We start from the raw sequence: 72,089 nt of genomic DNA, 5'->3' as shown, positions 1-72,089 counted from the left end.
CATTGGTCCATCTGGCCCCCTAAGAAATGCTTACAACGTTATTGATTGTATTCCTCGGACTGTCTTTTTCTATCCCTGAGGCCATATTGAAATTACCAATTTGAAATCAGACATATTTTATACAACATTTACTTATCAGGAAGTGATAAGATCTTCTTTTTGAGCTACTATGAAGTTGCCCCAAGAAACATATTAAAGAGAACAAAGAAAAGATCTGAATAAGAATGGCTTAAAATGTTTTAATTAAATTAAAATTTTAAATAAAAGATTAACCTTGAATTTAAATTACAATAGCATACCAAGGTGTGACAATTAAGTTCAAGAACTTGTTGCAATGATGTTGCTACTTTTTTTTTGATATCAGAGGGATTATTCATTATGAATTTGTAACAACTGGACAAACAGTTAACCAAGTTTACTATTTGGGAGTGCTGAAAAGGCTGCATGAAAAAGTTAGACAATCTGAACTTTTCAACAATTCATGGCTCTTGCATCACGACAATGCACCAGCTTACACGGCACTGTCTGTGAGGGAGTTTTCAGCCAGTAAACAAATAACTATATTGGAACACCCTCCCTACTCACCTGATCTGGCCCCCAATGACTTTTTTCTTTACCCAAAGGTAAAGGAAATATTGAAATGAAGACATTTTGATGACATTCAGGACATCAAGGATAATATGATGACAGCTCTGATGGCCATTCCAGAAAGAATTCCAAAATTGTTTTGAAGGGTGGACTAGTCACTGGCATCAGTGCATAGCTTCACAAGGGGAGTACTTCAAAGGTGATTGTAGTGATATTCAGCAATGAGGTATATAGCACTTTTTCTAGGATGAGTTCATGAACTTAATTGTCAGACCTTGTACAAAATGTCTAATCACTAAATTGTATACCTGAAAGTAATATAATACCATATGTCAAATGTAACTTAAAAATGTAAAAAATATTTTTAAAATAATTAAAAATAATAAACAACAATGGATTATTTTAAAAAGTAAAAGGATTTTTTCAGGCATATTATGTTGGGCAAATGACCTGTAATAATATATAAGACTATATTATCTATCGTAATAACTATACATGCTGTCAGATGGGTGCTACACTTACTGGGGTGATCACTTATTAAGGTATATAAATGCCTAATCACTATGTTGTACACCTGAAATTAACATTATTGTATGTCAACTGTAATTGGAAAATAAAAATTTTGAACAGACTATATTGTCTAGACTATTGTATATTCACTATGATATTGAACACTTTGGTAGCTTCATTCATTTAAGTTACACAGAACTCACTCTTGCCAAACACTGAATGAGGCAGTGAGGACAAAAAGATCGAGCCACAGCTCTTGCCTTAAATTTCACAGCCTAATGGAGAATAAAGACAACAATACTAACAATTAAAACACAATGTGATAAATGCTGTAATGGATAATTCAAAGATTTCTTTGCTATTTCATAATGTTAAGATTTGCCTAATTGCCTTTTAATACCTTTTGGTTAGATGGGTAGAAGTGTAGAAATAAATTGTAGATGAACATGGAATAGCAACCAAAATAGGAGATGAGGAATTAAGAACATTGAGGAAAGGAGTTCTTTCCAGGTTAGTGAATGATTGAATATATGCCAGAAAAAAACTCCCCCACCAGAAGAAGTCCACAGACTGAAATAGGCAAGGAACCATTGGCCCAATGAGAAGATACTATACTGGGAGTCAGATCACCTACAGTTGAAATCAGCTACTGTCAAGCAAAACACAGAGGCTATCATCAAAAACAGTAAATAGGTAGACACTAAACATTGAGAAGATTGGCAAAGAAGAGAGAGAGGGAGACAGAGAAGTCCAGAGAGATGAGTATAATGGGACTCCATTCATAAATAAATCAAAATTGATTTCAGACTCTCAAAAATAAATACATTCTTCTATATTTATCTCATCAGTCAGCAGCACTTATAAGTGGCGTGCTAAAACTTTCTGTGTCCTCATTTCTTCAGCCATTTCATGGGACTGCTAGTTTAGTAGATAAATAATATGTGGAAGATCTAGTGCCCACATTACTCTCTTGAACCTACAGTTATGATCATTAAAGAAATAAGATTTGGGGCTGGCCAAGTGACATGTTGGTTAAGAGTTGGCTTAGGACGCCAGCTCTGAGCAGCAGGGCCTGGGTTCAGATCCCACATATGAAGGCCAGTGATGCTGTGCCCTCTACATCTAAGATGGTGAACAACAGCTCGACCTAGAGCTGGGCTGCCTAGAGTCACCAGTGATGGCGTAGCTGCAGTGGAGCTGCAGTGGGCTCCCGTAAGCTACCATGAGCATCCAGCAGCCGGTGTGAACTGCCAAGAGCCACCGTGAGCAGTTGTCCAGTGGCTGATCTGCCTCACCCGGGAAGAGCACAATGATAATACCAACATGGGCCTGTGAAGCGATGTCTTCCACAACTAGACTAAAGAACAAAAAGGACAACAACTTGTCTGTTCCCCTTCCCCAATTCCCCAACACTGTTCCCCTCCCCAATTCCCCAATAAAATCTTGAAGAAAAAAAAAGAAATAAGATTTTGTTTTAATTTATTTTCTTTAATGTGTAGCTGGTATAATAATTTTATCCCTTTTATTGCACACCTAGTGTGCACTAGATTATGGCTTCTTTCACTTAGAATATTTAACAATAGAATCATGTAACCTCAACATTACCAGAATTTTAGATATTCCAACAATGGAAGAATTGTCTCTATTACATGCCTGACAGATGTAGCTCCCAAACCTGTAATGACAACTCTATTGTTGGATATTTACTTGTTAGGAAAACTTATCTATTGTGAATTGGAACCAGCTCCTGTTATCTCCACCCTGTTGGTTCTAGTTCCACTCCAAGGAGGTAGAATCACTGTTTTCGTTCTGTGGTACACTCAACCTTGCTTGCTCATTTTTCTTCCCTGCCAAAAGGTATTTTTAGCGCAGGTACTATCATTGACCACGCAAAGTGCACTTTGCCAATCTGTACAATGAAATAATCACAATGAGGGAGTAAAGATGGACATATTATCTAATGATCCCTGAAAAAATTATGAATCCATTATAAAAAAGGTGCTTCACCAAACCAACATACATGTGATTAATCTTTAAGTTGGATACAGGCATTAGAGAATATTACCAACAAAGGAAGATTCCAGTGAGATTAAGCAATCTTCTAAATTTTTTTCCTAATATCATTTCTCAACTCATAACTCATCTGTTAGAATCACATTCCTTTAATTATAATTCCCCTAATTTGCTCTCTAGTGCATAACTCAACTTGGCAATGATCCATTTAGACTGTTATCATTTGAAAGTAGATGACTATTAGATGAAAGTCAAGTTTCCTCAAAAACTGTTAACTCAATTCTAGGTAATAATATATATTTTTAACTTTGTGAGGCATAGTGAAGATTTTTTGAGATACTCTCACAAAAAAAAATACATTTTTCATCAAATTAAAACATTTTACTGCCTCCTATATGTAAGGAAATTGCATCAGTCAGATTGTCTTAAGCTTCAAGTAACAGAAACCTTGACTTAAATAGTCTTAAATAGACTTCCAGTAAGATGTCGGAATAGACAGACGCTGTGCCAACTGCCTCCCAGGACCACACCAAAATTACAAATAACTTATACAACATTCAACCTCGGAAGTCCCCTGAACACTAGATGAACAGAACCGTTAAATGAAGGACTTAAAGAGGAGGCCATGTCGAGTTTGGTAGGAAGGGCGGAGACAAGAGAGGGTGAACCCCATGAGGGACACCTCAGTGGTGGGGAGGCTTCTCCAGTTTGGGGAGAGACCCTCCACCCCACACCGAGCTCAACAGCCCAGAGTTACTTTGCAGGGAAGAGGAATTCTACGATAGCTGGCAGTAGAAATTAGTGAGAACTCTCTTTGCTCAACTCGGTAAGGCTGAGGGTAACTAGAGACTCGCTCGCTGGTGAGCACTCACCCGGTCCCCAGTGGAGGGAGTAGCTGTGTGAGCGGGGCGCAGGAGCCTGCAGGAAGGACTGAACTGAGTGCCTTTGGCATGGGAGTTGGAGGTTTTGGGACCATTGTTCCCCTGGTGTGGAGCTTGCACATGAGTAGTGTACAGGAGAGTGCCATTTTTTCAGGGTTGGGCCTTCCCATAAAGGCTCAGGTCTGGGACCACATTGGTCTGGTGGAATTGGCACAAGAGTGTGTGTGTGCATGTGTGCGCATGCGGCCTTGGATCCCCATCCTCCACACTGCTTGTGCTGCGTAGCCAGAGAAATGCCTGGCAGGCACGCTCCAGCTCCAACAGGCTGTTCATTGAGACGGAGGAGTGCCCGAGCCACCTTGGATCACCGCTCTCTGCACTGCACGTGCAGATTTGCTAGGCTGGCGATTGGCTGTCGGGCTGCTTGACTTGATCTGCGAGCAGCTGATTGGGACTGGCTGAGACTGGGAGTTTTCCTGGAAGTGTAGGGCTGTGAGCTGTGCACCTGCATGATTCAGCCGGGGCTTTCCTGGCGAGTTTGTGTGGGCTGGTTGCCGGTGCAGGCGTGCATGCTGCTCTGACTTGGTGGGGGCAACTGACCACATCTTGTGGTGCCTTGGGGGCCTGCCCCACCCACCTAGAGCTGTGTTGCCAGGGGCACCCTGAGACCCTGGTGCCTGGCCCCCACCTCCGCAGGCCACAGAGGGTTTTTTGCAGCAACAGACAGCCCGCAGCAACCTGTGAGGATTTTTGGAGATGAGCACACTTCCAGAGCACACAGCACCTAATGGCGGGAAGCTGACTGCAAGTCTGAGAGGGAGGCCGGTGCATGACTCATTGAGCCCTTCCCCCCAACAGCTGGTGCTGAGTCCCCAGAATCTCTCTATTGCTGAGCAAGGGGTCTGCAGATTAAAGTGGGCAGAGAGCCCCCCTTTTTTCTTTATTTTGTTTTCTCTTTTTTTTTTCTTCTAGGTGATCTATCTATCGAAGCAATCACACAGCAACAGCCAGAATGAAGAAACAAAGAAACATCCCAATAAAAGATCAGAAAAAACTCTAGAAATGGAAATAAATGAAACGGAGGTATCCAACCTTTCAGAGACAGAGTGTAGAACACTGATGATAAGCATGTTTAAGGAACTTAGTGAGGACATAAAGAAGGATAGAAAAATCATAAAAAACAAAGACTCCACCAAAAAGGTGTTAGAACTGATAAATGAATTTAGTAAGGGAGCAGGATACAAAATTAAGATTCAGAAATCAGTTGCATTTGTATACACCAATAATAAACTATCAGAAGAAATGAGGAAATCAATCCCTTTTATAATTTCTTCAAAAACAATCAAATAAATAGGAATAAATTTAACCAAAGAAGTAAAAGGCCTGTACTCCGAATATTATAAGACACTGAAGAGAGAAATCAAAGAAGATACAAATAAATGAAAATACATACCATGTTCATGGATAGGTAGAATTAGTATAGTTAAAATGTCAATATTACCTAAGGCAATATATAGATTCAAAGCAATTCCTATCAAACTACCAAGAACATTTTTCTCAGAAATAGAACAATCCTAAAATTTATATGGAATCATAAAAGACAACTAATAGCCACGACAATCTTGAAACAAGAACAAAGTGGGAGGTATCATGCTACCCAACATCAAATCAGACTGCAAGGCTACAGTAATGAAAAGAGTATGGTACTGGCATAAAAACAGACACAAGACCAATGGAACAGAATAGAGAGCCCAGAAATCAACCCATCCATATATGGTCATTTAATCTACGACAATGGAAGCAAGAATTTACATTGGGGTAAAGATAGTCTATTTAATAAATGGTGCTGGGAAAATTGGACTGATGCATGCAAAAAAAATGAAAATGAACCACATACTAACACCATATATGAGAATCCTAGAAGAAAGCATAGGGACTAAATTTGCAGACATTACTCTCAGTAATATTTTTACTGATATATCCCCTCAAGCAAGGGAAATAAAAGGAAAAATAAACATTTGGGATTACATCAAACGTAAAAGTTTTTTCACAAGAAACAAAATCATCAATAAAAGTAAAAGGCAGCCTACTGAATGGGAGAAGATATTTGCCAACGATATATCTGATAAGGGGTTAAAATCCAAAATTTGTAAGACACTTATGCAACTAAACACCAAAAAAAACCCAAACAACCCAATTAAAAAATGGGCAGAGGCTATGAAGAGGCATTTCTCTAAAGAGGACATACAGATGGCCAACAGCCATATAAAAAATATTCAACCTCACTGATCATTAGAGAAATGCACATAAAAAACACAATGAGATACCACCTCACTCCGGTCAGAACGGCTATCATCAATAAATCAACAAACAGCAAGTGCTGGTGAGGTTTTGGAGAAAAAAGAACCCTGGTGCACTGCACTGTTGGTGAGACTGCAGATTGGTGCAGCCATTATGGAAATCAGTATGGATCTCAAAAATCTGGAATTGGACTACCTTATGACCCAACAATTCCACTCTTGGGTAACTATCCAGAGAAACCCAAGGCTCTAATTTGAAAAAATATATGCACCCCTACGTTTATTGCAGCGCTATTTGCAGTAGCCAAGACTTGGAAACAACCAAAATGCCTATCGGTAGACGACTGGATTAAGAAACTGTGGTACATTTATACAATGGAGTATTACTCAGCTATAAAGAAGAATGAAATCATACCATTTGCAATGATATGGATGGACCTAAGGACTATTATGTTAAGTGAAATAAGTCAGTCAGAGAAAGACAAATACCATATGATTTCACTTATATGTAGAATCTAAAAAACTGAATGAATGAGCAAAGTAAATAGAAATAGTCTCAGAGATACATAAGGAAAACTGATGGTTGCTAATTAGGAGGGGGGTGGGGATGAGGGCGAAGGGGAAGGGATTAGACAACATATATAGGTAACTACAATATTGCCACAGGGATATGAAAGACAGTTCAGGGAATATAATTAATACTATGGTAAATACTTTGTAGGGTATCAGATGGTCACATGTCTTGTTAGGGAGACCGCTTCATGGATGGGGTAGAAGCTTGATCACTGCACCATACACCTGAAGCTGATGTTGTATAATATTGTATGTCAACTATAATTGAATACATATATATAAATAAATATATATATATATATATATATATATATATATATATATATATATATATATATATAGTCACGGGACATGGAGTACTTTGTGGGAGTGAAGTCAAGGAAATTGTAATAGATATGTATGATATCGGGGGGGGGAGTGGGGGGGCTGATTGGGGGAGGGAGGTTGTTACTCTGAGGGATGAAAAACTATTGCACTGTGTTGTACACCTGATACTAAATTTAAAAAAATATATGTACTTCAATGTTCATTGTAGCTTTATTTACGGTGGCCAAGACATGAAAACAACCAAAATGTCCTTCAATAGATTATTAGACAAAGAAGTTGTGGTATATATACACAATAGAATACTATTCTCTCATAAGAAAAGATGAAATAGTGCCATTTGCAACAACATGGATGGATCTTGAGTTTATAATGCTAAGCAAAATAAGGCAAACAGAAAACGTAGAGAACCAAGTAATTTCACTGATATGTGTTATATAAAACTGAAAACAACAAAAGAACAAGAAAAACAAAAGAAGAAACAAAAACTCATAGATACAGATAACAGTTTAGTGGTTACAGAGGGTAAGGGGGGAGGGGATGGTAGATGAGGGTAAAGGGGATCAAATGTATGGTGATTGAAAGAGAACTAACTCTGGGTGGTGAACACACAATGTGATATATAGATGATGTATTACAGAAGTGTACACCTGAAATCTATGTAACTTTGCTAACAATTGTCACCCCAATAAACTTTAATTTTAAAAAATTAAAATTAAAAATTTAAAAATGGTTAATTTTGTTATGTGAAGTTCACCTCGAGAAATTAGTTTAAGGGCTGGCCGTGTGGTGCATTGGTAAAGAGTTGGCTTGGGAGTGCCGGCTCTGAGCAGCAGGGCCGTGGTTCAGATCCCACATGAGGGCCAGTGACACTGCACCCTCTACAGCTAAGATGGTGAACAACAGCTCTACCTGAAGCTGGGCTGCCGTGAGTCGCTGGCAGCCAACATGAGCGGCCAGCAGCTGGTGTGAGCTGCTGTGAGCCATCATGAACAGCCGTCCAATGGCCGGCGAGTGACTGCCTCACCCGGGAAGAGTGCAATGATAATACCAACATGGGCCAGTGAAGCAACATCCCCCACAACTAGACTGAAGAACAAAAGGACAGAACTTGTCTGTTCCCCTTCTCCAATTCCCCAATGCTGTTCCCCTCCCCCCAATTCCCCAAGAAAATCTTTAAAAAAAGAAGAAGAAGAAAAAAAGAAATTCTTTTAAAAAGAAGATACCCAATAATATTTAGAATATTATAAAATTATGGGGCTGGCTGAGTCGCTCAGTTGGTTAAGAGCTCGCTCAAGAGTTTGAGCTCTGAGCAACAGCGGTTCAAGTCCAGCCCAAGCTGAGCAGCCGCTGAGCTACCAACAGGTAGCAGGATGGCTCAGCTAAAAAAAAAAAAAAGAATATTATAAAATTATCATTTCAGAACAGATGGATTATTCAATCAATGGTACTGAAACAATGGCTATTTGGAAAAATAAAATAAAATTTGATCCTTGCCTCTCATCTTATGCAAAATAAATTTCACATATATTAAAATGTTAAATATAAAATATAGGGAGGTTGAAAGTGTAATAATGGGAAGAGGTATACCATGCAAAGAGTATTTTTTTGAAGGCAAACAAGGTTATGTTAATATTAGATAAAGTAGACTTAATAGCAAAGAAAATTACCAGAGACAAAGAGGGACATAGCACACTAAAGAAAAGCATCAATCCAACATGAAAACATAATGAATCTAAATACATATGCACCAAACAAAAGAACCTCAATATACACAAAGTAAAAACTGATATAGCTGATAAGAAAATAGGCAAAACCACAATTATAATTGGGAACTTCAATACACACCCTCAGTAACTATTAAAACTACAAAGCAGAAAATCAGCAAAAATCAAGCTCTAAAAAACATCATCAACCAATAGGATCTAATTGATGTTTATAGAGCAGTCTATCTAACAGCAGCAGAATACACATTCTTTTCTACTGTGTGTGGAAAATTCACCAAGATACACCATATCCCAAGCCATAAAACAAATATCACTGCAATTACATTAATTTAAGTGATAAAGTATGTTCTCAGGCCATAATGGTTTCAAACTAAAAATCAATAACAGGAAGACAACAGGAAAATTTTGAAACACTTGCAAGTTAAATAACACACTTCTAAATGCATGAGTCAAAGAGGAATTCTGAAATGAAATAAAAAGTACATAAAACTGGGGCCGGCCGAGTGGCGCGATGGTTAAGAACTCGCTTGGGATGCCAGAGGGCCCCGGTTCAGATCCCACATATGAGGGCCAGTGACAGTGGGTTACCATGGGATACCGTGTGTAGCCAGCAGCCAGTGTGAGCGGCCAGCAGCCGCAGTGAGCGGCCGTCCAGAAGCTGGCATCCAATCTGCCTCGCCCGGGAAGAGCGCAATGATGGTGCCAACTTGGGCCAGTGAAGCAACATCCTCCACAACTAGACTGAAGAACAAAACGACAGCAACTTGTCTGTTCCCCTTCCCCCAATTCCCCAGCACTGTTCCCATCCCCCAATTCACCAATAAAAATCATTAAAAAAAATTGGGTTTTAGTTTTTTAAAAAAAAAAAAGTACATAGAACTACATTGAAAATGAAAATACAACATATAAAAATATAGGATGTAACTAAAGCAGTGCTGAGAGATAAATTTATAGCATTAGTGCATATATTACATAGTAAAAAGGCCTCATATCAGAAATCTAAGTTCCAACTCCAAAAAATACAAAAAAACAAAACAAAATGAACATGAAGCAAGCAGAAGGAAGGAAATAAAACAAATGAAAGCAGAAATTAATGAAATTGAAAACAGAAACAATAGAGAAAATTAAAAAACCACAAGTTGTTTCTTTGAATGAAACCAATAAAATTGATAAACCTCTATCATCAAAATCAGAAATAAAATGGAATATCACTACAGATCCTGCAGCTATTTTTTTTAAAGATTTTATTGGGGAATTGGGGGAGGGGAACAGCATTGGGGAATTGGGGGAAGGGGAACAGACAAGTTGCTGTCCTTTTTTCTTCAGTCTAGTTCTGGAGGACGTTGTTTCACTGGCCCAAGTTGGCACCATCATTGCGCTCTTCCCGGGTGAGGCAGATCGGCTGCCAGCCTCTGGACGGCCACTCACGGCGGCTGCTGGCCGCTCACGCTGGCTGCTGGCTACATACGGTAGCCCATGGCAACCCACTGCAGCACGGGCTGCAGCCTACACCGTCACCAGCTACTCTGGGCGGCCCAGCTCCAGGTCAGGCTGTTTTTCACCATCTTAGCTATAGAGGTCAGTGTCAGTGGCCCTCACGTGGGATCCGAACCGGGGCCCTGCTGCACAGAGCTAGCGTCCCAAGCCAGCTCTTAACCAACGTGCCACTCGGCCAGCCCCAGATCCTGCAGCTATTAAAAGAATAAGGGACTATTACAAATAACCACTCTCATAAATTTGACATTATAGAAAAAATGCAACAATTTCTCAAAATCCACAAACTACTCAAACTCAACCAAAGTGACATAGACAATATGAATAACCCTATAAACCCTCAAAATAATGAATTCATAAATTAGAAGCTCCTGAAAAAGCAAACCCCAGTCCCAAATGTTTCCAATAAATAATTCTACAAAATATTTAAAGAAAAATTAACACTAATTTTACACAATCTCTTCCAGAAAACAGAAGATGATGGGACTCTTACCAATTCATTCTATTAGACCTGTATTACCCTGATACCAAAATCAGAAACAGACAGTACAAACAGAAAAACCAGAGATCTGTATGTCTCATAACTTAAAGACCAAACTCTTCAACAAGATATTAGCCAATCAAACTCAACAATGTATAAAAATAATTAAACACCATGACCAAGTTGGGATTGTTCCAGGTATACAAAGTTATATTCAACATTCAAAAACTAATCCATGCAGTACACAATATCAACAGACTAGAGAAGAAAAAAATCATATGATCAAATATCGATTGATGCAGGAAAAAAAGCATTTGACAAAATTCAACATCAATTCATGACAAAAACTGTCAAGCTAAAAATCAAAGGGAATCACCTCAACTTGATAAAGAACATATACAAAAAGCCTTCAGCTAGCATCTCATTTAATCATGAAAGATTGAATGATCAGGAACAAGCCCCAGATGTCCACTCTCATCACTCTTATTCAACATAGTACAGGAAGTTCTGCCCACTGCAATAAAGCAAGAAAAAAGGAATAAATGACATCAGATTGGAAAAAAAGAACTAAAACTGTGCCTGCTTACAGATGATGTGATTGTTTACAATAGAATCACAAGGAATCTGGAAAAAAAAAAGTTTAAAACTAATAAGTGATTTTGGCAATGGTACAGGATACAGGATCAACATAGAAAAATCAATTGTATCTTATACACTAAGAATGAACATGTGGAAAACAAAATTTAAAACATAATACCATTTGTAATTACTCTAAGCAAAATTAAGTACTTAGGTATGATTCAAAAACCACATGTTCAGGATGTATATGCTAACATCTACAAAATACTGACAAAATAAATCAAAGAAAATCTAAATAAATGGAGAGACATATCTTGTTCATAAATTGGAAGACACAACATAGCAAAGATGTCAATTCTCCCCAGATTTATCTACAAGTTTAATGCAATTCCTATCAAAATCTCAGCAAGAGTATTTGTAGATATAGAAATCTTATTCTGATATTTATATGGAAAGGTATGGGACCTGGAATAGCTAAGATGATATTGAAAAAGCATAGAGTGAAAAGAATCACGCTATACAATGTTAAGAATTACTATGTAGCTATAGTAATAATGACTGCATTATTGGCAGAGGGATAGACACATGGATCAACAATACAGAATAGAGAACCTAGAAGTAGACCCACATAAATATGCCCAACTGATCTTTGACAAAAGTACAAAAGCAATCCAGTGGGGGAGGATAGCTTCTTCAACAAATGGAATTGGAACAATTGGACATCAATAGGCAAAAAAATAATAACTATCTCCACCAAAGTCTCACACTTCATACAATCATTAACTCAAAATGAATCACAGATTTAAATGTAAAACAAACTTTAAAACTTTTAGAGGAGTGGCCAGGTGGCTCAGTAGGTTAGAGTGCATGCTCTGAGCCAACAGGGTTGCCGGTTCGATTCCCAAATGGGTCAGTGAACTGCACACTCTGCAACCAGATTGAAGACAATGAGCTGCTGCTGAGCTGCTGGTGGGAGACCAGATAGCTCAGTTGGTTAGAGAGCATGCTCTTGGCAACAAGGTTGCCAGTTCAACTCCTGCATGGGGTTATGGGCTGTGCCCCCTGCAACTAGATTGAAGGACAACAACTTGACTTGGAGCTGGTGAGTCCTGGGGGGAAAAAAAGAACTTGTAAAAAAAAAACACTTTTAGAAAACAGCATAGAAAATAATTTTTAAAATCTAGGGCTAAGCAAAATGTTCTTAAAGTTGACATCAAAAGCATGATGCATAAAAGAAAAAAATTATAAATTGGACCCTATTAAACTTAAAAACTTTTGCTCTTCAAAGACCCTGCACAGAGGATGAAAAGACAAGCTTCAGATTCAGAGAAAATATTTGCAGAAGACATATCTGACAAAGGAACAGTGTCAAGAATATATAAAGGTCTCTCCAAAAGCAATAATAAAAATTCAATTAGAAAATGGACAAAACGTGTGAACAAAACGCTCCACTGAAGAAGATATACAGATGGCAAATAAGTACATGAGAAGATATTTAATTTATTATCTATTAGGGAAAAGCAAATTTAAATAATGAAATGTCATTATGCACCTATTAGGATTGCTAACAAAAAGGTGACAACACCAAAGGCTGGTAAGGATGCAGATAAAACATTCATACATTGCTTTTGGGAAACATAAAATGGTGCAGTCACTCTGGAAAGTTCTTTGGCATTTTCTTACTAAACTAAACATACAACTGCCATACAGCCTGCCAATTGGACTCTTAGCCATTTATCCCACAGAAATGAAAATGTATGCTCACACAGAAACCTGTGCACAGGTATTCATAGAAACATTATTGCTAAGAACCAAAAACTGGAAACAACCAAAATGTCCTTCAATAGGTAAATGATTTGAATAAACTGTTGCACATCCAAAACCATGACATACTACTGAAAAATAAAAAAGATCAAACCATTGATACATACAACAACTTGGATAAAGTTCCAGGAAATTATGCTGAGAGAGAAAAAGCTAATCCCAAAAGGTTACATACTGTACAATTCCACTTTATATAACATTCTTGAAATGACAAAATTATAGAAATGGAGAAGGTGTTAATTGTTGCCTGAGATTGAGAAATGAGGGCAAGAACAAAGTGGATGTGTCTCTAAAAGAACAACATGAATCTTTGTAGTGATGGAAATATGCTGTATCTGAATCGGTCAGTGTCAATCTCTAGATTGTGATACTATATACTATAGCTTGCAAGATGTTACCATTGGGGGAAACCGAGTAAAGGGCACATGAAATCTGTCTGTATTATTTCTTATGACTTCATGTGAATCTACAATTATCCCAACATAAAATTTTAATTAAAAAATGTTTTAGGGCCGGCCGAGTGGTTCAGTTGGTTAGAGCACGAGCTCTAAGCAACTGGGTCACCAGTTCGATTCCCACATGGGCTAATGAGCTGCACCTGAGCTGAGCTGCCACTGAGCTAGTGAGAGCGCATGCTCTTAACAACAAGGTTGCCGGCTCAACTCCCACATGGGATGGTGGGCTGTGCTCCCCCATGCCCTGCAACTAAGATTGAACATGGCACCTTGAGCTGAGCAGCTGCAAGCTGCTGTCGGGCAGCCACATGGCTCAGTGTGCAACAAGGTTGCGGGTTCGACTCCCAATTGGGATGCAGTGTTATGCCCCACCAGCAACTAGATTGAAAGTGGTGACTGGACTTGAAGCTGAGCTTGTGCTCTCCACAACTAAGATCGAAGGACAACAACTTGACTTGGAGCTTATGGGTTCTGGAAGAACACAATGTTCACCTTCCCCAATTCCCCAACACTGTTCCCCTCCCCAATACCCCAATAAAATCTTTAAAAAAATTAACATCAGGCTCCCCACTAACATGTGCTATATGACTGGTGGGATCGCCCCTTTATTGAGCTGCAGCTGTTTGGAGGGAAGAGCTCTCACACCATATCCTGTCCTGGTGCACTGCAGGGGCACACCAAGAGTCACAACCAGTGGAGGGACCAGCTATGAGACCAACCCAAGCTCTGTAACACTGCAATATCATTCCTCCTGGGCAGGATTCTGACTTAGAGACATTCACTCATAATCCCACAAATGCTAGCTTTGCTCCCTTTGACTCCTCAGCCAAGCACATACATCATTTTTAATTTTTTAATTTCTTTTCGTTTTTTGTGTTTTTACCTTGCTTTTTTGCTTTTTTTTTTTTTTTTTTACCGAGGGCTAAATTTCAATAGATTGCAGCAAGGAAACTGCTCTATAGATTGTGCAAAATCAGGTTGTCTACAAATGGTTTAGCGCCATAAATGTTTTTTAAATGAAAAGAAACTAAGAGAGTATATATTTAATGTTATAGAAAAAAATTCATAATATATTGCTACATAAAAATAACAGGTTGATAAATGATGCTAAATAGAAGTAACAGGTTGATAAACAATATGTATAGTGATATCTCATTTTGATGAACATATCCATGTATATATGTAAAGAAGAAAGCACAAAAGGCCCTACACATAAATTTTAAGGGTGGGTTAATTCAGCATGGTGGGATGACAGATACTTTTTCATTGATTTTATTTTTGCTTAGTGATATTTCATAATTTCATAACTAAAATAAAATAAAGCCACTATAGCAATAAAAAACAATTTAAATTTATTTACACTGAAATGTTAGTGATTTCTCAGATTCATTTTCCTTCAAGCAGTTGAAACTTAGCATAGAAAAAGAAGTGCTGGATGCCTGGACAGCAGAAAAGAAAGAAAAAAAAGTGATCTATAAATAAAAGAGAAGTCAAGAAGCACTCACTTCATTTACTCTCTAATTTTCTTCAAGGCTGACCCTGCTGGACTTACAAGTTTAGAGTTCATTTCACATATTTGGCAGATAAACCATGCCCCCAAGAAAACATTCAGTGTGGAAAAGAGATCTCTAGATTTCTAGTCACTGACTGGCTCTCCTGAGTACCTATTAAATACAACAAGACTGTCTGACACGCTCTTAAAATCTGAAAGGAGGCAACAGTTATGCAACATGGAGTACTTATTTATATACAACGCTATCAGCACTTCCTGCTTAAAACAGGAAGGAAGAAAAGGACTGACAGTTTACCCAAAATGAGTAAAATGAGGAGGACTCTTTATCTCAGAAACAAAAAGACAGAATACAGCTACCATTTTGACTGCTCCCGATGACTGCTTTGTTTGTTTGTTTGTTTGTTTGTTTGTTTGTTTGAAGAATACTGAACTCAAGGCAGCTTGGAGACTGAATAGTTATCAGGTTAAAGAATGTGTTTCATCTAGAAATCAAAGTGAGCATTAGAACCATTTCAGAGAAGGGAGGACACCAATACATCTTTATGCGAAAGAGAAATTTCAACATTCTCCAACAAGAGCATTTGACAGCCAACACTAAGTTAATAACAATAATCTCAGACATTTATAATGCATTCCCATTTTCAAAGTGCTTGACCTCATTTAATCGACAATGAGAAATTCAAAAACAATAGCTCAAGCTGTATGTTAAGAAATGTGACAAAAGTGATCAGTGTGAGTGTCTGAATACAAGATAAACATTTACTTCTCATCCTATTAAGTGTATAGAGGGTGCCAAAAAATGCATACACATTTTAAGAAAGGAAAAAAACTATTAAAATTGTAATATTCAATATATACCAATAACAAAAGATGAGTATAAGTCACATTTGACTTCTGCAATTCCAAGAGGTGCTCAGAGTGGTTACCATCAATGTCCAGACACTTCTGATTGTGGCAAACTACTGCTTGAGCAACGTTGACCAAAGTGTCATTATTAAAGATAAATACAGGTATTTGCATTTATGCATGCATTAAAAATATTAAAATGCACATGTTCAGAAATTTGGGGAAACATATTGTATACTCCCCTCCAATATTTCCAAAGAGAACAGTGGGTTTCTTGTGAGAAATGTATCATATGTTCTCAAAGTGCCCGTCAGGCTTTATCAGCCACCATTAAAAGAGCATCTGCTACAAAAAAAAAAAAAAGGAAAAAGAAAAAAGAAAGAAAGAAAATCTGCCAAAAACAGCTTCTGAGTAAGTCCCTGGGGGATTTCCTCTGATACTTGGAAATGTACAGCTATTTACAGTTCACAAGCATTTTCACATGTATTAGCTCACTCTGATGTCTTGAGAAGTGACCAAGTGGTGATTCTTAACCTTTTACCATTATTAATTACAAATGGGAAAGCTGAGGCTCAGAAAATTCAAGCGACTTGCTCTCTCCCAGATCACACTAAAAGTGATGGAGCCATAATAAACCCAGGTCTTAGAACTCCATTTTCAAGTAAAATGAATGTTTTCACTTTACCTTCAGAGACCTCCAATGGCTAAGGCAATTTTACAGATAGCACTTCACTATCCCATACACTCAGAAAACACATACAAATACACCTGACAGATGTCATCGTGGCAATCTTAGCTCCATACATAAAAGCGGGCCTTTGCAACTAGATCCTCAATAGCAATAATTTCCTGCCTTGGGATTACAATGCCATACAGGGTCCTAAATTATCTCAAAATTACTCAAATTTCTCTCTCAAAAATTTTTATTTGTAAGAACTCATGCAATATTTTTGATAAGAAATAGCACTGTGTAGGAGAGGAAGATGGAGAAATAGGTAATGAAATACTGTTTTCTGCATATGACCTTATAGTTTATAAAACCCTTCCATGGCTTTCATTTTATTTGATTTTTAAGTACTGTGAAATAGGCAAAACTAGTATTATTAATCATCATTTTTTTCCTAATAACACTAATACTCCCCATCACAGTGGATGACTTCTCTTATGAGAGTCAGTCCTTGGGTCACATCTCCTTACTGGTTCTGAATGTAAAGGAATCTAATACAGACTCTCATGTGAGCTAAAGTTACAGGTATTTCAGGTTTATGTTAGCAAGTTTAGAGTAGCGGGAGCTTTGAGGAGCTGTGGATTTCTTAGACATGCCTAAAATAACTCTCAGTATGCTAGTCTCTATTTATAGGAGCACTTTCACAGAAATTTATAGTACAGTTATTTCCGAGGAATTTTCTTTCATTTTCCTTGGAAAAACCTAAACTTGGCACACTTTCAACTGGCTGTAGACAACCCCTTCAATTAAGGAAAGACCTAGTTCTCACTGAAGGTCTTTGCTTAATTCCTCCATTATTGATCCTCTCTTGGAACAAAAGCTGAGGTGGTGACAAGTTCACCTGGTCCCATTTCCTAGGTTTGCAAGCTATCAGCAGATCCCCTGACCACAGGCACTCAGCAGATTCTCTCTCAACTCAATTGCCAAAATGATCCACCAATCCAGCCTGTTTCCTGACCCACACCCATCTTCTGCTAGACTGCAGAGTAAACACTAATAAAGAGGAAGTAAAGCTAGGGTTTATCATTATTACTACACCTTGCATTTTATAACCTTTTTTCTACAAATTTATATACATTCTCTCTTTTTGTCCTGTTGGGGGAGAAAGGCAAGAACTGTAGAAATTCATGCAAAGGAGCTCCCTCATCCATGCTAACTAGTTTCCCTTCTGCTGGAACTTGAAAGCCCACACATACTCAGCATGCCTCAATTATGCCCATAGATCCACACTGAGATAGAAATAAATACAAAGGGGGTGAAAATAAATCTGCTTATTCTTGATTGGGAATCCAGAAACCTGGGTTCTTTTCCCAACTTTGACACTTAATTATATGACCTTGTACTTGTGATACTCCCTAAGACAAACACGGTATTAATTTTAAAATCTATTCTAAATCTGGGCTGTTCAATGCAGTAGCCACTATTCATATGTGGCTACTGAGCCACTGAAATGTGGCTAGTGTGAATGAAGGGCAGAATTTTTAATTGTATTTAATTTAATTAACTTACATTTAAGTTTAAATAACCACACACAACTAGAAGATACTGCATTGGACAGCACAGAATAATGTAGTGATGTTGGCTTAAATTATGTGCACCATCTCTCCTAGGTGGTTTATGATATTCTGTTCTGCAGGGTTGATTCCAACTCATCTGGAATTCTCAGTATGGCTCAGCCTCACCAAAAATGATAACCCAGGGTTGCTTCATGCCCATTCGATAGACCCTAGGGCAAGAAGAGGGAAAGTGCTAAGAGCCATTTTTCCACAGCTAGACTGATGTTTTTCATTGTATCTGGGTTTCTATATGCTAGAACTAAAGGGAGAAGCAAAGCAATCTCAGCCTCTGTGAATGAATGTACATGTGTGTATAGAACTGACTATGAGCATAGTAATACTCTTTTTTATCTACTTTTCCAAAGTGTCATTATTATTGATTGTGGAACAATTTCAGTTCTGGAAGAAAAAAAATTACTCCTCTTAATTTTGTGGTAAAACAAATACATCTTGAGAAAGTCTCTTTCTCTGTGGCCTGTCTCCTCATCTGTGATATGAGAGAGTTGGACTAGATTTATTTATTCAACAAATCAAACAATGCAATGAGCTAACAGCTGAAGACACAATGAACTAAGGACCTGCCATACCCTCAGGAACTCAATTTAATAAAAATTCTAAACAAAATGATTTTTCAAGACCCCTTTTCAGCTCTATGAGCTCGTGTAAGCCATGAGTCCTATGGCTTATGATTAATATTGTGAATGGTGTATGTCTGAAAATCCTTTAACCTTCTACCCAAACCCTACTTCACTAAGACAGAGCCCTCATCCAGTCACATGTTATTCTCCCTCTCCATCACCATTCCCTACTTGGTATTCTCCATCCCAATAATAAAGTAAAAACTGAGAGAGACTGTGAAAATGAGAAAGAGTGGAGGGATGGCAGCAGAGAGGGATCAGTCTTGGCATTTCATCATTTCCTGAAATGATAGAAAATATGAGGATAAGTATGTAATGAAGATGTACAGAAAAGAAAAGAAACAATGGAACATAAGGAAAGGAAATTTAATAATCTTCTGTCAATTATACCAAACATGGTATAAACAGATGCAGCTATACAAGGCAAAGACTAATTGGGGATGGGTAGGGCACTTCCCTTCCCATCACTCAAGAAGCAGAGAAGCACCTAAAAAAGGGAATAAGTAGGGAAGGTCACAGAAGCACCACAGAGCATCCCCTCTCTGACACAGCTGTTGAAGTGCCATCTTGAAGCTCAAAAATCTATCCCCTTTTTCTTTTCTTCCTTACCTGAGTATGCACTACCCTTCCACCATAGCTCAGGATGGCTGTAACAGTCCAGACTGGGGAGGAAATAATAGCACACCCTTTATCTCCCTTATGAACTTTCCCCTCTATCTATGAGGATCCAAACTCAGTTGAAGAAATTCTAGTTATAATGTCAGTGTAGTAAGTAAAACTCCCCAGGGATGATTAAAGAGTCTGGTCTTGGGTCCAAATGATATCTCCCCCTTTAATTTGGATTGTTGAACTTTTCTCCCAACTACTACCATAACCAAGAATTCTCTGAATAAAGATGAAGATGTCAAAAACCTAAGAGCCCTGGCCCCAGGGAGGCTTTGAAATAATTCTGGTACATACAAATGTAAAATTTGAGTAAATGGCTTTGTTCCTGTAGCACATAACAGGCCAGAGGGCTTTTGCTGGGCTCATGTTTTACTGAGTACAACCAAACTAGTTATTAGTTATGGGGTCATGTTTTCATTGTTATTAGTTTCAGGTGTACAAAAACAACATAGTGATTAGACATTTACACACCTCACAAAGTGATAACATGGGGTTATGTTTTAAAAGGTGTTAAACATAAATATGCCTATCCCCATATAGAGCATCTTAATATAACTCAGTATAATTAATGTAACCAACTCACATCAAGGTCTAATCATTTGTTTCATAACGTGAAGGTGCTGCCCCAAGTTCAAGTCAGCACATAGCAGACTGTGATGTCCCTATTCTCCAGAAGCCAGAAACACCATCTCATACTCGCAGCACCCCAAAGCCTAGCCAAAGATCAAGAGCATTTACTTGGTTTCAAATTCCTAACATAGGACCACTGACAGCAAGCCCAGTCATTCCAGACCATTCTCAGTATGAGATAAAACAACCTACTTTTAATCCAGTGGAGGCAATATATTGTTGTGAGGATTTGGGGAAACAAAGCTCAAACTAAGGCAATTATTTTCTAGGAAATAAAGCACCAGAAAGGAAAAGCCTATTTAGAATGTAGATAGAGCCAGAAGTGTCATAAAGGAAAGGGGGAGAGGGGGGAGCAGAGAGAGAGGAAGCGAAGAAGGGAGGGAAGGAGAGAGGGAGAGGGAAAAGAGAGAGAGAGAGAGAGAGAGAGAGAGAGAGAGAGAGAGAGAGAGAGAGAATGTATCTTGCCTAAAATCAAGTTTCATATAATGGCAGTTAGATTAGCATATACTGGTCGGATTATTTTTCTCCAACTACAAATAGTCTAACTACTCCCAAGTCATAAAAATTAGAAAGAACTAAGCTGGACAGAATATACTCCTTTCTGCTTTCCATCTCAGAGCAGCTGTGTGATTTTCTTCGGATTTTGTTCCTGGAGTTAGGGATCATAGCTCATTTATACATACAACAACCTGCAAGTCTCCAGTTTCTGTTCTTCCTCCATCCCTCTGCCATCCCCTCCCCCACTTGGCAAACTTAGGCGTGCTTTAAACAGTTTGAGGACTAATCTGAAAGAGGAAGAAGAATCTGTATATATTGGCTAGCATATGTGCCCTGCCCTCTCTCCTCTAAAAAACAGCAGCAAGCCATCGTTTCAAAGAAGCTTCCCCAAAGAGCAAGCACCATGTGAATGGAGTGCACTTTCAGGAACCTCCAGAGTATTCAGATGCACTGTGCAGCTCACTATCTACGGTTTAGCTCTCCAAGAAACAGGGAGATTGGATTTACTGAAGACTTGGTGTTTGCTTCTGAGAGTGAATGTCAAAGGACCCTAAAGTGTCAGCCTTGAAGGTAGCAGGTAAGGAGATTCAATGTTTCAATGCTACGACCAGAACTGTATGTAGCAAAATTATGATGATTTTAGCAAATCCCCAGGAGTTTAGGAATCTGTCCTACCTGCTTTAAATCAGGCTGCCGGTGTGAATTCTTTCTGCTTTATTTGTTGGCCAGAGATTTGATCATCTAGTAAGTCTGTCAACAAGTATTTCTCAGTGCTTTTGCTAAGGGCTCAATGTGGCAAAATACAGAGGGAAAAATCCCCCAAGCCTCCAGCACCTTTGCAATGAAGTTGGAATTTGAGGGCATATTTTAAAATCCTATTTTAAGAGCTTCATGTAGTTTCTCTAATCTGCAGTGACAGTTTACTTCAATATGGAAAGAAAATATATAGTGATTGCTGAAAGTAAACCAGTGAAGGATGATCAGGTATTTTCACATTCATTATCCTACTTGAACCTCTCAATATCCTGCAATTTATTTAGACAGGGTAAGTGTTAATACCCCTGTTTTGTAAATAAAAAAACAGACTCAAAGAGGTTAAGACATTTTCTGGAAACATACCACACAACTAGAAATTGGCAAATTATGATTAGAGACTGCAAACAGAAAGCTCTCAGAACCATAAATGAATATAAAGAAATTGCATGATCTATTTAGTAATTTATACATGTCTGACATAGACCAGGCTTATACAAAATCAACACTTTATACATTTTAATCAAAATATTTGTCCAGGAACATTCTTCTATTTAGCAGCAAAGAAGCTCTTTTCAAGGGTAAACAAATGATTTGGTGGACTCCATCTCTAGCTAAAAAAGGAGAAATTCTTGAATCTTGAATACTGTTGTTCTGCCTTCCCAGTGCTCTGATTGTTTTTGAAACCTAGAGAGAGGCCATGACACCATCCATTTATCAGGTGATTATTCAAAAACAAAATGTAACTAAACCCAGACTTGGAAATGCATTGTATGCCAAGCAGTTCCTGCGAATAAAATAAATCAGCCTGGGAGCCAGTGAATCCCAATAGAATGGTAGGTTAAGGAAAGTTTGCAGATTCAGTCCAGTCTGAATCCAGCATTTTGGTGTCTTCCTAACCCAGAATCATTAATTTCATTTTCCACTACCTTTTCCCTCCTATCCTTAATCAAACTTTTGATGTGTTTAGGAACTATTTATCTGGGCTAAAAGCAAATTTTTTCATGGTGCAGAAATTATAAATTTGCTTTTGCTTTATCATTAGTTGATAATAAGGGATGAAAGGAGCAGCACTGATCCTTAAGGTGTACATACTAGCCTTAGGAATTTAATGTCATGAAAGATAACTATCATAATTTCCCAAATAACATAGCTGTGCCTGGACTTCTACTTGGATTCATTTTGTTATTTCTTATGTTCTTGCTAAAACCTCTCAAGTACGTTGTAATCCAGTTAAGCAAATGTGATTAAACTCAATACAGCATGTGGAGCAAAGAAAGGTAAGACGTAGTTCCTGCCCTTGGGGAACTTACAGGTGTACCTGCAGGGTACACCAAGGAGCCTGATTTGGCTAGGATAAAGGAATAGAGTTGGGGAGTAACAGAAAATGAATTGGGTAGAAATTTAAGGCAAGATTATTAGACATTGAATTCCAGGCATTTTTAATGGGAAATCTTATGAACAAACTTTGAATAACCAGGGACATGATGAAAACAAAACATTTTAAGGAGATAAATCTGTAAGAGTTTCACAGTCTTGACTACATTTGGAAAAAACTGGAAATAGGGAGACCACTTAAAGAGTAAAAGTTGAGGCTGTAAGCTAGGTTAGCGACAAGAGACATGTAAAAGGAATAATATATAAAAGTTGGTGAGTGATTAGATACAGGAAGCATAGGAAAAGAATGTCAGAGATGTCTCTAAAATTTTGAACCTGTGAAATCTGGGCAGTGGTGCTACTACTATTCATAGAAATAGGTAATTTGGGGATACAAGTGGGACTGTAGGACATGATTAGCACTGTTTTTGACCTATTGAGTTTGAAGAGATGGCAAAAATTCCAAGAAGCAATGTATGATGGATGATTAGAAATAATGGTCCTGAATGTGAGTGTTGGTTAAGAGGTAGAGACCAAAGTTAAATCTGGGGAGTGTGGTAGATAGCCAAGGCCATGAGAATGACTCAGCTTAGAGAAAGCAAATGTAAGAGGTGACCAAGGACTAAAACTTGTGCAGTGCCTACATTTTCAGGCAAGAGAAGGAAGAGGGTCCTAAGAAATAAGAGTCACAGAAATATACATCTTCTCCTCAAAAGATACCAAGAGTCTTGAGGGAAGTTATGAGATTATTTTAAACCTTCCCTGCCTAAAAATAACTAGCATAGTGCTTTATACACACCATGAACACTCAATAAATATTAAGTTATTATAACATAAGCAAGCATAGAGATTTCTTACTTCAAGCAGTCTTCCAGTTTGAACTCTGTCATAAACTCTGCAACATAATAGTGGCTGCTCTAAACTACCTTGATGTATGGATTTCAAGGGAAAGGAAACTGGGCCTGGATAACTGGGCAGTCATCCTAGTTTTGCCTTTTAATCAGCTGTTTGATCTTTAGCAAGTTACTGAACATTGATATTTCTTGGTTTCCTCATGTATTAAATGTAGCAATGTGCTTATAGGAAGATTTTTCAGATCTGGTAAAATAATAAATATAAATATGAAAGCAACTTGAAAATACAAACCATCATCCAACAAGTTTTGTTTAAAGTCCATTTCAGGTAAATAAAATACACAATAAACTTGATTGCATGTGGAAGGTGTAAGACCAGTTGTTTTTTGCTCCCAATACTATACCTCTAGACCAGGGGCTTTACTCTAAGCATCAGTAAGCTCATCCTATCTTAGGACCTGTCAGTAAGATCCAGCCGTCTTGCTACCATTAACTGTATAATACCTATGCAAGCCTCAATGTGAATTCTGGAAGGAATAAGATATTCGAGTAGTATTTAATAACTATTTCTGTGAAAACACTCTCCATATTGTTTCATAAGTTATTACTTCCATAAAGTCCTTTGTTCTTATGATTAAATGCTAAGTATCAAAACAATTTTTTACACTAAGTTCTGAATGTAACAAAATATTTCACTATTCTGTCCTAAAGCCACTTGTCCAATTAAAGATTTGGTTATAATACAAATTATGTTCCCAAAATGTATAGGTAGGTATACTGCATGTGTCTCTCCATAAAGTACAAACAGATAAAGTCATTTTTATCTCTCACACCAATGTTATTTGGGTTTCAGGCTACATGGATGTCTACATGGTAATGATTTGAAATCCAGTGAGAAAGCTTTTCCAGTTCAGTCAGGCATGAGCAAACTCCAGGGAGGCAGATTCATGCTGATTAACCCTACAAAAGCAATTCATGAGCCAGAATACCAATTTGTTGATTTGCACTGAGGAAATACAACTGTTAAAAAGTCTGATAGACTCAAAGCAGGTAGTGGCCCCTCCTTATCCTTACAGAAAAGGCAACAGAGAAAGCCATTTAACCAGATAATAAATCCAGATATCGTAGGTCCATTAATTCACGTCACCTTACTGGTACTAAAACACCATCAACTGACAATTACTTTTGCCTTCAATTGAGAATTCTTCATAGGTTTGTAGAGAAGAGCACTATTTAAATATAAGTTGTGCACCACAAAATGCTTCTATCCTGCTTCCTCATTCCATACTATCCTACCATGATTCCTCCCTTCTTTGTGACCCACCAGTTTTGCTTCTGGATTTGGGTGGGGAGGAGTACATATGAGAGGAAAGAGAAAGAAAAAATTTTTAATGTTTAGGAGAAGCTAGAGAGGGGCCCTGGTAGAAATAGGGGGTAAGAGACAAAACCGATGAGCAGACATAGACCCTTGAGCACTTAAACACAGAGTTAATTTTCCTTTTGATAAATAAAATATCACTATCTTATTTAGAGTGTTAATGGAATCAATACATCCTTAACATTTGAGCTCCTACTGAAGTGTAGCTGATAGAAAAGGAAAAGGAGCTGAAATATAGAATGTGTCCCCTGGCAAATTCAGGCTTTTTAAAAATTTCTATCAATCCCTTTTTCCTAAAAAGGAAAAATATCCATTTTGAGATGGCTCACATATAAGGCTTGTTAAACTCTGGGTGGTGAACACACAATGTGATATATAGATGATGTACTACAGAATTGTACATCTGAAACCTATGTAACTTTACTAACAGTTGTCACCCCAATAAACTTTAATTTAAAAAATTATTTAATATTCCCTAGGTAACTTCATATCTCGTAAGTTTTCAGTCTCTTAGAACTCTTCAAATAAAGTAATTCCTGCTACTCTGCAACTAACAAAAATATTTCTTCTTTTTTCTTTTTTTAAAAAACATTTTTATCGGGGAATTGGGGGGATGGGAACAGTGCTGGGGAATTGGGGGAAGGGGAACAGACAAATTGCTATCCTTTTGTTCTTCAGTCTAGTTGTGGAGGACGTTGCTTCACTGGCCCAATTTGGCACCATCATTGCGCTCTTCCCGGTCGAGGCAGATCAGTTGCCGGCTTCTGGACGGCCGCTCACTGCAGCTGCTGGCCACTCACGCTGGCTGCCGGCTACACACGGTAGCTTATGGCAGCCCACTGCAGAAGGGGCTGCAGCCCACGCCGTCACCGGCGACCTACAGCAGCCCAGCTCCAGGTTGAGCTGTTGTTCAGCATCTTAGCTGTAGAGGATAGTGTCACTGGCCCTCATATGTGGGATCCGAACCCGGGCCCTCTGGCGTCCCAAGCGAGTTCTTAACCATTGCGCCACTCGGCCGGCCCAAAATATTTCTTATCTAATCAATATTAACTGTTTTTACATAGGGTTGTCTTTGTGTTGTCATGAATTCAACATGATACATGGAATTAAGCTAACAATAACAAAGCTCAGATATCTCTGACACATTTTGTGTACTTATTCCAAAGTCCCTAGGAAGTTCAGGCCTCAGAAGATATTAAAAGATTCTTTTCTTTCCAAATTGGTTACCCATTATGTTTAATCTAAATTTGAATTCTTATTTAAGACAAAGGCCTTCAATAAAAAGCAATCTCCTAGAGAATAATTATCTTGCTTCCAAGGTCCAGGCATCCAAATACCAAGAAGTTACAAGCAGGCCTCGGAGTCAGCTGTGAGCAATGGCCTCAGAATTTAAAGGGATTCCGAGTTTCTGGTAATTAGGTAAAACTTATAAAGATATCCCTGCGAGAAGGTAGTTCCTCTAATTACTGTTTCACAACAAGTTCAAACGTAGGTAAGCTGTCTGTGAAATGTTTCTACCACCCAGACCAAGGGTAGAGCTCTCCTTCCACTGTGCACCCCCACCCACATTCATGCACTACTCAGGATCCCTCTTGCCATTTTGTGACTTGTATTTCCCTTCAGGTCTGTTCTTATGCATCAATTTATTCTGATTACACAGGATAAACATCTGTGTCACAGTACTATGCAAGGGGCACAATATGCTATCGGCTCTGAATTCCACAGTCCAAGTTCCTTTTGGACTTGACACTGTCCTGTGTTTGGAATCAAACTGTCTGAAAACAGAGTGGCCCAGTTTGATGAGTGTGATGTTCTCCCCTTAAGGATAAATAAGCAGCCAGAGAAGAAACATCTTAGAGCTGTCAGCAATGCAGTATAAACTCCCCCATAGTTTCTAATACCAGTGAGAGTGCTGCTAGGCATATTCCTGAAAATACCAAGTAAAAAAGCTATTTATTGTGGTAATAATGCTACAGTGATGACAGGAGGGCCTTTCTACTCATTTACCTGAGATCTTTTATTACCATAGAGGAAAACCACTGGGATCATTAATACAAGCCTGGTTGTTTATAAATTAAAACCCCATGGAGGATGTGTAGCTTTGCTCCACTCAATCAACAACCTGTCATTTAATGAATATTTATTGCACCTTTTTCCATGTGCCAAACATTGTGATAGGTTAGGCTTTGGGTTCACAGAGCTTAAGAAAAAAAGAGGCTAGATTTTTTTCCTCTCCTGCCCTAGGGGAATTCACTATCTACCTAGGGCAGCAGTTCTCAACCTGTGGGTCACGACCCCTTTGTGGGTCGAATGACCCTTTCACAGGGGTCGCTGTGTACTCGTATGTGGGCGTATCTGCATGTGGGCCTGGAGACAGATAGAGGAGCGGTGTCTCAGTTCCTAAGACCATCGAAAACATGTGTTTTCCGATGTTCTTAGGCGACCCCTGTGAAAGGTTGAGAACCGCTGATCTAGTGGAACAAGATTCCGATACATTTAAAGATATAATACAAGGTAGTAGAATGCTGACTGCCCTATTATTGGTACAGACAATAAACATAATACGAGTTCAAAGAAGAGAGATATGAGTGTAGGGTGGGGTAGTCAAAGTTGGTGTCAGGAAGTGGAACATGAGCTCAGCCTAGTACAAGCAGGAAAGAGAACCATAAATGTTTACATTTGTATAGTGCTTTATAGTTTACAAAATACTCATATTTGCTGATTTTCCTATTCATTCATGTGTCCAATCAACAAACACCTGCTGTACCAAAAGGTTAATAAAACATGGCCCAGTTAGTTGGCTTGGGGAGAATCCCTTCACAATGTAGATGTATATGAAATCATCACATTGTACACTTTAACTATCTTATAATTTTATATGTTGATTATACCTCAATAAAGTTGTGGGGGAAAACATTGACCTTCACCTCCATGAGTTCAGCTTTATAGGATGAACAGCACAGGTAACTTTTTTCATTTGACAATAATAGGATATATGAAGAATAGGAAAGAGGGCATTCGGTAGTTGACCAAACACAAGTAGGGTCTCACTGAGCTGCCTCATGTAAACGAAGTCTCCTGCATCTTGACTCTGCTCAGCAGAAGTGGAGGAACTATCTGCCTTAGAAGGCTGAGCCCTGAGTTGCATCCTCCCCCACTTCCTCTTCAGCTTTGGCCCTACCCTCATCACCCCACCCCTGTTGGCAGTCCTCCAACACATGCAGACCATCCGGTAAAGCACTAACATTTCCTGGAAAGGTAAAGGAAATCCTGGGGAGGCATTGAACTAATAAAATCATAAAACTATGTCCAAATACTGATTTGATCTTTCAGTCTCTCCTGTTGGGTAAATTAAAAAACACCCATCATCAGTTTCACCCACACCTTATAGTCAGACACATCCTTGGGTCTTTAGATTCTCATCAATTTCTGAAGAAGGCCACTTTTGAACTCTCCTTCAGTCTCAGCAGAACACTTTTGTCTATTTTCTGTTTGTTTGTTTTAAGTGCTTTGCCTTCTGTTTTTTCCTAAATTGTAGATTCATCTGCCCCACCCCCATTCCTTTCTTCACCAATGATTTGTGAAGTATCCATTCATGAGTGATGGTCCTCTATTCTCTTTTTGATTTTTCAGTTTTCCTTTTAATAGACTCTACCCCCCTAGGGATGTCCACATATCACTTCCACTTTACACAATTATCTAGAGTCTTACACAATAGCATCTGCATTTCCACATGAAAAACATGCTCCTCCCTCCAACTCCTAGACCCCTACCCTGGGGTGTTAAGTACCCTGTTACTCAAAAGCACCTAATACTACACACTCTTCCAAAGTTGCTCAATTAGGAGAGGAAAAAGCAAGCCTGAATAAAGCAGACTCATTGTCATTAATAGGATCACCATCTAAATGGATATGACAGCCATGTAAGCGAAAAAAGTAATTACAGCACTGTAATAAATAAGATAATAGAACCATGAACAAGGAAGCATTTGTAGAGAAACAAAGGAGAAACAGAAAACTGAATTCTGTAATTGAACCATCAACCTCTGTGTTCAACTGCTCTCCAAGGTTCTAACATCCTGAGAATATCCTGTACTTCCGCCTTAGTAATTCTTCCTTCTACATCTGAACTTTCTACTAACCCTTTCCTAATTGTGCCCTCTGGAACCCCCTTTCCACTATAAATAAGTTCCCTTACATCGTAAACCTCTTCAAATGATTCTCCCACCACCTACTTGCCATAAGGGAAACTTTGTACTCCCCATCAAAAATAAGCTGCTTATTTTTCTACATCCCATGTACTGTAAGCCCTAAAGAAAGAGTCTGTTGTATGTCTTCTAGCTCCCTGGTGACACTTCAAACCATTACTCTTCTGCCATAATGCAAAAAGCCATTTATCTATGCCACCCTGTAATCCTCCTTATTAATGTCATCATCTATTGACCTCCTACTGTTTCCCTAATTCACTGAATATTTTAGCATTTGGCTTGTAATCTTCCTTTCTACTCCAAATCCTGCTATTACCTTGGTAACTTCATCTTCCATGTGAATAACCAAATGACTTCAAATTTTTCTTGATCACTTTATCTGGAACAATGTTCATTCACATCCCACCTGGATTATTCATCCCATGGCCACACTTGAAACCTTATTTATCATCACACAACTGAAATCTTAAACTCCAATGTACCTTCCATACTCTGACCACAAGTTCTTACACTCTTGGTTCTTTCATTCCGTTATTGCTACTACAACAGTTCTTAAATCTTCAATGAATCTTCCAGTCCCTTGGTCCCTCCCCTTTCTCCCAATCTGTTAAACTTCTTCATGGTTTTACTTTTAACCATTGTTTTAGTAGCATTCTCAACTTCCTTGCCCCATTGTCTTTCCATAACATTTGCCCTATGACCCCCAGCCTTACATCAATTTAAGCATATGCATTTTTTTCTCTCTTGCACCCAGGCTGCTGGACACTATTCAAATTGTGTGAAATAAATCATACAATAGTGCAGACTGGGGCCATTAAAAATCCACATTCCCTAACCTCAGTTAAGCCTTCAGTCTATTCTTGGTCATATTTCTCTTCAATTTCCCAAAGCCACCATTCAAAACTTCACCAATATGTAGAAGACCTGAACCCAAGTGTAACCCTCTTTTTCTCAACAGACAACACTGTCTCTTACTTCACTAATAAAATTAAGACTCTCAGGTATGAACAGCCATTATCTTTGCTTCTCCACTTCCTCTTTCCCTTACATGTCAATATTTTTTTTCTCAATCTGCACCCTCTGGTAGCTCCTTATTCCCTAGAGGATAAACTCAAATTCTCTACAATTATATACAAGACCCTTTGTTATCTAGTTCCTGCATAATTTCCCAACCTATTTTCTCACTTTTAAGCCCCAAAATCTAATCACATACAGATACATACATCCAAACATGCATACTTGCACACATACACCGTTCACATCTCTATCACACTGTTAGTTGTTTCCTAAACACATCAGGCTATTTCACATCTCCAAGACTTTGTTCATTCTACTTTCTACCCCTGCCTAGAATCTTCTTCTCCACCTTTCATATCCTTCTATCTTTTATGAAGCCTTTACTAACATACACACACCATTTACTATTCCCATTTTCTGTGTCCTTTATATATTTGTATTGAAGCAGCTATAACAGTACAGTGAATTAACTTGTTAATATATCTATGTCTCCCTCTAGTAGAGTTTAAGCCTTTGTGGGCAGGGCTTGTGTCTTACTTTCCAAAAGATCTAGCACAGAATGGACACATATTTAGTAGCTAACACATACCTTTTAATATAATTATCATATCACAGTAGTACAGAGGATCAGGAAAGTTTTTATGGAGGAGGTGATATAAGACATGGTCTTAGAGTTGGTTAGAACTATATCTAATAGCAATGAAGATAAAAGGCATTTCAGATGACAAAATGGCCTGAGCAAAGGAAGAGACCAAGTAAGGGATGGAGCTGGTCATAAGGTCACATTTATATATAATATACATACATATATATATATATATATATATATATATATATATATATATATATAAAATAAACCATGGAAAGTGACTCTATAAGGTTAAGATAGAATATTATTGTGGTCTTGAATGATACTTTGAGTTTAACTTATTAGGTCACTGAAGCCTTTCGAAAGGGAAATGATAAGATCACAACTGTGCTTTAAGATGAATAACTTGGCATAAGCAATAAAGGCAGACTCAACAGAAGAGAAACAAGAAAATTAAAAAGAAAGTTGTAATTTCTAATATTCAGTAAACATTACTCCCATATTATAACCAAAGTAAGAACAAAGAAATGGATCAATCCTTGGCTTTTGTGCAGTCCTCTACATAACAGTTTTTCAACTGCCATGATTTGTGTATGAGCTTGTCATATGTCAGTGTTTAGTGACAGGTCTTCTAGAATATGAAACTTAAGAGGGTGGTATAATGAAAATAGACTGTGAGTCAGGCATCCTGGCTCTGTCACTAATTCTGTGTGTTACTTTCAGCAATCATTTTATCTTTCCATGTCATAAAGGGAGTGGGGTTGGACTAGGTGTTTTCTAAGTTCTCTTCTGGCTCTGACATTTAAAACTAGGTCATTCGATCACAAACATAGATTTTATAGCAACTTCTGGCAACTTCCTTCAAAGGAGTAGTTCTGTTTAAGAATTGGTTTTCATGAAATACTGTCATTTGCAACAAAATGGACGGATCTTGAGATTATCATGTTAAGCGAAATAAATCAGAAAAAGTCAAAAACCACATGACTTTACTCATATGTGGGATAGAAAACTGAAAGCAACAAAAAACAAGATAAACAAAGAAACAAAAACTCACAGACACAGACAACAGCTTAGTGGTTACCAGAGGGTAAGGGGGGAGGAAGTTGTAGAAGAGGGAAAAGGGATCAAATATATGGTGATGGGAGGAGAACTGACTCTGGGTGGTGAACACACAATGTGATATATAGATGATGTACTATAGAATTTTACATTTGTAACCTATGTAATTTTACTAATCATTGTCACCCCAATAAATTTAATTTTAAAAAAAGAATTGTTTTCAGTATCTTGACACATACTTCCTTCTTATTGACTTGTTCACAGTAACCTCGTTCACCTATCAGTTGTGTGGGAACATAGCTCTCATCTTTTCTCATATGACTCACTTGGTGATCATGTCTGGTCTCAAATCTTCATGAAAACCTGAACACCAGAATAGTGCTAAGTTACTGTTTGTCCTCCCATTTTGTGTTGTAAACTGTGCCTGGGGAGTACTGGTAGAATTTATCAAATAATTGAATATACCTTAGAGAAGCAAATTTGATATTATGTTAACAGATTTGCAGTAATAAAAGGGACTCTGAGAAGTAACTTAGTACAGTCCAATGGGATGAAATTTATACTTTCTCATATAGGCAATCTGGAGGTACTGAGGAGAAAGAAGTTATGTCAAGATGGTGTTCCGTCAGGACTACCTCCTCACTGCTACTTTATGAAAAAGATGAAGCTTGCTTTTCACACTTATACCTAGTTCAGTCCTCTCTCTCTCTCTCTCTCTCTCTCTCTCTCTCTCTCTCTCTCTCTCTCTCTCTCTCTCTCTCTCTCTCNTCTCTCTCTCTCTCTCTCAAAACCATACATTTTTTGCAACAAAACCATACATTTTCTGACTAGTATTTAACAAACTTACTGAGCATTCACCTTACATCTCCCAACTCATTTAATTTTCCAAAGTTATTCAGATTTGCAATCCCCACCCACCAGCTGACATCTACATAAAATAATAATTCGGTTTCCTTGCATATTATAGAAGATACTAATAACAGTGGAAAACTAAGACCAACCCTGTGAAATATGCTATATCAGTACCAGACCAACACAGATCAGTTATCATTCTCAAATATAAGCCTGTCACCAATTCAATGCCAGTCAGTAATATCTTTGACAGCTTACCATGTCTCAAGCCCTGTGCTAAGTTTGCTGAGAACACAAAGATGAATGAGACATGCTACCTGCCCTATGGAGCATTAGGTGAAAAGAGTTAAGGCCAGTACATAAATAGAAATAAAGAAGGCTTAGAAAATATTTTTTGAATAAATGAATATAACACTAGTAAAGCAGTAAATTCCATAGTTATACCATATTTTTCTGCTCTATTATTATGCATGTTTGAAGGGTAGAATTTAAATATTTTAAAGCAGGCTGTTGGGCTCTTTCCTTTACAAAGACAATTTAATTTCTTCTCAACACTTCTTAGTACTTAATATAAACTGATCTTGTATCTTTATCAATATCTTTCTAGATATAGAAGTTAAACTTAGAGATTCAGTTTTCAGCCTTATCCTTTTAAATTTCCATTTTAAACCTCAGTAAGTTTAAATGAATATTTACTAGTTTGAGGTAATTTAGACAAGGCTCAGCAAACATTTCATTTTATTCTATTTATGACAAAATAATAAACCATTAATCATTTAATCAAAACCAGAAGAGGTTTGTTCAATTAAATTAAATTAATTTCATGTGCCATTTATTTACATAGTCATAGACCACTTCCAATTCACTCCATTCACTAAGAATAGATACTGGGGAGGTACTTGTCAAAGTATCAAAAATGTATGTATTCCTGAGAAGAATGTAACTGTGTTACTGTTTTCTGTAACACTCAGGGAAATAAGGTATAGTTTGCTCCTCCACACTAAAGGGTACTCAATATCAGGCAAATGAATGGTCTTCTGTTTCACTATTGTGTCCTTCTTCAATGGCATCATGTGCCTTTTTAAAGAGCTTCTTTCAGCATTGCAAAATCCTGCCTTTACCTGGAAACCTTCAGCTGCATTCCCAGCTTTTGCTATAATTTAGTCAGGAGATCTCACCTGGACTTAAAGCAAAGATTTCTAACAATCCCTTTCTGTTGGAGCATTTATATGCCAAATACACTGTTTCACTTCCACGTTGCCAAAAAAAATGTCTCAGATGAAATGAACATCCACCTCAAGCACCTTAACCAATGATCCTTACATTTCTGAGTCTACACTTCCATGGCTGCTACATTTTTGCAGATTTTCCTAGCTTGGCTTTGCACCATATTTCCTTCCTAGAAAAATCTCATTTTTGGTAGGTAGAATTCAAAGATGGCTCTCAGGATTCTTACCCCCTTGTGTACAAGTCCTGTATAGTCTCCTCCCCTTGAGTGAAGGTGGGGTCTGTGAATGTGAAGGGGTCTCATTTCTGTGTTAGGGTACTAATCAGTTGGTTTGTAGTTAACAAAACAGGATATTATTTTGGGTGGAGCTACTGATTCAGGTGAGCCCTTTAAAAGAAGGTCTAGAAGTCAGAAAGAAGTCAGAAAGATTTGAAGAGAAAGATCTATCTCCTGATGGTCTGGAAGAAAGCAAACAGTCGTGATGTGAGAGAAAGGGACCATGTGTTAAGTGCCTGAGGGTGGTTTATAGGAGCTAAAAGTGGTTCCTGGCCAACAACCAGCAAGAAAATGGGACCTCAATCACACAATAACAAGGAATGAATTCTGCTAACAACCAGTGATCTTAGATGAGGATCCCTAGCTTCAGATGCGGTCACAGTTCTGGCCAACTTGACTGCATCCCTGTGAGACACTAAACAGAGGACCCAGCTGGCTTGTACCTGAATTCCTGACCCATGGAAACTATGAGAAAATAAGTGGGTGTTATTTTAAGTTTGTGATAATTTGTTACACAAAAAATAGAAAACTAATATACCTTCTTTTATCCTCTGTCTCTTCTTATTGATGATGATTGTCTAAATGGATACCAAAAAAAGTTTGATTAAAGTATCAACACTTGTAGAATGGATATTATTATGTCTGGCTGGGGACACTTTCCCTACCTACTATAATGAAACCAAGACCTATAGATGAAGTCCTAGTAGAGGTTACAGTTAGGAATATAAAGTTTGATGGAATTACAGTAAAAGCTTGTAGGGGGATTGGTATATTTGAATAGGCTTTATGTGAAGTGGTTGCATCTCTTTTACATGATTATGTTATCTGGATGGACTCTGTATCTGGCTGGATAACACTCCCCCTACTTAGTATTGTAAAACAAGAAGCGTATAAATCCGCCCTCCGAGCTAAATGGGAACAAGGAAGATTTCTTGAGCCCATATGGTGTAGAACAGAAGCTGGAGTGCTGGCAAACACACACACACACACACATATTAACACTTCTATTTTAGTTATAAACTCAAACTCAATACTTTCCTGAAAATGTTTTCTCCAAGGTAACCACTGGACTCCTAATTACCAAGTCCAATTGCCATTTATACAAACTTCCTTCTCTTTGGTCTTTTGGAAAACTTTCAAATCAGTGACAACCACATTCTTTCCTAAAACTGCTCTTTTGACCTGTACAATACTGCCGATTTTTTGTTTGTTTTCTTCTTGTCTCTCTTTGATACTCTTTTGCTATACCCTATCTTTGTCTTCATTTTACAGATAAGAAAACTGAGCATCAGCAAGGTTAAGCAACTCCCAAGTTCACACAGCTAATAAGTGGAGAAACAATGATTCAAACTCAGACTTGCCCTGACTCAAAGGCTATTGTGTTTTTGCCACTACATCCACATTGACCTTCTCTCAGTAGAAAATTATGCTGAGTTTTTCTCCTTTTTTGAAGGAGGAATAGTTTAGTATAACCAAAAAGTCTTAATTTATAAAACAAATAAATTGCTGTAAATAAAAGATGGCATAGACTAGAACTAAAATTAATCTCAAAGTTAAATACAGGAATTATGGGTCCATCAGGGAAAGCAAAGTTGTTTGGCTTCATTCCGCACCAAGTCCTCCCATTCCCATACAAGTTCATTCTTAAGTTCTTTCTCTCTATAACCACTCAGTGAATGTTTGTTTCAGAATACCTCAGTCTATATAGATCTCTCAGATTGAAAATTTAAATAACTTGCAAGAATTATGAGCAAGGAAAGAGCGCAGGCAATTACAAATCATTAGATAGATTGTCAATAAACAGGACAAGAAACAAGCTCTCTTTCTCTTTGCAACATATTACAGAAGCAATTTTACATAACCCACAATGTGTCTTCTTCAACTTATGTTGAAGGTCTCATTTCTATATTAAAAACTTAACTAAGTATTTTCTATTTTGACATTTTATCAAATCCTAAACTTTATTTATTTTTGTTTTTTCTTTTAATTTTGAATGTGTAGAATATTTACATGTTTCAAGTCAAAAGGTATTCTCAAAGAAGTCTTGCTCCCATTCCAATTCCCTTCACCCTGCTACTCCCTCCCCAACTCCTTTCATTAGTTTCAAGTTTATCCTAGTGTCTGAAATGGTGATATCACAGGTGAACCTTTAAAGCAATGGAAACCTGAAACATAAATTGTAGAGGTCATTGCAAATCCTAAACTTTAAAATAACTAAAGTTTATAATCTCACTGGAATTTTGGGTGTATTAAACAACTGTAGTCTTCTTGCTTTCTTATAATGTAAGCAAAAGAGGTTTCCTGCCACCCCTTCAACACCACAACCTATATCTACCTTTCAAAAAGGTACATTTTTTACAGCCATCAAACTGACCTTAAAATAAACCATGTTTCTTTTCCTCTAATTTTGAATTTTTCCCTTATCTTCCTGTATTTTTGAAAACCAAGTAACTGTAAATTTTCACTTATCACCTTGCTCCTTATAGAAAATATTATCTCCCTTATGTGGATTGTTTTGGTTCCTTGCACCCTTAATAACCCATGTAAGTGAGTCCCTTTTCCCTAGTAAAAATATCTCTTAATTTGTTGTACTACAACAAAGTGCAATCAGTAATGTAAACTCCCCAAATTTAGACTAATACAGCTGTTCTTATTTATATATTTTTGGAAATTTTCTCACAGTCATCTGGGAACCAACTTCCAGAATTAAAGTTATCTCCTAACATCAGTTTAGTGTCCAAATGTTAGAAAGCAAACAAACTCCCACTTTTAACCCTGCTGATCAAAGTTAGCCCTGGCATCTCTCCTGATTAGGATTGTTGGAGACATCAGATATGCTTGAATACCTCTTAAGATCTTACTTTTAAGGTAACAAAAATGTTTATGATTTGTTTAGATTGGATAAATAACAATGTCAAAATAGATGTTTCATTATTTAAAAGATGATACAAGTGGGATGAGGCTGGAGGTGGGCCTGAGGGATAATGGGTTGGGTGGAAACAATGGATAATTTTAAATGATGGCAGGATAACATTAAAAGAAGTTAAACTTTGGTACTGCAAGAAATGATCTCAGGAAAAAAAATCGCTTATCTGAAGAACAACAGTATTAGTTTATTTTGGTGAGTCACTATGCTACACTTAAGGGATATGCCTATCAAGACGATCAGAATTGTAAACTAGCATATCAGGGTAACTTGGTCCCTGAACCAAGTTTTCCCAGGAGTCACTATTCCAATAAATAAGCTGTAATTTTCAGTCTAAAGCATATCATAGACATAACTAGACATCCAAAAATATTCCACAGATTCTTTCAAATCTCTCTTTCAGAGAGCCCTCAGCTCTCCTTAGTATTTATTAGTGGATTCCTTCTTTCGCCAGGTAGTAACACTTCATTGGTCTCTGCCATTATCACTTTTCTCTGTTAGACAGAAGGTTGGATAAGAAACTAGGGCTAGATGGTGGAGGGGTTTGCCTGAAATATGGAGTTGGGACTTGTTTACAGACATGTGTTCACTCTTGAGCAACAAAAAGACAGGGAAAACCAAGGGTTAAGAATGATTAGTCTGGCAGTGGTGTGCAAGATAATTTTGAGAGAAGAGAGATTGAAATTAAAGGAGCATGAAAGATATCTTCAGGAATTACAAACAGTTCAGTGTGGGTCAAATATAAGGTGCATGTGAAAAGTAGGATGTTATTATAAGTCATCTATGTCTGAGGTAATGAGAGCCAGAACAGAAGAAGCAGCAGTAGGTATGAAGATGAATGGAGATGAAAAATATCAAGACTTGGTATCAAACTGAAAAATGGTTAGCTGGAACTGAAGCAAAATTGGGAAGGAGTCAGATCCCTCCTCCTTTCATTCCCAGCTTCCCAGATCTGTGCTGTTTTCCCCATCTATAATATTAACTTCAGTGTCTTCAGATCTCCAATTTTCAATGCCTTTCTGCTCTTTCCTCTTGCCCTCATCAACTTTAATAAAACCCTCCCTGATTCTTTCCAACTAATGAAGATGAAAGGGCCTGATAAATCTGGGGCTTGACCATCCTAAAGACAGTGTCATTTGAACAGAAATCAAAGCCTGTTAGAAACTCTGCAGAGTAGATTTCAAGCATCAGCTAAAATGTGCATGGGTAGATTGTTGGTCCTGGAACCCTAAAGCCATATGATGAGGTAGAATGAGAATCTTATACAAAAGATGATAAAAAAAGAATCAACAAAGATGATTTTATAAGTTTCTCTCTTAAAAGACCTGAGGAATGGCGATCATACTGCCAGAACCAGAGATGTTGTAACTTGTAAAATAAAAAGGGTAAGGCCAGAGATAAATACCTGCGAGCCCTAGAAAGTGGGGCAACTTTCCATTTCATTGAAGCCATTGATCTCTTATCCTACCTGCTCTCTTTTTTTTTCTAAGATAAAAACTAAAACAAAGCGTGAAAATATATCCAGAGCTTCAGAGATTTACAGAATGGCAAACTGGAAGGGAATTCAGAGATCATATAATACAGCCCTACTCAATTGCAGATAAGTGAAGAGATCATAGGGAGGGAGTGATTTACTCAAGATCACACAATCATCCACCACAGCTTGAGATATGCTCCAGGTCTTGTGCCTACCAGTCCTATGAATTTTCCACCATGACCATTGTCTTTCTCCATGCAAAGATTCCCTCTGATTTTGATAAGACATCAATGAAATAATATACAAAATTGATTACTTCAAATCAACCAATATTTAAAATGCCTCGTACTATATGCAGCATGAAATACAAAAAGAATAAGACTTGTTTATTGCCCTTTAAGTCTAGTGGGACTAGTGTGGGAAGAATGAGGAAGTTTAAATTGAATAACAACAGATATGATTGACACAAAACAATAAATGAGAATTATCAAGGGCCAGCCAAGTGATGCGATGGTTAAGAGCTGGCTTGGGATGCCAGGGGGCTCTGGTTCGGATCCCACATATGAGGGCCAGTGACACTGCCCTCTACAGCTAAGATGCTGAACAACAGCTCGACCTGGAGTTGGGCTGCCGTGAGTCGCCAGCGATGACACAGGCTGTAGCCCCTGTGGCAGTGGGTTGCCACGGGCTACCGTGTGTAGCCAGCAGCCAGCGTGAGCGGCCGTCCAGAAGCTGGCAACCTATCTGCCTCGCCCGGGAAGAGCTCAATGATGGTGCCAAATTGGACCAGTGAAGCAACGTCCTCCACAACTAGACTGAAGAACAAAAGGACAGCAACTTGTCTGTTCCCCTTCCCCCAATTCCCCAGCTCTGTTCCCCTCCCCCAATTCCCCAATAAAAATACTTTTCAAAAAAAAGAAAATTATCAAGAAAAGTAGAGAGTCCAATGTCAGCCATCATGGAGGTACAGACACATGAACAATCAACCTGGAGAACCATCTGAAGGCTAGCTATACAGAAATCCTATAACTGAGGTACAAAGAAGAGGTCACATAGAGACTGATAGGAGGGGTGGAGATGTGAAATGGGCCAGCCCCACAACCACATGTGGCAGTTGAGAATTGGGAGGGATATCTCAGCCGTGGAAGTTCATCCCAGAGGAGAAAGGAACCCCAGCCACACACCTGGCTCCCAAGTTCAGGGTATTGGTACTGGGAAAAGGAACCCCACAACATCTGGCTGTGAAAAACAGTGGGAATTCTGACATCCAGGTGAGATGGAAGGCTGCTGGAAACCCAGACGACCTCTTAAAGGACCAGCATACACTCACTCCCTCTCAGCCATTCACCCTGGGATCCAGTGGAAGAACAACAATTAAGGAGGCACCAGAGACATATAGGGAAAAGCTGAGTTGTGTGGCTTCCAGACAATGACTAGAGGGAAAGTAGACATTTTCACTGTGTAGAACCCTCTCCTTGTGCATTTGGTAGGTGGGCACCATCTTTCCTGTGTGGAGCCCTCCCCACACATGGTCAAATCTGAATCTGCATTGGTCTGGTGAACTCCCTGGAACACTGCCCCACCCAATTCATGCAATTCCAGAGGTACTATCAACAGCAGGCAGCCAACACTGCCCTGCACATCCCAGGAGGCTCTTTCAGAGGCAAACAGCTGTCCTGAATTCACTGTCGTTACTGGAGGCACTTTTGAGAACAGCAGTCAGTCCTGGCATGTGCTACAGTCTTTCTTGGACAACTCTCGTGGGTTGGCGGACCCCAGGTGGGTAGCAGCTGGCCTCAGTGTGCTCGGAGACTTTAGCCAGGAACCCCAGGCTCAGCACTAGCACCAAACCAGAATCTACATTAACCTGATGAACACCACTCACTCCACCCTAGTGACTACCTGAGATCCCACCTCATGCAACTCACATGCTGCATGAGGCTCTATCAGCGGCCCACCTTACAGGCAGCCAGAAGATGGCAGCAGGCCTTGGAATGCCCTGGACTTTTCAGTGAGCTCCCCCAGCTCCAATACTAGAGACAGCCATTCTCAGTTCACATTGTGGCCTCTCCCACATGCCTCTATGACCAACACAACAGCGACCAACCATGGATGCTTTGTAGCTCCTACCAGGTGGTCCTGGGTTGGACACAAACAGTGGCTAACATAGGCCTACACCAGAGATCCTCCCAAGAGACTCCAGAAACAACATACCTGAAGGCTAGATTTCAGACCACAGTAGAGCACCACTCAATTAGCCCCACAAGCAGCACACCCTAAGGGTAGTCTCAGAAGGCACCAGAGCCCGCTGAGGCAAATTTTACTCTGTGGAGTAAGCTCCCCACACAGCAGCCCATAAGATGTGAATGTAGCCAAACCTCACAGCCGCTCAGCCTGAGGATCAATCGCACCCACTGATATACCAACAGCAATCTAGGCTCAACTACAACAGGAGGGCACATACAACCAACCAAAAGACACTGTGGGAGAACTGGCACAAGTGATCAAGGAGACTATGCCACTGGGCCCCAGAGGAGACCTACTACATAAGGCCACCCTGCCAAGACTGGGAGGCATAGCAAATATACTTATATATAGAAACAAAAACAGAGAGGCAGCCAAAAGTGAGCAAAGAAATATATCCCAAATGAAAGAACAGGAGAAAACTCCAGAAAAAGAATTAAATGAAATGGAGGCAAACAATCTACCAGATACGGAGTTCAAAATAATGGTTATAAGGATATTAAAGGAACTTAGAACTTCAACAAAGAGATAGCAAGCACAAAAAGGACATAAAAACATTAAAAAGAACCAGTGAGAAATGAAGAAATAAATAACTGAAATGAAGAATGCACTAGAAGGAATCACCAGCAGACTAGATGAAGCAGAGGATCAAATCAGCAATGCAAAAAGAAAAGGTAGCAGAAAACACCAAATCAGCACAGCAAAAAGAAAAAAATATTTTTTTAAAAAAGAGGATAGTTTAAGGCGCCTCAGGGATAACATCAAGCACACCATTTGCATCATAAGGATACCAGAAGGAGAAAAAAGAGAGAGCAAGGAACTGAAAACCTATTTGAAGAAATTATGATGGAAAACTTCCCTAACCTGGTGAAGGAAATAGACATACAAGTCCAGGAAGTGCAGAGAGTCCCAAACAAGATGAACCCTAACAGGCACACACCAGAACACATCATAATTAAAATTAAAAATATTAAAGACAAAGAGAGAATCTTAAAAGCAGGAAGATAAAGGCAACTAGTTACTTACAAGGCAGCTCCCATGATTGTCAGCTTATTTCTCAGCAGAAACTTGGCAGTTCAGAAGGGATTGGCAGAAAATATTCAAAGTGATGAAAAGCAAGGACCTTCAAATAAAACTGCTCTGCCCAGAAAGCTATCATTTAAAATTGAAGGAGAGTTAGAGTTTCCCAGACAAGACAAAGCTAAAGGAGCTGATCATCACCAAACATGTAATGCAAGAAATGTCACAATGACTTCTTTAAAAAAAGAAGAACGGGGGAGGGACATAAAGATATATAATAAAATGCCGATAACTATCTATCAACAATCACTTTAAATGTAAATGGATTAAATGCTCCAATAAAAAGACATGGAAGCTGAATGGATAAGAAAATAAGACCCATACATATGTTGTCAACAAGAGACCTACTTGAGATCAAAAGACACACACAGACTAAAACTAAAGGGATGGAAAAAGATATTTCTTGCACATGGAAACAAAAGAAGCTGGAGTAACAATACTTACATCAGACAGCTAGACTTTAAAACAAAGGCTATAATAAGAGATCAAGGGGGACATAACATAATGAAAAAGGGATCGATCCAACAAGAAGATGTAACCCCTTTAACATTCATGCCCCAATATAATAGCACCAAAATATATAAACAAATACTGACCAAAATAAAGGGAGAAATCGACAGTAATACAGTCATAGTAGAGGACATTAACACCCTATTGACACCAAAAGACAGATATTCCAGTCAAAAAATCAACAAGGAAACAGTGGCCTTAAATGACACACAACCAGGTGGATTTATTATAACTGCTATTTTTAGAGCATTTCACTCCAAAGCAGCAGAATATACATTATTTTCAAGTGCACATGGAACATTTTCTAAGACAGACCATGTATTAGGCCACAAAACAAGTGCCAGTAAATTAAAGAAAATTGAAATCATATCAATCATCTTCTGTGATCTCAGTAGTACAAAACTAGAAATCAATTACAAGAAAAAAAGCTGAAAAACATACAAATATGTAGAGGCTAAATAATATGCTACTAAATAATGAATGGATTAACAGTGAGATCAAGCAAGAAATAAGGATACCGTGGGACAAATGAAAATTAAAACATAACAACCCAAAATCTATGGGAACAATAACATCAGTCCTAAGAGGGAGATTCATAGCTATACAGGCCTACCTAAAGAAACAAAAAAACTTCTCAAATAAAAATTCTAACCTTACACTTAAAAGAGCAACAAAAAAGAACAGCAAACAAAGTCCAAAGTGTGTAGAAAGAAGGAAATTATAAAGATCAGAGTGGAAATACATAAAATAGAGTTTAAAAAAATAATATATCAATGAAACCAAGACCTAGTTCTTTAAAAAGATAAACAAAATAATAAAACTTTAACCAGACTCATCAAGAATAAAAGAGAGAGGACTCAAACAAAATCAGGAATGAAGGAGAAGTTACAACTGACACCACAGAAACACAAAGAATTACAAGAAAATGCTACAAGCAATTATACTCAAACAAATGGGACACTCTGGAAGAAATGGATAAATTCCTAGAAACATATAATCTTCCAAGACCGAATCAAGAAGAAACAAAAAATCTGGACAGGCAGATTACTACAAATAAAATCGAATTATTAATCAAAAAACTCCCAACATACAAAAGTCCTGAACTGGATGATGTCATGGGTGAATTTTACCATACATTTAAAGAATTATCACCTATCCTTCTCAAACTATTCCAAAAAATTCAAGAGGAGAGAAAGATCCCAAGCTCATTTTATGAACCCACCATTACCTTGATTTCAAAACCAGAAAAGGACATTACAACAAAAAAAAATATGAACCAATATCCCTGATGAACATAGATGCAAAAATCCTCAACAAAATATTAGCAAACTGAATTCAGTAATACATGAGACAGACTATACACTATGATCAAGTTGAATTTATTCCTGGGATGCAATGTTGTTTCAATATTTGCAAATCAATTAACATGATACACCACATAAACAAAATGAAAAATAAAAATCCTATGGTTATATCAATAGATACAGAAAAAACATTTGCCAAAACTCAGCATGCATTTATGATAAAAAACTCTTAGCAAAGTTGGAAAAGAGGGAAAGCACCTCAACATAATAAAGGCCATATATGACAAACCCACAGCTAACATTATATTCAACAGTGAGAAGCTAAAAGTGTTCTCTCTAACATCAGGAACAAGACAAGGATGCCCATTTTCACCAGTATTATTCAACGTACTATTGGAAGCCTTAGCCACAGCAATCAGACAAGAAAAATAAATAAAAAGACATCCAAATTAGAAATGCAGTGAGGCTGCAGTGGGCTGCCATAAAGCTACTGTGAGTGGCTGGCAGTTGGCATGAGTGGCCAGCAGCCGGCATGAGCTGCCAAGAGCTGCCGTAAGTGGCCATCCAGTGGCCGGCGACCAATCTGCCTCAGCCGGGAAGAGCGCAATGATAATACCAACATGGACCAGTGAAGTGACGTCCTCCACAACTAGATTGAAGAACAAAAGGACAGCAACTTGTCTGTTCCCCTCCCCCAATTCCTTAATAAATTTTTTTTAAAAGTCCATATTACCCAAAGCAATCTATAGATTCAGTACAATTCCTATCAAAATACCAATGGAATTTTTCATAGAACATATAATCTTAAAATTTGTACAGAACACGAAAGACCCCGAATAGCCACAGCAATCTTGAAAACAAAGGACAAAACTAGAGGTATCACATTACCTGATAGGAAACTATATTACAAGACTATAGTAATTAAAACAGCATGGTACTGGCATAAAAACAAACACATAGATCAACAGAATAGAGAGCTCAGAAATAAACCCATGCCAAAATGGTCATTTCATCTATGACAAATGAAACAGGAATACATAGTGGGTTAAAGACAGTTTATTCAATAAACGGTGTTGGGGAAACTGAAGAGATATGTGCAAAAAAAGAAGAAAGAAAAAAGAAAGAAGAAAGAAAGAAAGAAAGAAAGAAAGAAAGAAAGAAAGAAAGAAAGAAAGAAAGAAAGAAAGAAAAACGTCACCACCTTCTTACACCATATACAAGAATAAACTCAAAATGGATTAAAATCTTAAATCCAAAAACCATAGGACTTCAATAAAACATAGGCAGTTAACTCTCTGACATTGCTCTTAGTAATATTTGTTTCTGATCTATCTCCTTGGGCAAGGAAAACAAAAAATAAACAAAAGGGAGTTCATAAAACTAAAACGTTTTTGCACAGCAAAGAAAACCGCCAACAAAAGAAAAGAGAACCTACTGAAAAGGAGAAGATATTCACCAATGATATATCTGATAAAGGATTAATATCTAAAATTTATAAAGAACTCATACAATTCAATACAAAAAAAAAAACCAAAAAAACCCCAAACAATCCAATATAAAAATATGGGCAGAGAACCTGAATAGACATTCCTCCAAAGGGGACATACAGATTGCCAAAAGACATATGGAAAGATATTCAATGTCACTAATCATCAGAAAATGCAAATTAAAACCACAATGAGATATCATCTCATATCTGTAAGAATGGCTATCATCAATAAATTAACAAACAAGTGTTGGCATGGATGTGGAAAAAAGGGAACCCTCGTGAACTGTTGGCGGGATTGCAAATTGGTACACCCACTATGGAAAACAATTTAAAGTGTCCTTAAAAACCTAAAAATAGAACCACCTTATGAACTGGCAATTCCACTTCTTGGTATTTATCCGATGAAGTTCAAAACACTAATTCAAAAAGATATATGCATGCCTATCTTCACTGCAGTGCGTTTTACAATAGCCAAGTTATGGAAACCACCTAAGTACCCAGCCATAGACAGTTGGATAAAGAAGAGGTGGTACATATATACAATGGAATATTACCTGGCCATAAAAAAAGAATGAAATCTTACCATTTGCCTCAACATGGATGGACCTAGAGGGTATTGTGCTAAGTGAAATTAGTCAGACAGAGAAAGACAAATACCATATGATCTCATTTATATATTGAATCTAAAGAACAAAATAAACAAACAAAACACAAACAGACTCACAGATACAGAGAACAAACTGATGGTTGCCAGAGTGTCAGGGGGTTGGAAGACTGGGCAAAACAGGTGAATGGGATTAAGAAATACAAATTGGTAGTTACAGAACAGTCATGGGGATGTAAAGTATAGCATAGGTAATATAGTCAATAATGTTGCAACAGCTATGTATAATGCCAGGTGGGCCCTAGACTAAATGAGGGGATCATTGCATAAATTGTATAAATGTCTAAACACTATGCTGTACACCTGAAACTGATATTTAATTGTAACTGAAACAAATAAATAATTCATTTTTTAAAAAGGAAAGTACAAATAAAATCGCACTGGACTTTAAAGGAGAGACATTTTAAATTAGGTTGGGAGGCTCAGGAATGGCTTTTTGTTTGATTAGAAACAAACAAGCACACAAAGAGGCACTACTATCTTCACTTAATAGAAGACACAGCCTGGGAGCTACCTCCGGTCGTTTGTAGATCATCAGCTCTACCTGAGCCACACTTAGAAAGCACAACAGTCATTCTCATTCATAGGTAGTTCTAGTGCAGCAAGAATAAAGAGCACAGTATAGGAACTGGGACTTTATGGTCTTAGTTACCTCATTCACTGGAACTTGACCAGACTACACATTCAATGGAGGCTAAGGGCTGAGGGAAAGACAATATATAAATATAAATATAAATATATATATATATAAAACAATACAATATATTATATAATTATATATATATATTGCATTATATTATATTGTACTAAATTTTATATATATATATATATATATATATATATCCAAATAAAAGTTCTGAGTAACTCCTGAATTAAATAATTGAAATCAAAAGTCATACACATATATCTACACTTTTACTTTATCACTTCTCCTTCACCCACCAAATCATCCATATAATAATAGCAAGTAGAATCCTACTGAAGCTGCTGTCAGAGACAAGAGTTTTCAAACTGAAAAGGAAAGAGGCAAGGAGAAAAAGTTTTGATTACTTGCTAGGTGAAAAGTTCAAAATCACTAAAGCAAGCATAGAAGAGACCTCAGAATCCCAAACTTGAGAAAACACTACAGTGTTACACAGATAATGCAACATTTACTCACTTGTGCATGTAATCAGTGGGCTAAGTTTTGATTTCACAGCTACCATGGAAATTGATAATTAGTATATTTGTCTGATAATATTAACATTTTCATAAAAGGGTCTTAGAAATTCATTAACTTCCTTTCTCTTTCCACATGAGGGATAAATGTAAGTTTTGCCTAAACACAAAACTGTGAAAGAGCCAAAGTTAATTTTCTCCATGTATAAGTTGAGTGTAATAAAAATTTCAGTATTAGAATGAATTCTTTTCAACTGCATACAAAAGTGTTGAAATCTGAATAACATCTATGGATTGTACCAGTCAATTTCCTGGTTTTAATATTGTGCTACTGTTATGTAAGATACTACAATTGGGGGAAACTGGGTGGAATAGCCCTCCATACTAATTTCCTATGAATCTATAATTATTACAAAATGAAAACAATACTATTGTGTAAAATTGAAAAAGAAAGGATTTCTTTTTCATTCAGTATTCAGCTAGAATATCTTGATTGATTACAGAGGCCTAGGACAAGCTAAACCAAAAAAAAAAGTTTACTGCCTGAGTAACAAAATATAAAAGCCAAGTCTGTCTGAGTAATTCCCCACCTGCAACCCATACTTCACCCAGACTGCTAGTAATAGGTTACCTGTGTCAACTCCTTATCTGTATAAAAAGGGGAAATTCAGAGAGTGAGAATAAATTTAACAAGATCTGAAAAATGATTATGTGAGTACAGGGTGGACTCAAACAACAATATTGTAGCTGTAGGTTCAGGTTCTTACTTTTAAAACTTGTCTATGTTTTACAATTTTTTTTTGCATTTTCTTTTTGATTTCCTTTTTTTCAGTAGAGTTCCTTTAGACAGTTCCAGCCTGTTTATACTTGTTAATAATAAACTGGAGGAAGATGTTTATTTTGTTGGAACTCAGACCACAGATAAATGAAAAGTGGCAAGCCTCTGGGATGCTTACAGACAGGGATGAAAGTTGCTGTAGGGCAACACAAATTTAGAAGAAAAGTGTTCAGGTTTCTACTGTTCCAAGAAAGCTCTTCTTTGCTCATTTCTTGAAGATTTGTAATACTTTGGTAGATTGTTCTGATATAGTTTAATTGAAGAGAAGAGATATACAGTCATGAAAATTAACTATACAAACTATAAAACAGTTGATCTCCAAGGGTATATATACCAAATTAGTGATGTAAACAATAAGTGCTATTATGAATTTTTAGGGAGAAGAGTCCAAGGTCCTCTAAGCCATCCTTCCTTCAGGGAAAACTGTTCCTAAGCTATCCCAGAGAGATATACTTGATATTTTAATGTTGTAACTCTTCTTCCTAGTAAACTAGATCCTTGGATATGAACTTCCAAATTATTTCCCCTTTGAACTTTGTAACAAACTATTTGGAAGAGAAAATGGAAAATATCATGGTTTCATAGAGAAAGAAGTATTTTTATAATAATGTGTTCCTCTTTAGATACAGAAGCTACGTGCACACAGCAGCAAACATCTGTGATCAGCCCTGATCTGTGTTCCAGGTTTTGCCCCTGGGGATGTAAAAAACGAATGGAGAGAAAAAAATGAGGCACAGAATCCAATAACTATTCCGAAGTCTGTCAGTAGAGCTGTGATGTTCCATCACACACCGTGGATCTGTGCTTAAGGCTGTTAAGCCCCCAAGACCCTTCCGGACTGCTTCTAAGGTCATTAACTTCCTTTTCAATCTTATGATTTCAGCTAAGGCTTCATCTGATATTACATTATAAGAGGAATTGACCACATACCAGGGACATCTGTGAAGAGTACTGCAGCATCACAGAGAGGTATGGCTCCATTATCTAAATAAGTCTTATTTTTTTCAACTTGCAAATTATCTTAACAAAGTAACTTTCTTCACCATCTGCACTAAAAATTAACTTCATTTATGTTTATTGCTTCTTTATATTAATCAATTAATAACTCATTTGTTTTGTGTTAAGATACCTCTTACCATACTCTATTGTAACCTCTCCACACTTCTGAGCCATCACTCCTCTCCCCGAACAGACTGTGAGCTGCTTGAAGGCAGGGATGAGATCTTAGGCATCTCTGTATCCATATAGTGTGGGTCTCATTATTGGAGGATCACAATAAATTCTATAAAAATGAATTAAATGTTGTTTGAGATAAGCAAAGCCATCATCTGTAAAATGACTTGCTTGGCCTAAATGATCCCTACCCCTCCAGGGTTTATTATTTGTTTGAAAGTCTTACAGTCTTTTTTTAATGCCCTAACATAAGTCATTGACTTGACTTAGTTATAAATAAACAATTGAACCTAAATACAGAAATTACTAGGAAAGCTTATTTTGGTCTGTAAAGACTGGTAACTTTATTAAAATGGAACTAAAGATCATCTTTTTTTGGTCTGTTTTTATTAATTTACTTATCAGTTTTATTTGACATCTTTCACTCAGAGATCTGGGAATTTCAAATTTATTTATAGTATTTGACAGACAAACAAATGAGTAATCTGTGCCAAGATATGGATTTTTTTTAAGCTGACAGTTAGTCTTATGATTGATTTAGTGCCTTCCTTAATACTTTGGGAAGCAACTTAACAGAGCCACTGTTAGGCTCTGAGGCTGGAAAGGGTTTTAATTATATTGGAATGGAAAGATAACTCTAAGTGATTAAAAAAAACTTTATTGGGGAACAATGTGTTTTTTCCAGGACCCACCAGCTACAAGTCAAGTTATTGTCCTTCAATCTTAGCTGTGGAGGGCACAGCTCAGCTCCAAGTCCAGTTGCCGTTTTCAATGTAGTTGCAGGGGCTGCAGCCCACCATCCCATGCAGGAGTCAAACTGGCAACCTTATTGTTAAGAGCATGCGCTCTAACCAACTGAGCCATCTGGCTGCCCACCAACTCTAAGTGATTTTGAATGATAAATAATACTTTCAAATGATAAACTTTTTCCATCATTCATTTACTCATTCACTCTATTAACATTTATTGAGTACTATGGGCAAGGTATATATGTGTTATCCCTGTGTGTGACACCTTCTTATATATCAACCAGATAGTCTGTGAAGGAAGATAACATATACATACAAATTATTTATCTGCAAGATAGATTTAGAGTTCCTTAGAAGGGAAAAAGATAGAAATTACTTTGGATGGAGGCTGAGAAGGCTCAAGGATGGGTAGGTTTTGCACATAGATGGAAGAAAGGGTATTTCAAGAAGAAGAAATCCATTAAATGAGACAGGCAGGTGAGAAAACAAGTAGCACATGTTCCTGGTATAGTAAAATAGTTGGTTCATTGAACTTTAAGATGTACAAAGAGGAAAAGTGAGAAAGAAGCTAGTTAAGTCCAGTTGCAAACAGACTGTAGAGAGCCTTAAATATCAAGCCAAGAAGTCTGGATTTTATTCTGAAGGCACTCAGGAAGCATTGAAGGTTTTAGAGCAAGGACATGACATAATTGGAGGCTATAATGTATGGAAAATTATTCTGGAAAGAGTTTGTGGCAGGTTGTAGTGAGGGTTGGTGATGGTATGCAGGACAGATGGTAATTATCTAATCCCTTTCAAGTGTAGTTCTTAAAAGAAAGGCTATATCAAAAATCTCAATAGCACCATCTAGTGCCTCACAACATAACACTGCCTGATTTGGGGAAAACCCAAGACAAGGCTGACAAAAAAGTCTAGATTAAGTTTAGGCAGTTTCCCTTTCTTCCACAATTTCACCTGAGTTCAGAGAACAAATGGTGAAACAGGCAGGTAACTGAAAAGCAAACTGAGAAATAATGCAGAGGTTGGGAATAGTGCTCTATGACCTTAGATATACACCCTCAGAATGATCCATCTTCAATTTTTTTTTATCATATACCAACAGGTCTTGGTGAAAATAATGACTTTTTTAATGAAAGGGGAAAAAAATGGATCAACTAGCCAGGATGGATGGATGGACAGCAAATATAATTGCTAGCAGTACCAAGCCTGACAAGTTACATCCCACCTACAATTACTACCATAGCTGTCTGTTTCTATGTCCCTAATGCAGAGACAACATCAGTCCCCTCCATTTCTGGCAGTTCTTGCATGTTCAAACAGTCTTCTCACTTTACAAACCCCAACTCCTCTCTTACTAGGGAACAAGAACTGTGTAAAAGGCCAAATAATCAGACTTCAATCAAAGGTTTTCCATCATATTATGTATGGATGAGTTGCTCCCACCTTCTTAAAAAATAAAGGAAAAGAATCTGGAGGAACACCAAAGAAATCACTACTTCCACACTATCTTATCCTTATTTCTCTCTGATCAGAGCTTGTTGAGTACCCTAATTGATTGTCCTGATATAGTTGAATTAGGTTAGACCAAGTAACACCTTCTTGCTATAAGATAAATGATCATGTAGTGTTGAACAGTAAAGCTTTGAGTATAAGTCTAGGAAGAGAATAAGGATGAACAGCTACAATATCCTCACCCAGAAAGTATATTCCAACTATTGGGTTGTTGGAAAAGTCATGACGTAGTTTTTCTATGTTTTTTGTGGCAAAAATGCATCATGACTTATCCGACAACCCAATAGTTATGCCATATTTTTCCTCAGAGCCTAAACTTATGGTATAGGTTTTAGAAATGCATTTTACCTCTTTGTACTATTTTCCTCATTAAAATAACTGGATAGCTTTTATAATTTGTCCAGCCTTGGTGTTCTGTGGTTCTAAATAAAGTCAGCCATGTTCTAGATTAAGATTATCTCCCAGGGGAGTGAGTTCCATTAATAACAAAACCAATTATTTTCCTTAGGTACAAGTATCACCCAACAGATATTACCTAGGAGGCCCTCTTCTTGGGGGAACTATGCATTCTCACCCAGATTTTATTTTCCAAGAGAATTCAGTGCTCTGCCAATAAGATGATAGATAGATAGATAGATAGATAGATTCACATTTATAAAACTACTATCTTAATAGTAACAATGGTTAAATGACAGAGAAGAGGATCTGGGACAATTTCAGGAAAATTCATATAAAAGTATAAATTGTATAAACCTCTATATCATTTTGGTTATAGAGACTGGCTTTCTTTGTTCTGGCTATTTTCCCTCAATTTAATACATTAGACTTTTTAAAAGCTCCTTTTCCTATACTTTTCATTATTAAAAACACTTTTTTCTTTAAAAAAAATAACCCACGATTATCTTTAGAGCTTTCCTCTCATTGAAAACACAAACATAAAAGTAAAATTTACAGAATAGTATTGGAGTGATATGACTTAAACTAAAGCAGAGCTGTTTTAGCTAGGTCTTGAAGATTAAAAGGAAGCCCATCAGCAAACATGGGTGGAAAAGGAGGGATAAAAGAGTGCCTGCAGGACCCAAACCCTTCTGAAGACAAGGTCCAGCTGTATCCCTCCTCATTGCCTCACCATCCTTGCTTCCTACTATGGTCAAAAAAGTATACATAGTGACACTAGAAAATGAAAATTTAGTACCTCCTGTAATTTATTGTCTGGTAAAAATTGACAAAAAAAATTTTAATATATATTGTAGGCACCCAGCAGACGTTCCTAGAGAAACATGGATGGAGTTGGAAATCTGACAGTATCTTCTGCCAGTAATAACCCATGCAATGACACTATTGATGACTTCCGCAATCAGGTGTATTCCACCTTGTACTCTATGATCTCTGTTGTGGGTTTTTTTGGCAATGGCTTTGTGCTCTATGTCCTCATAAAAACATATCATGAGAAGTCAGCCTTCCAAATATACATGATTAATTTAGCAGTTGCAGATCTACTGTGTGTGTGTACACTGCCTCTCCGCGTGGTCTACTATGTTCATAAAGGCATTTGGCTCTTTGGTGACTTTTTGTGCCGCCTCAGCACCTATGCCTTGTATGTCAACCTCTATTGTAGCATCTTCTTTATGACAGCCATGAGCTTTTTCCGGTGCATTGCAATTGTTTTCCCAGTCCAGAACATTAATTTGGTTACACAAAAAAAAGCCAGATTTGTGTGTGTTGGCATTTGGATTTTTGTGATTTTGACCAGTTCTCCATTTTTAATGTCCACATCTTACCAAGATGAGAAAAACAACACCAAGTGCTTTGAGCCTCCACAGAACAATCAAGCTAAAAATTATGTTTTAATCTTGCATTATGTGTCATTGTTTGTCGGATTTATCATCCCTTTTATTATTATAATTGTCTGTTACACAATGATCATTTTGACCTTACTAAAAAATTCAATGAAGAAAAATCTGTCAAGTCGTAAAAAGGCGATAGGGATGATTATAGTAGTGACAGCTGCCTTTTTGATCAGCTTCATGCCATACCACATTCAACGCACCATCCACCTTCACTTTTTACACAATGAAACTAAACCCTGTGATTCTGTCCTTAGAATGCAAAAGTCAGTGGTCATAACCTTGTCTCTGGCTGCATCAAACTGTTGCTTTGATCCTCTCTTATACTTCTTTTCAGGGGGGAACTTTAGGAGAAGGCTGTCGACATTTAGAAAACATTCTTTATCCAGCATGGTTTATGTACCCAAGAAGAAGACCTCTTTGCCAGAAAAAGGAGAGGAGATGTTAAAAGAATAGTGTAAACCCATCTCCAATGTAACCCAATGAAAAAGAGTTTCCCAAGCAAGTATGATCTCAAATCATTTACAACAAAAATAAGAATTTCCATTAATAATGTATAAGTACTTAACTGAATGTGTGCTTACAAATCTCTTATTTATGCTTCTACATACATTTTTAGAGGTCCTAAAGATACTTAAAAATTCAGTCCACAACTAATAAAAAAATTATAAATTATTTTTGACCATTCACCAAAAGGTAGAGAATTGTGTATTGTCACTGTAAAAAAATGGGTCCAAGATCAAGGTTTTCACCCTCAAACAAAAGCTATAAAATGATAAGAACTAGCCTTTTAAGATACAAAGTTAGTAAATATGCTTGACCACTGCACTGTACACCTGAAGCTGAAGCTGAATAATATTATATGTCAACTATAATTTAATATATACATAGTCACGGGACATGGAGTACAGCATAGGAAATAGAGTCAATGAAATTATAATAGATGTATATGATGTCAGAACAACAATAGACTGGGGAAGGGGGTTATCACTTTGTGAGGGGTGAAATGTCTAACTCTAGTACATTGTTTTGTACACCTGAAACTAATTTTTTTTAAAAACAAGATGAACTTATTACATGTGCTTTCCACATGCACAATAAACTCTTACTTACTGTTTATTTTTTAAAATTCCACAGTAATATTATATGGAAAAAGAAACAATTTTAAGTCCTAAAATTATGTTATTCAACTGAAAATTATATATATTGAATAGTCTTCTGCATTAATCTAGAAAGATTTATAGTCAAAAGTTAAATAGGTTTTCTGCCTGTATTCCCAAAATGAGCACATAAGTCTTAAAAATGTCTAGTATTTTACTTCATTTATTTCTTTTCCACTACTGTGGAAATCAAATCTAAAATAGTTTTTTAAAATAAAGAAAAAACACTTGAATGTTATATAAAAAAATCACTTATTTTCCAAAATGCAAAAAAAATAATAATAGATCCTTGGAATTAGTGCAGCTATAATTAATTGCCCCCAATCCCCAAAAGGAGGTAGCCATTAAAAATAAAATTTCAAAAAAAATAAAAAGTAAAAATAAAATAAAAATAGTAAATAGTTCTCAATCATACTAGCATATCCCTTTCTATGCATGCCATCAGACGAGAACTGGAATGACTCAGGAACTACATGAAATGTACGATCACCCTCTGCGTTTTTAGCATTGACTGGCTAGGCAAAGTAGAGCTATTTCTTCCATAAGAGAATATGCAAGTGCTAGAACAGCCTACTATTCAGCAAAATGGTCCTAGAAGCTCCATGCAATGTACAATCTGGAAACTGAGGAAGATAACCCTGGTCAAAGGTCAGTTTGTGTCCAATTTTCTTTTGCTCCTGACTTAGGCCCCCAAAAGAGAATGGTGGAATTTTTGTTACTCATTGAGGTTTGTATAGGGAATTCTCTCCTTACACAACACACAGACCTTCCGTAGAAAACCAGACAACTGGCATTCCTATATTTGAACAGAAGTAATTAAAATTAATCTAAAGAAGATAAAAATGGGTCTACGTTTCTACATGCTTATTACTGGGATCAAAATTAATTAAAATGAATTTCTAAATAAAAATTTGAATGTGAATATTAAAATTTGTTTTAAAAAGTACTTATATTTATGCATCTGTGTATAACTATATGTAAGATATTTTGCTCTATGATATGCATTTATGAGTGGAAGTTACTTATAAACTTTATTATTGTTTTATATTTTGTACTTTTTCATTTGCATATTGACAGGAATATTGAAGATATGTTTACAGTGCTTTTTATATTACAGTGGAAGCTTTGTTCTTAAAACAACAAAAACAACTTGATTATGGCTGAAATTCATGGACAAGCTGTTGCTGAAGTGTGGTCTGTTCCTTAATTCTGTATTTCAAAAAGCACATTACCTCAGAGGAAATCAATGATAATAGTGAAGAAAAAGGAAAGTTACGAAAGAAGTTATTTCTGAATCTGCCATGTGTATGTTATTTCTATTTCATTTCTAATGTTGCAAAACCTTAGGGGGAAAATACTCAGAACATGAAGACAGAGGACTTCTAAGGCATAGTAATAACTGATGTCCATTTATTTTTGTTTAACATACCTAAAATTTAGCAGTACCTATACTTTTACCCTGTACCATTTTTTGTCCTTGCTTGAGACAAAGATCAAATGTAATATTTATCAGAAAAGTCAGTCCTCACCTCTCATTTACTAAGCTTTCTGCTATTCAGTAAGTATAGTGTGGTAAAAGCACTACATTGGAAGCCAGAAAATATGGATGCCAATTTAGTCTCTATTATTTACTAGTGGTATAACTTTAAGCATGTGACATAAACTCTGATCCTCAGCTTCCATTTGTAAAATAAGAATAAATAATACTTGTCCTACCTTTCTTACAGGGCATTTTTGAAATTCAAACGTGATTATAATATACATACAGATGTTAACATACATATGTTAAAGTTTTACCTTAACATATATAATGTGAATAATTATAAAGTATTTAGAGATGGTTTTGTTACTTAGATATACTGATTCATATTTACTACATGAATTCTCAATTTTGAAAGAATTAGAACAAAATATGGCCATAATTAAATTCTATTCCACAGTAAAGAATCTTGTTGCTTACTTATTCCTATCGCCAGACATTTACCTATGTTCTCACTTCTACTCATCGTCTCACTTTTTCCCACACAGCAACATACCATACTTCAATCACCTACAAGCTCACCATGAAGTTGTTCTTTAATGTCATATGAATTTATAGCCTATACCACACTGTTTAGTACTTAATTTTTCCCCAATTTTTCTATATGTGTTAGTATTTTCTCCCAAAGTGGAACCATCACTTCACAGAATTCCTTGAAGTTGAAAAGTATACCTTTAAATCGTATTACCTAACATTTATTGAGCTTTTACTCTGTTTTAAGTGCTTTATCTGTATCAATTCATTTAATGCTTAAAACTGCCCTGTGAGGTAGGTACCATTATTATCCCTGTTTTGCTGACTTAAAAACCAAGGCACAAAGAAGTTAAGTAATTTGCTGTCAGACACCTGGTAAGCATCAGAACCAGGGTTCAAGTCTAGGCAGTCCAACTCCAGAAATAAATTTCTTAATTTGCTCTGCTATCCTTCTGGACCATTTTCCACCTTCAAAATATAAGGAGTAGAAGCAATGGTTTTTAAAATGGTTTATTTATTAATTTGAAAAACCAGGTTTATTTAAACTGCATGCTTAAAATTTTTAATGAACACATAAATCATGACCTAAAGCTTATAATTTTATTTGGAAGAACATCTTAAGAATATCATATACTATCCTAGAACATTGACATTATAAGGACCTTCATGTTTACAATTCCTAATAGTTATATAGTACCCTGTGGTGTTAACATGCCAGTCATCATACACATTCCTCTAGTATTTAAAAGTCCTTTCAAACTTCATGAGCTATGAAAGCTCTCTTTCATTATACAGTTAGCTTTTTATTTTATTCAGCCAATATGGTTTCTGTATCTCAAAAAATAATTTCAGATCTTAAATCAATGCTTTATATTTTAGTCTCCAGAACAAACATAAATTGTTTTGTGAACTCATCTTAGACTGTAAACTTTGCTGTTTTCTGTTGTTGTCAAAATTTCCTAGCTTTTTACTCTAGTGACATGATTTTGTATGTTTAATTGACTTTTGAATGGCCATTCGAGACAATTTAATATATCTCTATATCTACCTCTTATAACCCTTTAGCGACTTCAGTGGTGGAAAATTCAGAAGCTTGAAAGGTGATATTAGATCTCAGAACAGTGTAAATTTGTGGGCCTTTTTTAGTAAAGAGGTAGGAAAGAAAGCTCACTTATTCTATTCTACATCATGTGTACAACCTGGGTTAGATTACCTTTGCTTGATCAAAAATAGCAAAATATTTCTGAAAGGCCAAATCCAAAACATTCTCTTTAATCCATCCTAGAGCTCTGTTACTCCAGATAAATCACAAGACAAATTCTAACTCTTCACTCATCTGTTTACTACATCTCTTTTTTCTGAACTATTCATAAGTTTATTGAACCCAAGAATATATTTCTATTCTAAATTACAAAAGCATAACTTAAATTTTATCAGATTTACATGTACCACTTGCTCAATTGACATTTAAATGTGTATTCCCAATCATCTGTCCTTTACAGTTTCTCTTGATAGCTAGTTACTTGATCTAGGAAATATTTTGCATCTCACTAGCACTATCTTGAAAATTTAACACAACTAAATTATCCTTATGGAAAACTGTCCTTTGGCAAAGAAAGTTATGTTATTAACTATACAAAATGGTAAATAAAGGTTTTCTACTATCAGTCTCATTGCATTCTAGGTAGACAAAAATGACAATTTTCATTCCTCCTAAATACAACTACTTTTGTTTTGGTGTGGTGGCTTTTTTTCACCTTGCTAACTTGAAAGACACTGACAAACATGAAAATTAAAGATTAAAAAATAATGTCTAAGGGAATCCAAGATGGCAGAGTAGATAAATACTGTGCCTGATTCCTTCCATGAACAAATTAAAATTACAACTACATTATAAAACAATCAACCTGGAGAACCATCTGAAGTCTGGCTGAACAGAAGTTTTATAACTAAGCATATAAAGAAGAAGCCATGGGGCCAGCTGAGTGGCTCAGTTGGTTAAGAGCTCGCTCAAAGGTTTGAGCTCTGAGCAACAGTGGTTCGAGTCCGGCCCGAGCTGAGCTGCTTCTGAGCTGCCAACAGGTGGCAGGGTGGCTCAGCTAAAAAAAAAAAGAAGAAGAAGAAGAAGAAGCCATGTTGAGACTGGTAGGAGGGGCACAGACACAGAACTGGCTAACCTGAAACCTCCCTGTGGTGTTGAGAACTGGGAGGGATATCTAGCCACAGAGATTCCCCCTGGAGGAGTGAGAAACCCCAGCCCCACACGCCTCTCCAGCCCAGAGCACTGGTGCTGGGAAGAGGACCCCGCACAACATCTGGCTGTGAAAAACAGTGGGGATTCTGACAATCTGGGTGAGATGGAAGACTGCAGGAAACCCAGGAGTCCTCTTAAAGGGCCTGTAAGCAGACTCTCACAACCAGACACTCACCTTGGGATCCAGCGGAGAGAGAGTAACTCGGGGATTGCCAGAGACATACAAGGGTACAGATTGAGGTGTGTGGCTTCAAGATGGGGGTTGGTGGACAGTCGGCATTTGCCCTACAAGGGGTCCTCCCATGCAGCAAATAGGCTGGTGCCATCTTTCCTGTATTGAGCCCGCCCCCTACGCTTAAGGCAAAATCTGAATCTGATTGGTTTGGTGAGCTCTGCAGCTCTGCCCTGTTGACTCACTGCAACCCCGCCCCACTCAACTCCCCAAAGATGAAGGCACTTTTTCCAAGAGCAGCCAGCCCCACCCACAGTGCACTCTTTCTTGGAAAACAGAAAACTGGTGGGTAGTGAATGGCCTTAATGTGCTCTGACACTTTTGCTGAGTAACTTCAGGCTCAGCACTGGCACCAAACAAGAATTTACATTAACCTGGTCACCATAACTTTTCCCACTCTGGTGACTCCCTGAGACTCTGCCTCACCCACTTGCATACCACACAAGGCTTTATCAGTGGCTGAACCTTAAGAAAACTGGCAGGTGGCAGCAGGCCTCAGGGTGTCCTGACATTTTGCAGAGCTACCCAATACTGGTAGCAGATATACATCCTCAGTTCACAGCCTGGCCTCTTCCACCTGCCTCCAGGGTTAGCACAGGCATCGAACAACTATGGTTTTGCTTTATAACTTTTACCAGGGAGTCCCTAGCTGATCACAGGTAGTAGGTGACCTGGATCAGCACCAGAGACACTTGCAAGAGGCCCCAGAACCAACATACTTGGAGGTTGGCTTCAGACCACAGCAGAGCACCACCCAATTAGCCCCTCAAGCACGACACCCAAAAGACAGTCTCAACAGGCACCAGAGCACACTGTGGAGAATCCTACTCAGTGAGGTAAGCATGCCCCCCACTCTATACAGTCCATAAACTGTGGACATGACCAAACACCACACACACTAAGCCTGAGGGTCAATCCCACCCACTAACATACCAATAAAAACCAGGCTCAACTATTTTTTACTTTTATTTATTTTTAATTTTTTAATTTTTTAAATTAAATTTATTGGGGTGACAATGGTTAGTAAAATTACATAGGTTTCAAGTGTACAATTCTACAATACATCATTTATATATAACTTTGTGTGTTCATCACCCAAAGTCAGTTCTCCTTCCATCACTGTGTATTTGACCCCTTTATCTCTTCTACACTCCTCCTCCCCCCTTACCCTCTGATAATCACTAAACTGTTCTCTGTGCATGATTTTTTGTTTCTTTGTCTTCTTCCTTTGTTTCTTTCAGTTTTATATCCCACATGAGTGAAGTCATATGTCTCTCAACCCTTTCTGTCTGACTTATTTCGCTTAGCATAATAATCTCAAGATCCATTCATGTTGTCACAAATGGCAGCATTTATCTTTTCTGATGGCAGAGTAGTATTCCATTGTGTATATATACCACATCTTCTTTATCCCATCATCTATCAAAGAACACTTTGGTTGTTTCCATGTCTTGACCACCATAAATAATGCAGCAAGGAACATCGCAGGATATATATCTTTATGCATAAATGTTTTCAGATTTTGGGGGTAGATACTCAGCAGAGGGATTGCTGGTTCATATGCTAATTCTATTCTTAATTTTTGAGAACCATCCATACTGTTTTCTTTTTTTTTCTTCCTTTATTTTTCTTTTTTTTTTCATTCTTTTTCGTCTCTTTTTTTTTCTAATTTTTTCCATACTGTTTTCCATAGCAGCTGTACCAATTTACATTCCCACCAACAGTGTATGAGGGTTTCTTTTTCTCCACAGCCTCTAACACTTATTATTGTTTGTCTTCTTGATGATAGCCATTCTAAACGGTGTAAGGTGATATCTCATGGTGGTTTCGATTTGCATTTCCCTAATAGTTAGTGAAGTTGAGCATATTTTCACATATCTGTTGGACATTTGTATGTCTTCTTGGGAGAAGTGTCTGTTTAGGTCTTCTGCCCATTTTCTAATTTAACTGTTTGTTGCTTTTGTTGTTAAGTTATACAAGTGAGTTCTTTATATATTTTGGATATTAGCCCCTTACCTGAGGCATTGTTTGCAACTATCTTCTCCCATTTGGTTTGTTGTCTCCTTGTTTTGTTGATGGTTTATTTTGCAGTGCAGAGCTTTTTAGTTTTATATAGTCTCATTCATTTATTTTAGCTTTTACTTCCCTTGCTTTTGAAATCAAATTCATAAAATCCTCCTTGAATCTAAGATCCATAAGTGTAGTACCTATACTTTCTTCTATGCAGATTATTGTTTCAGGTCTCATGTTTAGGTCTTTGATCCATTTTGAGTTAATTTTGGCATACGGTGACAGATAGCAGCCTAGTTTCATTCTTTTGCACGTGGTTTGCCAATATTCCCAACAATGTTTATTGCAGAAGCTTTTTCTCCATTGTACGTTTTTGGCCCCTTTATTGAAAATTATCTGCCCATATTTATGTGGGTTTATTTCTGGGATTTCAATTCTTTTCCATTAGTATGTGCATCTGTTTTTCTACCAGGACCATGCTGATTGATTATTGCCACTTTGTAATACAAATTGAAGTCAGGGAGTGTGGTACCTCCAGCCTTGTTCTTTTTTCCTAGGATTGTTTTCGCTATGCAGGGTCTTTTATGATTCCATACAAATCTGATGATACTTTGTTCTATTTCTTTTTTAAAAAATGCCATTGGGATTTTGATGGGGATTGCATTAAATCTGTATATTGCTTTGGGTAATATGGCCATTTTAACTATATTGATTCTCCCAATCCATGAACACGGAATGTCTTTCCATTTCTTTGTGTTCTTAAATTTCTTTTAAGAATGTCTTAGGGCCGGCCGAGTGGCGCGTTGGTTAAGAGCTGGCTTGGGACGCCAGAGGGCCCCGGTTCAGATCCCACATATGAGGGCCAGTAAGTAACACTGCCCTCTACAACTAAGATGCTGAACAACAGCTCAACTTGGAGCTGGGCTGCCGTGAGTTGCCGGCGACAGTGTAGGCTGCAGCCCCTGTGGCAGTGGGTTGCCATGGGCTACCGTGTGTAGCCAGCAGCCAGCGTGAGCAGCCAGCAGCCGCAGTGAGCGGCCTTCCAGAAGCCGGCGACTGATGTGCCTCGCCTGGGAAGAGCGCAATGATGGTGCCAACTTGGGCCAGTGAAGCAACGTCCTCCACAACTAGACTGAAGAACAAAACGGCAGCAACTTGTCTGTTCCCCTCCCCCCAATTCCCCAATTAAAATCTCTTAAAAAAAAAAGAATGCAGTAGAAGGAATCACCAGCAGACTAGATTAAGCGACCTCTGGGACAACATCAAGCATAACAACATTCACATCATGGAGATATCAAAAGGAGAAGAGAGAAAGCAAGGGATTGAGAATCTATCTGAAGAAATAATGACTTAAAACTTTCTTAACCTGGTGAAAGAAATAGACATACAAGTCCAGGAAGCACAGACAGTTCCAAACAAGGTAAAACAAGATGAACCCCAACAGGCCCACACCAAGACATAATAATTAGAATGGAAAGGGTTAAAGACAAAAAGAAAAAATTTAAAGCAGAAAGCAAAAGGCAACTAGTAACTTATAAGGAAGATCTCATAAGATTGTCAGCTGATTTCTCAACAGAAACAGAAAGGATTGGCACAAAATATTCAATGTGAGGAAAAGCATGACTCTACAACCAGGATTACTATACCCAGTAAAGCTGTCATTTGGAATCTAAGCACAAATAAAGAGCTTCCCAGACATTGAAAAGCAAAAGGAGTTCATCATCACCAGTTCATCATCACATTACAAGGAATGTTAGAAGGACTTCTTTAAGATGGAAAAAAAAGATCAAAATTTTGAATAATAAAACAGCAATAACTACACATCTGTCAACAATTACTTTCAATGTAAATGGATTAAATGCTTTACTCATAAGACATAGAGTGGCTGAATGGATAAGAAAACAAGATCCTTACATATACTGCCTACAGGAGACTCACTTCAGGTTGCAAGACACACATAGACTGAAAGTAAAGGGATGGAAAAAGATATTTCATGAAAGTGTAATTAAAACAAAACAAAACAAAAAAGCTGGGGTAGCGATATGTATACCAGACCAAATAGACTTGAAAACAAAAGCTATAACAAGAGACAAATGAAAACCCAGTAATCCCACTTCAGGATATTTATCTGAAGAAGCCCAAAAGCTACTTTGAGGGTATGTGTACATCCATATGTTTATTGAAGCATTGTTTACAATGGCCAAGATGTGGGGGCAGCCTGGGTGTCTGTTGGTGGATGAATGGATAAAGAATAGGTCATACATATATACAATGAAATATTGGTTGACCAGGAAAGGGAATGGGTGTTTGCCATTTGCAGCAGCATGGTTATACCTGGAGGGTATTGCGCTGAGTGGAGTGTCACATAGCAAAAGACAGATGCAATAAGATTTCACTTATATATGGAATCTAAAGAACAAAATAAACAATCAAAAGACAAACTCATAGATACAAAAAATATTTTGATGGTTGCCAGGTGGGACAGAGGTTGGGCATGAGTGAAAAAGGGGAAGGGATTAAGAAGTACAAATTGGTTGTTACTCAGTAATCATGGGGATATAGGATATAGCATAAGGAATATAGTCAATAATATTATAATAACTATGTATGGTGTCAGATGAGTACTAGATTTGTTAGATGGGAGTGGTTTGGGGGCAGGGTATAAAAGGTGAAGGGAGTAAGTAGTACAAACTGATAGTTATAAAATAGTCATGTATCACGTCCTGCGTGTCATGGGCTGGGGAGCTTGAGGAGGGGCAGCGAAGGGTTAAGAAATACAAGAGTCAAAAGTAGAGTTTCTGCAGGCCAGGGGTCTTGTCTCTGCAGACAGAACCCCAATACCGGAGGGTACATAGCTTTTATTTACAACTGCCACAAAGAAGTCAATTTGAATATCTATACCCAGTTAGTTGATTTGATTTGTCTGGCAGCTGCTTCACTGAAACTCATTGTGATCAAACACAACTTGTGTTTTCACACATATGTATAATCCCCAGGATGAACTCAGCATTTGAGACCACCAGATAAGGAAGTTTTACCAAGATCATTCCTTCTGGTTTTAGCATTCCAAGACACTTCTTTATGACTTCAAAGGATCAGTGCGCAGGAGTCAGCAGCTGCAAGGTGACAGTCATGGGGATGTAAAGTAAAACATAGGCAATATAGTCAATAATATGGAAATAGCTATGTATACTGCCAGATAAATACTAGACTAGTCATGGAGATCATGTCTTAAATTATACAAATGTCTAACCACTATTCTGTACACCTGAAATTAATATAAAATAGTAATTAATCACAACTGTAATTGAGAATTTTAAAGGGAGAGAAGGTGAAGGGGAATAAGAGGTTCAAATCTCCGGGTATAAAACAAATCATGGGGATGTAATGTACAACCTAAGGAATATAGTCAATAATATTGTGATAGCATGGTATAGTATCAGGTAGTTGCTAGGCTTATCATGGTGATCACTTCTTTAGGTACATAAATGTTGAATAACTATGGCATACACCTGAAAGTAATATAATGTATGTTAGCTATATTTTAATTAAAATCTTAAAAAAAAGAAAAAAGCCAAGGCATCTGACATAGCATGGTCTTTTGTTATAATATTCCATCACATTTTTTTTCTTACAGTTACCTTCTCATCTTTGACTTGCTCTCTGATACATTCTTGAGATTCCTCTCAAGCTTTAAAATAATGTAATATAAATATGTCCTAAAATGCTTATTAACTATATTTCTACACATTGCTGTTTATTTGTTGTTTTGTTAAAATATCCCTTCAGTCCAATGGAACAAACAATATTTAAATAAATTCATTCGAAATGAAAACAAATAATGTCTAATAGTTCATAAAAACAGATTATTCTTTCTGTAACTTTGCAGAGTAATTCAAATTACTACTTACCATATTTTGTCATATATAATATGTGTATAATGTGCACCCACGTATTTTGCCCAAACTTTCAGGGAAAAAAATCTTTAATTTTAATTTTTAATTCAAATTTATATTCGTTTACATTTAGGTACTTGTTTTTTGTATTATAAAGGAATTTTAGCACTTATTTTTTAATATATTATGGTACAATAAATTTTATGTAACAAATAACTACAAAACACAAGAACAAATACAAGGTACAAGAAATTTTATGTACCAGTAACAAATTTATGATATTTACACAACATAGAAGGCCAAGAACTCTTCTTTGTTGCAAGTTCAATGTAACATCAACAAAACTGATGTTCATATTCCAGGGTATTATTTTGCATACGGGTATCATTATTGATTTCTAGAGTTACACTTTTAACTCATATGCATAAATAAAAGAATTAAAAACATAGATAGATGATAGATGATAGATAGATAGATAGATAGATAGATGGATAGATAGATAGATAGATAGATAGATAGATAAGGAATAAGTACTACCCATGATCAAGGATAGAGGTTTCTAGAACTAAATCTTTGGAAGCCACAACTCTGTAATACAGAAAAGGTGTAACCCAAGATCTTGCTTATCAAGCTAGTCCTCAATACGCAAATGGTACTTTGGAAGTAAAAAACCTGCTATAATCACCTTGAAAATGTCTGCTAACAGATTTTGGATATTTTAACTAATTAAGAATCTTACAATCCGGGAATTCGAAGAAGCCTTGAAAGTCACATAGTCTAAATTCTTATATTCTGTTTGAGTCCCCTCTAAAGCTTTCTGTCAAGTGGTTATTTAACCCCTTCTTTAAATGACAGAAAAATCATTACTTCCTGAGATAGCAAAAAAACGAACTAGGCTAGAGTTTTCTTTGCTGGTATCAGGAAAAAATATACACACAAAAAAACTAACTTACATTTATTTATCTGATTTGTAAAGAACTTGAAAGTTGGCATTCAAGCCCACAAGAAAAAGCTGAACAAAGTGAAAATAAATTATTTTTAGATCCATCAGAGAATTGAGATCACAGGGTAAGCTGGCACCCCAAAAATTGGAGACACAAATGAATGCAGAGAATCACAGCTTACCAGAAACAGAAGTCCATGACCATAATAAACATGCCATTGGAGAAAGTACTGGTAGGAACAGTTAAACTTTGATTAACAAACTGCCAGAGGCTTAGTGAAGACAGTCTTGAGAGCTAAAAAATTCAGGGGGCCCAGTTTTAGAGGAACCACCACACTTTTGTGAGGTTACCTTTAAGAGCCTGACAAGGTTTACAGGGTAAATGTCAGAGAAAAGTTCCCTCTTGTTTTCTGAGTAGGAGAAGGGAAAGGTAGCCACTATGAAATATGCCCAGAGCACTTTGTTCTCCTTAACAAAATCTTGCCCTCAAGGAAAACTATTTTGCCAGAAAATAATTAACTTGAGTTTACCAAGGCATAACTAACCAGAAATAAGAGGAATGCCCTGTTTCAGTCCCAACCCCCTCTAGTCTTCTTGTCTCATCTAAGGAGGAACAACAGCTGAGAATAACCAGTGAGAATCAAAGCTTAGGGGAACAGGCTCACTAAAAAACTGAGACCTAATCATAAAACTACAGAACAGCACCCCTCCCCCCATACCTTAACACTACATTAATCAATCTGCAGTATAACAGGGGATTACAGCTGAAACAATGGCAGGTAACAGGGAGTGTCTCTAGAGAAACACAGACAACAAGGGAGACAAAAAACGAGGACACTAGAGGAAGTTTTAGCTTTGAAAGCCAACAGCTATGGCAAAAAATAGTAAACAGGGACTAACTCCTAGCCAGATAAACATAAAACCTCACAATAGAGCCCTATTTACCTCAGTTGTTTTTGTCAGATATTTCATGTCTGACCATCAACAAAAAATTACAAGACATGCTAAAAGACATGAAAAATATGGTCTGAAAAGAAAAGAAAAGAAAGCAATAGAACTAAACTAAGATATGGCTATAATAGAAATGAAAAATGTTTTTTATGGACTCTTCTGTAGAATAGAAATGTTTGAGGTGAGAATCAGTGATCTTGAAGATAGGACCATAAGAATTTTCCAAACTGAAAAGCACAGAGAAAAAAATTAAAAACACAGAAAATATTCAAGAAATGTAAGACAATTACAAAAGGTGTAGCATATGCACAATGGTAATAATACAAGAAGAGAGAAAACTAAAAAGAAGAAATATTTGAAGTAGTAGTAGCTGAAATTTTTCCAAAATTAATGACAGACACCAAACCATAGATCCAGGAAGTTCAGAGAACACCAAGCAAAATAAAAATTTTAAATCCAGTGGCAGGGTTGATGGAGAAGTTTGGTTAAAGATGGTGAGGTAGGTAGATCTTGAATTCACTCTCTCCCACACACACACTGAATCTGTAGCTACATATAGAATAGTTTCCTATGGAAGAAAAGGAAAGCTAGCTGAGCAATAATTTTACATCAAGCAAACAAGAAAAAACTCACTTAAAAATTGGTGCTAAAGGCTGAGACACAAAATCACCATCAACCCCATGACCCACGCAACAACTCACAATCAGAAGGGACCTCAAAACCTGGAGCTTCTCCTTGAGGAGCAAAGAGTTTGAACCTCATATTGGGCATCCCAATTTTTAAGACCTTTAACTGAGAGACAGGATACCAAAACATCTAACTTTGAATGGCAGTAGGGCTTATGTCCACAAACCCACAAGGCTATTGCAAACTGGGAAATGGTTCTTAAAAGGTTTGTGCATGGCCTTACTCATCCCAAAGTCCAGTGCATAGGAAGCAATTAGAAAAGTGCCCAAACTTTCAAAGAGGTTTATTTGCTTATCTTAAAGTGACAGCTTCAGGTGTAAGCATATAATTTAACACATAATAAGGTGACTGCTGGGGTACTGTCTGGGAATAGAAGCCAGTGGGCACTAACTTTGTGCTCTTCCTCTGTCTCTTTCTAGCCAGTGGGTGCTATCACTTTTTAACACTAGACTTTTTGTTTTACTCTAGGCTTTTAAAAAAACTCTAGACTCTTTTAACTGTATTTTTTTAACTCTAAGCTATTTTTCCCCTTGCAGGCACCATCTTTATGCCCTTCCTCTGCCTTTTTCTAGCAGGTGGGTGCCATCTTTGGACTCTCCTTCTGCTACAGTAGAGCACAAGCATTGCCAGAGGGGAGATGGAGATTTTACACACATCTGGTGCTGCAACTTTACATCTGGTATCCCAGTTATGCAGCTACTATCCATGGGACACCATTTGATTGCCTGGCTCTGGTACCCAGTATGACTTGTGTTTCCAGTTCCCATGTGACTGTAACAATGGGAGACAAAGTTCTTGGCTAGATGCCACACCCGGGGCACTGCACAGACAGCAGACAGAAACATACCCTCAGTCATTCTGTTAAGGGAAAAAGGCCTGTTTGCTTGTCTTGAAGCTTCAGCCTGAGGGGCAAACATCTGGTTTGGCATACATCTAGTGGACTACTAAATTGCTCTCAGGGATAGAGGCCAATGGACATCATCTTTATGCTGTCCCTCTGACCTACTCCAGATTATTGGTATCTCCCAGAAAGGAGTTTATACCTTCATCAAACACTTTGATTTTTGTTGATACTGGCAGGAGACACTTCTAGGTAGCTCAGGTCTGGTGACCAGCAGGAAATAGCATTGCAATCCCACTGGAATATATATATTTTCATACTTTAAAAGCTGCTATTTGAGGGTCTGGTTTCCAACCACTCTGAATCTAGATGCTAACTGAGATCTTCCTCTTTGGGATATTGACAAATCATGTTATACCCTTAACTGCTTGGAGCCACTAAAAATAAAGTAGGTTGCTTAGAGTTACAAAAGATTGAGAGATAATTAAGAACAAGGGCAACTTTGAATGTTAAGATTCATCTCCTACACAAAGCCATTACCTTAAAACTGGGAGAGGTGGCCACTTTATCTTATGAATAGAAAACAACATAGAGAGTAAAGAAAAATGAAGAAACAAAGGAATATGTTCTAAACCAGGGGCTGGCAAACTTTTGAGACAGAAGAGCCACCAGGGGTCAACAAACTGCAGCTCGTGAGCCAGATGCAGCTCTTTGGGTATGTACATGTGGCTCTGAAGTAAAATTAAAAATGAAAATAAAACTGTCATAGTATCATTTACAAAATTTTTAAAAGATATTATTCACATAATGGTGATTATGTAAAAATATATTTATAGCTCTCAAATAATTTTTAAATTGTTGTGAGGGACAGGATTGGCTCTTCCAGGGCTCAGCAAACTTTTGAGACAGAATGTACCCAAAGAGCCACATGTGGCTCATGAGCTGCAGTTTGCCGACTCCTGTTCTAAACAAAAGAACAAGATAGGTCACAAAAATGGCAGTGTGAGGTGAGCCTCTTGAAATCTCCCCTGGAATTTACAACAAATTGAACAACTGTAATTCCACAAAAGACTCCCTGTGCAGCAGATAGGCAGGATTAAGAGTCATGCAACTGAAATTATCTAAAGGTGAGCAAATTGGGTGAGCAAGGGAAGGAGGAAGAGCTGAGATGCAGGCCACATGGGTGCAGAATCCAGACGGGACCTCAGAACTCCATACCCCCTGCATATCCAAGCTACCACAGTTACAGGAGAGTGAAGAATTCAGACTGCTAGCACTCCCCTTATGGCCCACAGTCCCACTTGGGGGATCAGCATATAATACCGCTTAACCTAACACTCATGACAGAGACCTCGGAACAAAGACTGAGGAAACAAAGGTGAGAATGGGAATTTAAGTCCTCACTACCAATTAAGGACAGAAGGCATAGGCTCGGAGCCTAGCTGCCCCCTCAGCACCTTGCCAGATGTTGCCCCACCCCCACCTGCCCAGTGCTAGAAGTGGAGCAGTAGCAGTGTCAGTTCAAAAGAACAGAATATTTGCAGTTCTGAGAACTGTGGTCCATAGCCACAGACTCATGGCCAAACTAGTTCCTGTGAAGGGGAGAGAACCTTGGGTTCAGGACTAGCTGTGCTGGTGGTCACCACCATTGCTCAGAGCCACCTCTCACAACCCAATCCACACCTGCCTCCACCTATCTGGGTTGATCCCTGCAGGGATAAACAGAGCTACTGAAATATCTAGGCCCTGAATCTGGTGCAGGAAGTGCTTTTGAACCTCAGAAGCTCTCCACATCTACTAATGAAGGCAGTGTTCTGAGACCAAAGTGACCTGCTCACAGAAGAGAAGCCCACCTTCCAGGGAATACCCTCATTGCATGAGAAGCTGGAACAGTGCAGAGAAAATATAACTCTACAGCATGAGAGAGAATAAAAGGCTGCAGTAGGAGAGAAAAATAAAACATTCTACCAACACCTACTGGAAAGCAAAAGAAAGACCTCTTCCTACCAACCTGTTGCAAAACCCACTCCTGTAGATGCCTAGGAAGACAAATAATAATTCATTCATTGCCATGAGAACCAAAGTAAAAAGGCAGCTCAGAAAGAAAATGAAAAGTCTCCAGAAAATGAACTTAAAGACATGGAAATATGTGACTTAAATGACAGATAATTCAAGATTGCAGTTCTGAAAAAACTCAATGAAATGCAAGAAAACACAGACAGTTTAATGAACTCAGAAACACAATCAAACAGCAAAATGAACATTTTACCAAAGCAATTGAAAGTTTAAAAAAGAACCAAACAGAATTTCTGGAGATTAAGAACTCAATAAAAGGAATGCAGAATGAAATAGCCTGCTTAGGTAATAGAGCTGACCAGATGGAGGAAAGAATTAGTGACATTGATGATAGAAATCTGGAAATGACACAGGTGGAAGAAGAAAGAGACTGGAGAGTTAAAAGATATGAAACAACTCTACAAACACTTTCTGACTTCATCAGAAAGAGCAGTATAAGAAGAATGGGATTTCTGGGAAGATTGTGGAATACGCAGATGCTGTGCCGACTGCCTCTCAGGATCACACCAAAATTATAAATAATTTACAAGATATTCAACCTCAGAAGTTCCTTGGACACTAGATGAACAGAACCTCTAAATGAAGGACTTAAAAGGAGGCCACATCAAGTCTGGTAGGAGGGGCAGAGATGAGAGAGGGCAAACCCCGTGACGGACACCTCAGATGTGGGGAGGCTTCTCTGGTTGGGGGAGAGACCCTCCGACCCCCACACCGTGCTCAACAACCCAGAGTTACTTTGATGGGAAGAGAAGTTCTACGATAGCTGGAAGTAGAAAATAGTGACGACTCTCTTTACTCAACTCGGTGAGGCTGAGGTCAGCAGGAGAACCAGTGGAGCTGGCAAACCAACTCTCTCACTGGTGATCTAATACATCAAAGCAATTAGAGTGACAGCCAGAATTAAGAAACAAAGAAACATGTCCCAAGTAAAAGATCAGAAGAAACCTCAAGAAATGGAACTAAATGAAACAGAGGTGTCCAACGTTTCAGAGACAGAGTTTAGAACACTGATGATAAGAATGTTTCAGGAACTTAAGGAGGACATAAATAAGGATACAGAAATCATAAAAAACAACCGGTTAGAACTAAAGAATAACTGAAAAGAATACACTCAAAGGAATCACCAGGAGATTAGATGAAGCAGAGGATCAGATCAGTGATTTAGAAGACAAAATAGCAGAAATCACCCAGATGGAACAACAAAAAGAAAAAAGAAAACAATGAAAATAGTTTAAGAGACCTGTGGGACAACATCAAGCACAACAACATTCGCATCATAGGAATACCAGAAAGAGAAGAGAAGAAACAAGGGATCAAGAATGTATTTGAAGAAATAATGACTGAGAACTTCCCTACCCTGGTGAAGGAAATCGACATACAAACCCAGGAAATGCAGAGTTCCAAACAAGCTGAACCCAAACAGGTTCATACCAAAACACAGCATAGTAAAAACGGCAAAAGTTAAAGACAAAGACAGGATCCTAAAAGCAGCAAGAGAAAGACAGCAGGTTACATACAAAGGAACTCCTGTAAGGCTAACAACTGACTTTTCTACACAAACTCTGCAGGCCAGAAGGGAGTGGCAGGAAATATTCAAAGTGACACAAAATGAAGGACTACAACCAAGATGGCTCTACCCAG

The 72,089-nt window shown here is 37.6% G+C and overlaps 1 protein-coding gene across 1 annotated transcript; it reads left to right on the top strand.

The window, feature by feature from the left end:
- The first annotated feature begins 21,148 nt into the window (after positions 1-21,148).
- CYSLTR1 (cysteinyl leukotriene receptor 1) lies at positions 21,149-53,936 on the top strand. Its single transcript, XM_019648163.1, has 3 exons — positions 21,149-21,400; positions 48,987-49,072; positions 52,791-53,936. Exon 3 carries the CDS (start codon positions 52,818-52,820, stop codon positions 53,838-53,840), a length of 1,023 nt encoding a protein of 340 aa, XP_019503708.1. The 5' UTR covers positions 21,149-21,400; positions 48,987-49,072; positions 52,791-52,817; the 3' UTR covers positions 53,841-53,936.
- Positions 53,937-72,089: the final 18,153 nt, after the last annotated feature.

Source organism: Hipposideros armiger, unplaced genomic scaffold, assembly GCF_001890085.2.
Source record: "Hipposideros armiger isolate ML-2016 unplaced genomic scaffold, ASM189008v1 scaffold_121, whole genome shotgun sequence".
Lineage (NCBI taxonomy): Eukaryota > Metazoa > Chordata > Mammalia > Chiroptera > Hipposideridae > Hipposideros > Hipposideros armiger.
This window is presented reverse-complemented; position numbering and strand designations above follow the sequence as displayed.

Coding starts and splice junctions, on each gene's coding strand:
- CYSLTR1 (XM_019648163.1), top strand. CDS start 52,818: ATGGATGGAGTTGGAAATCTGACAGTATCTTCTGCCAGTAATAACCCA.